Source organism: Aquila chrysaetos, chromosome 2 (genome assembly GCF_900496995.4).
Source record: "Aquila chrysaetos chrysaetos chromosome 2, bAquChr1.4, whole genome shotgun sequence".
NCBI classification, from domain to species: Eukaryota; Metazoa; Chordata; class Aves; order Accipitriformes; family Accipitridae; genus Aquila; species Aquila chrysaetos.
Genome location: NC_044005.1, coordinates 71,300,013 through 71,372,101, shown reverse-complemented (window position 1 = coordinate 71,372,101; position 72,089 = coordinate 71,300,013). Strand labels below are relative to the sequence as shown.

The window sequence follows — 72,089 nt, the reverse complement described above, 5'->3', positions numbered from 1 at the left end:
TGCTGAGCTGAGACCTCCTCTGGGACCATCCTCCTGAGCGAAGCTGTGCCCACAGTGTGAAGGCAGGTGCTGCAGGGACGGGGGAAAGCAAGGAGGTGATGGTCTGTACCTCTAGTCCAGTGAGGCAGCCAGTCCCACCAGAAAGAGCCACCCTCGGGGCTTTCACACTTCTCACTGAAGTATCGTCAAACCAAAATACGTAAATAAAACCGGGAGCAGAGGGACTGAACCTGCTTGGATCCCGGCTAACGAATGCCCCCAAAATAGCGGGTGATATTAGAGATAAGGACTGTGAATTTGGTTTAGCTATCATGCAAATCTAAGATAACTGTAAGTGGTGTTTCTATAACAAAAATCTCAACAATGTGCAGAGAATGGGTTTTTTTACTTAAAAATGCTGCTGTAACTTAAAAGGAAGTAACTGGTTACTGTTCTTTGTGCAGTGCTATTTGCGGCATCATTAAATCTCCCCTGAAATCTCGCTATTGGAAACTGGATTTAGCCAGGGCCCATTATGAGCCCAGACAACTGTACAAAATTGCCTGCTTTATTTGTACAATGATGCCTAAAATGTTTAGACTTGGGTGCCTCAAATCAGGCATCTCTCTGTTTACATTCCTAAATTAGAGTCCATTTGTTATTCATGGCTTGCTTACCTGCAACGGATAGATTGCGTTGTTCATATGACCCATCCCATCCTGTCTCAGGGGAATTTGGTATAATTAAATAGTCCTCATTTTCTAGCAGCACACTGAACTTTCTATAATGTGACCCATGCCAGAGGTTTTGGCATTTCTACTCAGCTATCTCAGCCAGCATGTAAATATGAGAAAGGCACTAGCAGGAGGTAGGTTTCAAAAAATCCTCCTAAATATTTATCCAAATTTAATCAATTGCGTTTCATGTTTCTCTAAAACCTCAATATTGGAATCAGTATGCGGTGTTAGCAGAGGGTCAAGTTATGAGTTTGCTGAGGGATTACCTCACTCTGCATGCAAAGAGGAGGGTAAAGGAAAATGTAAAGTACCGAAAGTATTTAAAATATATTTCAGAGATGAGGGGAGATGATTTCTCTTGTTAATTTTTCCCTGTTATAGTTAGTCACCACTGCAAACTTGGTACCTACAGCAAAATTTCACCTGCTTAGGCCCTTTTGTAGGTAAAGACATTTTTGTAATTCACCAAAGAGTGAGGAAAATTTGAGATACGATTACATTATTTTCTGAAGGGTGAACCTACTCTATCTCCCGTGGTTTCCAGGGCTGCCCACCCTCCTGCAGGCCCCTTGGAGCTCAGCTGAGCTATGGTGGTGGTCATCGGGATGCCTTTCCTCTATGCCAGCGCCCGCATTATGCACAACTAAACAACGCACACAGCCAGGGGGAATGCACCTTGGGAGCCTCGGAGGAAGGGAGTGAAGGAAGCTTTGCAGCAAGGTATAGCTCTACAGTGCTGCTTCTGGGATCTGCAAATGCCCTCCTTTATGCCTGGCTAGAATAAAATCCTTCCCAAGGCTCAGTGTTTTCTCCCTGAACCGTGATGTCCAGCAGTGGGACATACATATGCTGGTCATAAAGTCATCGCAAGCTGCTATTGCTAGGGGGTTCCTGGCTCTCCCCCAGGCACTTCTCTCCCTCTCTGGGTCATGTCTGCACAAGTTCTCTTTCCCAGGACTGGAGAGGACTTCCATCTCCTCCCAGATTGACAACCCTGCCTGAATTACCTCCTCCCCACCAGTCCCAGTTTTGCAACATCCATACCCAAATCTGGTATTTCTGATACAGTTATATAGATAGGCAAGCTCAGCTTTACATGCAATTACTGATGTGGTGACTGAGGTTCTGTGTGTCTCGCAAGGCTGTGCTCCCCAAAAGTCCGCAGCTCTCCCTTTCCACTTCTCTGTGAATTTTGGCCAATTCTTGCATAACTCCATCTCAACCACCTGCAAAACCCAGCCACCCCTTGGGGCACCATCTGTGACTTTTGTCAGGTACCTGCGCTGGTATCTGTCACGTCCAGTGATTTCTCCTGTCGTGCCCAGCGGTGTCCCCCGTGCTGTTCCCTCAGCCCATCCTCCGGCCAGGTCGGAGCTGGAGCCCTGTGGCTCCCTGCAGCCCCAGGAGAGGGGCAGAGCAGTTCTGCCCCGCAGGAGGAACCGGCCTTCCCGCCGGGGCAGGGCAGCAAAGCTTGGGGTGGGAAGGGGAAAAGAGATTGCGTAATTCCAGAAAAACACTGTTGCTCCAAAAAATGAGTGACACATGCCTTTCACTTTCACATACACAGCGGTATGCACATCAGGAGCAACTTTGGGCTGTGGCAAAACCGAAACACACAGGGCAGTCCTTTCTCTTCTTGGTCGAGAAGTTGCTACTCTCTGTGAGCTACCGGGTGTGCCATAGAGGCACTGCTAGAGGAAGAAGCTTATTCTTCCTTCTTTGCAGCTGCACACCACTGAAACAGAAAGTATGGGCCTATAAATACTGTGTAATTGAATCTTAGTCTGTGTACTGTATCCTGCCAGTGGCACTGCCTTTTCTCTCAGCCACATATCTTTCAGCACTTGCTGCCGTGATTCCACATTAATACCTCTGCCTGCTGCTGGAATGTGCACTCACATCAGCAGCTCCTTACAGCAACAGCACTATTAAAAATAATGAAATGTCAGGTTGTGTTACTGTGCATCTATACCCATTATGGAAATGTGCTGCAGGACCATAGCAGCCTGAGTCAGTCCTCCATTCAGCCTTTGGAGGGATAAGATGCAGATAAAGACGTTTATGGTTTTAAATAGCACCTTGGTTCCTGTCCATGGCTCACCTTTGTCTGAACAGCACTTTTCCCGAAGGATGTATGGGGCAACATCTTAGTGAAAGAGGCACTGAACAAATCTTGCTTTACTGACAGCCTTTCTGTCAGTAGACAAAACCTGTTATTTTTATCCACCAGAAACGTGTACATTAAAATGAAATGAAAGTACATTGGAGGCTCTAGAAGGAGCGGACTGGCACAGGATTTCAGAATAAAAACAGATCTAGTATAAACAGATCTAGTAATGTAGGAAACAAAAAAGTAGCGGACACTGTACAGTAAGTTTCAAATACTGTTAGCTACACTGTCAGAGAGACCAATAATATTCTGTCATTACTGATTTCCACTGGGAATAGAGGGAGGTGCTAGGGGGGGAACAGCTAAATGATGCAGAAGATGCAAGAAACGTGGAGAGTCAGGTGGAAGATACTGGTAACTGGAATTTCTCATGCAACAAATGTGCTTGAATTCTCTCAAAACAGTTTAGCCTGATTGCACAGACAAGTTCATTTCCATCTATATTATTCCTCTCACTGGGAATTCTCCACCTGCTCCTTCTAAATAATCACAGGCCAAATGAGATGAGCCTAAAGGAATACAGACTAGACAAAGAAAACACTGCTTGGTATTGATGGGGTGTGCAATACTTCTAGAATTACATGCAGAAATGCCCTACCTGACTCATTTGATTTGAGCCTGTGCTGGTGTTATGAAGAAAACAAACCTCCTTCTCCCTCTGTGATCCCATAGCATCTCTTGTCACAAGGATGCCCACGTTGTGTCGCTCACCTGTGTGTTGTATTGAATACTCACAAGTGCACACACACACACAAGTGAACAATAAGGCCTAGTAATGGCATATAAAAGCATTTAGCATATAAATGGCATGTAGGGTGGCACATAAAGTTGTTTCTGAGCAATTTGGGATTCCAGAGGGAACCCTCTTCAGATGCTTCTGTAGCTCCAGGACACAGCGCCCTTCCCAAGTGAGGCGGACCCATCGTCCATTTGCTCTTTCTGTGTGTACCAGAAAAGCGTTAGAGTTAGCATTGCCCTATACATACACTCTCTGTTTTCCCAAGCCATAGCGGTGAGTAAAGCAGAGTGATCAAATGAGGGACATGAGAAGGAAGCAAAGCTGTCAACTCGTCAGTGATTCGACTGAGCAACCACTGTCAGCAGCTGGGATGCACCTGGTAGCCCATGCAGATAATAGGGCAACCATCAGCAACAAATACTGTGCAAAGCAAATGTGCCATGCACACTTGAGAAACACATGACCCATAAAAAGCACCGTTCCTAACAGTGGCATATCTAAGCTGGGCGGTGTCGTGTCAGAAAGTTTACAGAGAGAGAGTGTCAGCTCCTCTGGATGGGGCAGTGTCATCAAGAGGAACAGCAGGCTCCCAGCGCATAAGTGGCTTCTTGCCTTATCCAGTGGTGGTGAGCTTACTTATCTGACCAACCCTAGCTGTAAGCTGTGAAGGATTTAATTGCTAAATTGTTTGTGGCCATTGTCCTAAAACATGTTCTCAAAAACTCTGGATACCTCCTTGGCCCATAAATTTTTCTGTATTGTTATATCCTAATGCATCTTCGATTGTTGGTGATAAAAACCTGCTATTTAGTGAACTTCTTACTGGGCATTGGCACCTTTACTGTGTCCTAGGTAATGTTAAATGTTACTTAAGCATTTGTTAAAGAAAGACTAGGAATAGAACAGAAGATGTCTGAGCAGAGGTGCTCTCTGCACGACTTGCTCCAAGGGTGTTATCCACCACCCATTAGACTGGGCAAGTTTTCTTACCAATTTCAGCAGGCTTTGGGTGCAAGTAAAAATTATGCTATAAGTGACTGAAAAGACTTAAAATTAATCCAGTAGAGGCAACCATACTGAATGTCAAACTGAAACAAAATTCTAGCCATTAAGTGTCATCTTCATTTCATCTTTTAAACCCATACTGAGATACATCCTTATTAACGGATCACATTATCCCCACCTCTATTTATCACCCAGTTCAACATTACTACTTAACCATTTGACATTGGCAATGGCAGTGTTTTCAAACAACATCCCAAATCAGTGATCCGTCCCCATTACAGTCAGGCTAAGAACCATACAACATCCCCAGCTAACAGCTGAAGCTACAGCAGCAATACCAGAGCATGCTGTGTCGTAAAATTTACAGTCAGCACAGGCACACCCCCAATAGGTGGGATAGAGGTAATTAAAGAACTTCTGTGGGATGTAGCCAAGATTAGTCAAAGTTTAGGGCAGTTCTTTGGGAAAAAAGTTACAGAATGCCTTTATTCTGGAGGATGTTATCCACTATAGCTTTTGCCTACAAACAACTTTAGACATGCGTTGCTTTGGGTGCTCAATGTGAAACTGATTTTGGTTTTCACCACTTCAACAACATTTTTTCTTTTCTGTGTAATTCCTGTGTGTTCACATTTTGAATCACAACAGAACACAATTATTTGCTCGATGTCTCCACAAATGTTTTTATTAAGCTGAGAAGATACAGACTTTGGAGGTTTTAAGATACTGTTTTGGCTATTCCTTATCTAGCAATATGAAAGTCATTTAAAAGCATTTCTTTGTGGTTTGTCAGAATAGCAATAAATTACAGAAAAATAAAAGCAGAAAAAAATTATCCAGTCACTGTACAATATGGACTAAATTGCATACTTCAGCACACTCCTGTTTTAGCAGAGAAATTCTGGGTGTGCTTAGATATACTGACTGCTGTACTAGAATCTCCCCATACATACAAAGCCATGGAATACATTTGGGATGAAATTTGAATGAATTTTTAACAAACCTGGAGTTTAAATATTGACTGTTTTCAGCTTAAGAGGAATAAATCTTCCAGCAATGGATAGCCATCCTAAGGCAAAAAGTGTGTAAGAGACATCCTGTTCAATTCACTTTATTGCAACAAAAATGTGGGCTAAGTTTCAGGTTGCATTTTCATCCATTGGTTATTTGTAGCAAAATTCAAAAATATAATGTTGTAATACTATAAGTAAAGCAATTCAAGAGTCAATATTAGGTGCCATCTAAATAAGAAGTATATAGTCCTCTGTCAAGAGTACTCTGTGCTGTGTGTTTGACAGGGGCTTTTACCAAGTCCAGAAAGGGGTCCACAAAAACTCCTGCAGCAATAATAAGTATGCCATTGAAAATCCAAACTACAAGTGCATTTTTGTGGAGTTTTGAAACTCCTTAACTGTAATTACACATTTTTTACATCTTTTTCCAAATATACATGCCAGGGAAACATATATAATGGTTCATCAACTTCCCATCTCTCCTAGAAAGCCCTCCAAAACCCCCAGTGGATGGCCATATCGAAGTGTGCAAAAGGAGCCTGCACTCTCCAGCACATGGGCAGTCAGCGTGAAGGGGGCTCCCTGATTCCACACAAGCCCATGTGCACACTTTATCACTGTCCCAGCATATCCCAAACTCCTTTTCCTAGAGGTTTAGTGAGTATTGCAGATCTGCTCAACTCCATAGCTCTGCTGTATCTTGAGTCCCGATTTAACTTCTTTGTGAAGACAACTTCTGCAGTCAACATGCTGCTTCTTCACCCAGCACCTTCGGGTGGTCTGAGAAAGGACAACAGGGCTCCTCAAGCACCGCACAGTGCCCGGCGAAGGAGGCACCGCAGCATCCTTGCCCCAGTGAAGCTGGGTTCAGGCGGGATGTGACGGACACCTTGTAGAAACCGCATGTCAATAGGTGCGATTCAGGGGAGTTGAAGCTTGTATGCTGGAGAGCACAATACAACCAGGTTGGCTGTAATCAAGTCAAAAGACTGTGAGAAACGTCAGCCTTGGCGCAGCATTGATCAGGATATATCATATTAAGACTTCGCTAAAGCATTAACCAAAGCAAATCCCAGGCAAGCCGTGAGCAGTAAATGAACTGCCTGCACAAGAACTAGCTGCCGGGGGTTGGGGTGGTTGCTACAAGATAAACGAGCCTGCAAAATAACCAAGAGAGAATGATAGAGTAAGGGTGACGTTTGCTGAGCACTTACCAGTGCCACTGACAAAGGTGGAAAAAAAACACCCAGAGTAGGGCACAGGCATAAGCTAATACATAATTATTTTGACCACTGTACAAATAAACAAGCCACAAACTGGCTTTGCCCCAGCGTAGCAGAGCCAGAAGACGCTGTGCCCGTACCGTGCCACATGCATTTACACTTTGTCTGCTAGATGCGTGTTAGGGCTGTGCCCTCTGGGCAATGCTCCTGGCCAGACCTTTGCTGCTGAGCTGACACCACGGTTGCTCCGGTTGCTCCGTTTGAAGCAAGACAGCGCTGACAGCACCGGGCAGCACATCACAGCTCCAAGGCATCTGAGGCTGCAGCGCTGACATGTGGACAAGGAAGGACCACAGAACAACAGCAAACTAATGACCAATTGCCTCCTTGCTGAGGAATAAGATCCTGCCAAGTTTTGAATTTCAGCAGCTTTTATTAGGACAGCATTTTTAAAAAGGGCAGCTCTGCATTTCCCTGCAGAAGTAGCATCTGTTTATACTTCAGGGTCCTAGAACTGCTTATGACCAGGGACCACCCACAGAAAACATAAGATTGAAAATATTTCTGAGAAGCTCAAACATAAAAATACACAGTATTTACAGGGGTATTTTGGGTATCATCTGTCAACTCTTAACTGCAGAAGTTAATCCAAATAGAATGAGGATGCTGTTTTGCTAATTCGCTTATGAGGAGTAATTGCAGTGCAGTAGATTACTGGGCACTGACAGCGCAATAGATCACTTCTTCATAGAAGGCAAAAAAGGATTATCTCCTTAGGAAGGTAACGGGGTGGCATCCAGAGCTCAGGAAAGAGGCAGCTTTGAGAGAAGGACTACGGTGAGTCTGGTGAGTGCCTCGTACAGCATCTCATCACAGCCAGCACAAGGTGCTTCAGGGAGAGCTGCAAGAGCCCTTAAAATGAGATTTGAATCACTCTGATGCTGAAGAAGAACCTGGTTTAGTGCAGGCAAGAGTGGATCTGGAGTCACCTGTTTCTGAGCACCCAGCCATGGTATAGAGATGGGTGGGTGGGTGGGTGCGAGCAGCCCACAGCAAAATGGCACCTCTGGAACCTGCTTGAAGAACATTTCTTTGCCCCTTTTTTTAGACTAGCACCATCCTGCTGCACTGGGATTAACCTGGCTGATCAGCACCACTTTTATTTGCCAGAAAACTGCAAAGCAGCTCAGATTTGCCCCTAGCTAGGATTTTATAGGGTATGCAGAAAAGTCTCAAGAGGTTCTCAATCTCCACAAGGTCATGACTACCAGAATTACTCAAAAGAAGTGAGATTCATTTCTCCTCACTGTACGTATCTAAACGTTAATCATATCCACCTAAGCGAGTCACCCTGGGCTCCCTTCAGACTCACTGGAGAGAAATGGGCACCTCCGAAAGGCAACTCATTTCATCTTCACATAGATGCCTAAGATGGATGAGATGAGTTGCCTTCTGGAGGTGTCTATTTCTCTCCATTAACTATATAGAGAGCCTTAAGTGACGAGCTTGCACTCAGATGATTAACTTACAATGTCAAAAGCTAAAGGCAGATGAATCCCACATGCAGTGCATTAGCATTTGAGCAGTCAGCCCTGCAGACAGAAGGGAGGGGGTTACAGAGCACACTGTTGACAGCCACTCTGGCGGCTTCTTCTAGCTCTGCAGAGACGTACCCGGTGACATATCCAATGACTTCCTAGGAAAGAAGCAGCAACCTCAAGGCAAAGAAAGGATCGGGAGAGGAGAAGGGCAATACATTAAAGAAAGAAAGAGAAGAAGAAATGTGTGCAGATAACAACCAGCCAACAATTCCCTGCTGGATTTTTCCTGCCCAAAACAGCACAGCTCATTATGACCAGTTATATCTGAATGATCTAGAAGGGAGACTGTGATAAGCCTACAACAAGATGGCCTCACACCGCCTTTCCTTTTGCATCTGCAGTTCTGCCGTGATGGAAATGTGGCAGACTGAGCAAATGCATGCACACATGCCCGAATGCATATGAAATCTTGTCTGAAAGGCATGTTCCTTTTCACAGCAAGACATGTGTGACTATCTGAGAGGAAGCAATGCAACACGCTCTGCATCATCCACCTACAAACACACCCAGGAAATCACAGACCAGGTCTGAGGAGCACTGCTGGGATTCTGTAAGAGGCAGTCCAGTTATGGCCATACGTTCCTACCATGCAAGCCGAGTACTTGTCCCCAACACCACTTTGTGGGAATGAAGAGTCCCTTTTGTCACCATTCAGAGCTGGGCAGATAAGACACAAAACTCTTAACCCACCTCTCTTGAGCACCATCCTGGTGCCATGATTACTGACTAATCCCGCCTCTGTAGCCTGTCACAAGAACAGGTTTTGGCAGTCATTTCAGCTCCTTTCACAGTCACATGAAATTAATTTAATTATTAAAAAAATATTTAAAGAATAATGGGATTTAATTGACTTAATGTGAAGCTTTCTGGGCTGTCACTCCACCCAGCTTCCGATCAACTTGCACTCATTCAGCTGTGAATGACTGATGTTTGTGCCTTTCATTAAGAGCCCATTGTCTCAGTTTAAATCCTTCCTTCCATGCTTAATATTTGCATAATATTGCTTTTGTTAAAATCTGTATTTTCATTGTCAGGTGCCCTGGATGGAGGGCTCTCCATGTGTATGTGATTGATACAGTCACCTCCTGCTCCTGAAGTTTGTTTTACCTGTAGCTGCAGTATGTCAGGGAAAGATGGGTGAGATGCAGAGTCACCGTCTGGGAGACACGCCAGAATGGAGTTAGACAGCAAGTTGTTTTATTCAGTCAGGCACATGTCTAAATAAATACTACCTCTTACAGTTTTTATTTGTCTGACCATCATGACGATGGCCCCACTGAAGATTATGGCCCTGTTATGGCTGACATTGCATGAACGCATAGCAGCCTTCCCACCTCCTCTAACCCCCAAGCAAAAGTAAGAGATGTCAGAAACATTGCAGAAAGTCTGAGACAGCAACTCTCTTCAGCACTGATGACCATAAAATTGCTTGGGAATCTCATTCCTTTGTTGTTCAAAATTTGAGGAGGGTATTACCACATGACTAATGAGATCTGGAGATTTTTGCTCTTCTTGGTCTGTGCCATCTCCCACTCTCATTTTAGACCATGGGGCCCTCCAGCAGTCTTGGACATATTTCCCCAGAAAGCACCAGGACAGAAGATCTCTTTCTTTTCTCTGTTCCTTCAGTAAAGCAGGAGAGACAGGAACAGAGACTTAGTGAAGGGGTTTTTAAACCAGCAACACTCCACGTTAAAGTAAAAGTTTCTAAAGCTGTGCAAGATAATACAATTTCTGATCAGACACAACTTCCTGAGACAAAGCAGAGGTTCTTTTACTTCCACTCTTCGCTTCTTGTTTTTCTTGCATCCCAGGCATACATCCTTCCTTAGAAAAGCAGAAACCTTTTAAGACTCTCCTGTGGCATTTTATCCAAATTGTTTGATATGTGGGGAAGCTTCCACCCTATCTACTTTGGCAGAAAATATAGCGTCAAAGTTGCATTTGACAAAGTAGGCATTGCTAGTAGAAATCATGTCATTTTCGGAGGGAAAAGCTACTTGATTTTGAGTCACTGATGGCATCTAAACTCCCTACGTGATACTTCCATAGAGTATGCATCACTCTGTACAGGGCATACAATGCAGAACTGAGTGACTCACTCCTGTGCCACCAGCCAGCGTGGATGCAACGTTACAATCACCGAACAAGCTCGCAAACCCACATGGCTCTCGGCACCGCCCCGCCCGGTCCAGCAGCTCATCTCCAGCACTGACCGGTCAGTCAAGGGGTGCTTAGGGACGGGCTGCGAGGAGAAGGCGAGCCCCAGGCAGGCTCTCCCGCTTTCCCGCGAGTCCCCGCCGCCGAGCCCAGCGGGTACCAGCCCCCGGGAAGGGCTCTGCCCGCGGACACACCTACTCACGGCGGCACACCTGAGCTCCCCCCCCCCGGCCGCAGCTTCCAGCCAGCTCCCGCCCCCCCCCCCCCTCCCCTCCAAGGAAGAACAGCCCCTCCAACACGGGTCCAGCCCCCGGTGCGGGCAGCGGCGAGGGTCGTGCCTCAGCACCGGCGGCAGCCGCGCCGCGGGGGAGAGGAGGAGGAAGCGGCGCCTTGGCCCGGGCGGCGGCGGGACGGGGCCGGGCCCGGTCTCCCCCGCGCTCCTCCCGGCCCTGCCGCTGCCCGGAGCCGGCGGGCGGCCGGCGGTGCCCCCTGGCGGGCGCGGCGCGGCGGGGCGGGGGCGGTGCCGTGTCCCCGCCGGAGCGGAGCGGAGCGGAGCCGCCGCGCCCTCCCCTCGGCCCGGCTCCTCCCGCCCAGGGGGGGCGGGAAAGGCAGCGGGCGCTGCCCGCAGCCGCGGCGCTCCCCGAAGTGGCTCCGCTCGGCGTGGCCGCTCCCCCCGCCCCGCTGCCGCCGATAAATCCCACTGCCGGGGGGGGGCTGCGCGGCATTTGGAGGCTGCCGCGCTGCGGGGAGGCGGTGGGCCCCCAACCCGGGACCCCCCCCACCGGGCAGGGACCCCCGCCCAGGGGGCAACAGGAGCCGCTGTCGCCGAAGCCCAGGTGAGCGCTTGGGGCTGGGGGCGGCGGCGGGAGGAGGGAAGGGACCGTGCGGGGGGTCCCCGGGAGCCGCGGTTGGCAGCCCCCCGCTACTGCCCCGAAGGGACGGGCTGTTAAGGGGAAAACCCGCTCCCGGAGCGGCGGGCAGCAGGTTGCCGCCGTTGTAGTTACTCCTGAGTTTTCCTCCGTGAGCTTGAGTCCGTTCCCGTCGGCGTCCCGGAGGGGTCCTTGCGGGCTGCGGGGCTCCCGTCGGGGTGGCCGGGGGTTGTGGTGCCGGTGGACGGCGAGCATCCCGCCGAGCGCGGCTTCCCCGCGGCGTCCCCAGCGCTCCCGAGGTCCCGGTCAGCAACGGGCTGTCGGGGCATCCCCACTCACTGCTCGTGATGCTGTGAGGGCGTCTCTAAAATACCTCACCCTTTCTTGCAAGGGGTAGAAAGGGCAGGTCTCTGCCCTCTGCTTTCCCATGCCTGGACGGGGACTGAGTGGCGGAATGATGCACAGGGTGTGAAAAGAGTTATTCTTGGCACTCTACAAGGTAGACTGTGCTCCTCGCTTCAGGACTGGACCTCCGGGGCCGTGAAATACAGCTGTTGGACTGTCCATCTACCCGGTAGTCCCTGTGATCCAAAATGTGCATCAGGTGGAACGGAGACCTTTCCTTTGCCACAGATTGGAGGGGTCCTTCAATATATATATGTAGAGAGAGAGATGGTGGGCAGAGAACCTGGCTAGTTCATTTTATTATTTATAACCAACCTTGCACCCAAAGCCCATGATTTGGGTCCACACTCCCTCTAAATAACGAGCTATTAAAAGCATAGGGCATTTCATCTGTGTTTATATATTTCCTGGTTGATGGCAATCTTATTGAAAAACTCCTGAAATTTTCAGTTTCGAAAGAAGAAAGGTGGAATTGCCGTGCGGTCATGCATTCAAAAAACTGGGGCTCTAAGTTAAAAAAAACCACCAAATCTGCAATTGACACAGAAACTGCACTACCTCCCCATAGAGAAACATGTAAGTACGGCTTCCACCCAGCAAAGTGCTTGTTTCATTCAAGTGAGGGCTTAGGTGCCATGAGCTTCAGTGGAATTACTCAGCAGCTGAAGGCAAACACGTGCTTCTGTGCTTTCCCAAACCAGGGTTTAGGTACTGCTCTGAGAAGTATTCAGTTGCATGAATCACGCTCATTCAAAAGTTCAAGGCAGACCAAATCAGGGAAATCATGGACTGAACAGCATCGCCGGTCCCCCCTGCACAAAATCTAGGAAATCACCAGTGCCGTGGATTTTTCCTGTGATTTTTAGGAGGTCTGTAAGTATGGAGCGAGCTGTTCTTGACTCCGTCTTGAAGTACAGATCACAACTTTGTAAGAGCTAGTAGCCCTCCATGATTGTGAACTGGTTTCAGCTCACCTTTGCATTTCAGTCATCTCAAACTTTAGGATTCAGGAGGGCAGCTCTTACATGATCTACCCAATTTAAAAAAAACAGAGAACCTCTTATTTGGTAAAACTGTGATCTGAAATTCATTTACAAGCACCAAAACCACAGATGATTGTCAGGCACCGGATACATAGATGCTTGTCAGGAACCAGAGCGCTTTCCAGCATAAAAAAAAAGAGAACATTATATAATTAAGATGTCCAAATATAGTATTTATTTCTAAATAGCTTGATTCTTCTGCAAGGTACTCTTCGATTTCTTTGGAAATTAGAGAAAATTGTATTTAACTGTTCCCTGTTTCTCCTCTGCTGAAAAAGTCCTGTGCATGCTGGAATCATTTGTATCCTAGGGTACCTTCCCTTTCTTTTCAGGAAGCAGATAAGCATGCCTGCCTTAAGAGCTCCAAGAAAAGTTAAGATGCACTTTTGCTTTACTGTTTTTTAACAACTCCAGGAGTGTTCAGGCAGAGGCAGTGTTGGTTTAGCAGCTCTGAGCTTTAGCCTGTTGCTGTTGATGATGTGCCTTGAAGCTTTGCTGGTTTTGGTTTTTTTTTCTTTTCCTGTAAAACCCACCAGGTTCACCACCTGGTGGTGTCTTTAGGTGGCCACCTAAAGACAGTGGATGTCGGCTTTAAATCTCATGTTTCCCTGATCCTGGTATTTCTGCTGAAACCCAGGTGCCTCTTGCTGGCAATCGCATGAGTATGTAGAAGGGGAACCTGGCAGTAGCAGCTCTTCTGACTGAACCTCCCTGTAAGAGTGATATGTTTAAAACATGAGGATCTCTTCCGGGACACAAAGGGAGTAGTCTTGTATATTAAAAAGGGAGAAAAAGATCTCAAAGCAAACAGTGAGAAAAGCCTTAAATCAGTTCAAAGCTATTTGAAGAGTCATTGGTCAAACACTGGGAAGACACCATGATAAAGAAAAAGGTCACCTGGCCAAACTCATCTCCATCTAATTACATTAAGTCTGTCAAACTAATCCCTGGAACAACTTGACTGAAAATATCATTCTGGTTCTCCTTAATAAAGTGACCAGTATATTAGAAAATTCTCCACACACTCAAGTATGTAAATACGGCTGCTTATGAGCAGCCCTCATAAATTCAATGGTTTTGACCTGTGTAAAGTTAACCACCTGCCCAAGGTTTTACTTCTGCAAACAGCTGGTGGATTAGCCCTTCTGAACATTTTTACATAGCTAATTTGGTGCTTTTGACAGTCCTGGCAGTAACAAATGTGGGGTCTCTGGAGGATGTGGTGGTGGCAAGTTCAGCAGGTGCAGGTGAGGTCAGAATTTGAATGTAGCTGAGGTGAAGTGGAGATGTGATCTGCAGAAGTGGGTAGGTCAGGTAGGAAGGCCAGGTAGGAAGCATCATGCTGAGCTGGGAATAATCTGCTCCACAAATATCGGATGGGAAGCAGCTTGCCTGGCAGCACTTCTGCAGAAAAAAGCAGTGCTGAGAGGAAGGCAGACATCTCGCAGGGCTGCACAAGGAGGATTGCACCCTACAAAACATGTGGAGGGATTTGGTCCTGCAGCTCAGCATCAGTGATGTCTTGGCTGGAGGACTCTGCCACTCAGGACACGGCCATTCAGTGGGTCAGCTACCTGGTGAAGGTGCAGGGAAGAGCTTAAAAGCATGGTCTGAGGGAGGTTAATCGGGTTCTTTAACCCGAAGAGTGAACTGAAGCAGGACATGCTAATAGCCTTCGGATTTATAAAAGTCTGCTGCAAGAGGGAGTTACCTGCTCCTTGTGCAGCCAGCATGGGCTCGAGCCCCGGTGCAACCATGGCACTGGAGTGCTGAGAAACTTCCACGGGGAAAGTTTCTAAAGGCTCAGTCACATTCACAGTAGCGGCTGTACTCCCATCTGGGCAAGGAGATACCACTGAAAGAGTCGTAGGGTGTTGTAGGACATCCTGGGCTTTGGTAGATGTGGCACAGGTGCTTTTGTAACAAGGAGCTCCTGCTACGAGGGATGTTTTTCCTTAGTCCCACGGGCAGCAAAGTCAGGTTGGGCAGAACCGTTTGAGGTTGTAAATTTAGAAACCTGAGAAGCACATTGATCGGCCCCAACGTTTAACTCCTCTGCTCACTCAGAACTACCCTTTTTGTTACTGTTCCTTCACATCCAGAGTGGGAACAAGGAGCCAAAACATCGAAAGTGAGGCCACTCTCTTGAAGACAAGGCTTAGTCTCACACGTGGCGGTCACCAAGGCTGTGGCTGCTGCCCGGGGTTTTCTGAACACCAGTTCCCCCTCTGTTGCCTTTGCTAGCTGGATCCTTTTGCCCAGATAGCAGCTGCTTGGGCTGCACAGAGTCTGCCCGCTCGCCCCAGACCCGCAGGGAAAGCTCCTCCTCACCCCGCTGCTGGGGCAGGGGCACGTGTCCGCTCCTGTCCCTGCTCTGGACACCATTCCCCGCTGCCAGGGTTTCCTTCTCCATCACCCATCAGCGCCCGTTGATGGGCACTTCCCTCCCCAAAGGGCCGGTGGGACATGGGGCACAGCCTTTCCCTGGCTAGCCCAGCCTCGTGGGAAGACATGAAGGGACATCTCTGCCGGGAGCAGGCAAATCAAGTATTTACGGCTGTCGCGGAAACTCGTAGCAAAATTGCCTCTGAGGGTCACCCATGTCCTTTCAGGGGTCTGTCTGGGATCCTAAAAATGAAGGAGTTTTTGGTAGCACCTGAACCGTCATTCAGTCTCTGCAGTACTCTCAAAAAGACACAGTGGTACAATATCAGCAGCTCACCAAATATGATTTAAAAGCTAGGAAATGGCAGCATATTGCAAGTACCCAGCATTGCCACTTGGTTGCTACCAGTGGAAGCCCTCCTCCTTCACACTTCTGGCCAAACATCACAGCTTCAGCCTGGCAGGTAACATGCTGCACCGAGACCTCCAGCATCGCCCTTTTTTGCCTGCAAGACTTTCCAGGTTTGGATGTCCTGGAGTGATATGATGCTGACAGCTTCTAATTACGCTGCTAGTGGATTTACCAATTTATGCTCATTTAAGAGCCGGAAGTCACGGAAGGCCAGGAAAGATCCCCCTCCTGAACCCACATCTCGGACAAAGTGGTATCTCTTCAGCAGAGCCTTTCGGAGGAGGGGAGCGGTGCTTTCCCAGTTCCCCAGCTTGGACAGCCCAGTCCCAGCAGGGGCCACCTGAGCCCTTGGCTCTTTCCTATCCCTCCAGACACCCTCTTTGTTCCTCTGGGTGTTTTTGCAGCTACCTGTGCTGTGACAGCGTCTCACCGTTTTCCACTTTCAGTCCAGGGCCAAAACACACTGACCGGCTCTAGATCCACCATTTTTAATCTGTTTGGAAAGGAGATTTTGTTTTCTATTTATAGCACAAGCAGCAAAAGAAAAAAAGATATTTATAGAGCAAACAACCTCCACATTTATTTACTTTCAGATTAATTTATTCCTCCCCACAAGCTAAATTAGATAGGTTTTCCTATTAAGGTATTATTGGTTCTGATTGACTTTTTTTTTTTTTTTTTTAAATCAAGCAGGCCAGGCTATCTGCTATGCCAGAGAGCAATTGCTACCTGCCCTGCTGTTTCTCTCTTTCTTTCTTTTTTTTTTTTTTTTTAATTTTGAAATACCCATTTCAAACTAACATAGGAGCATGCAAATGGGTGCCTACGTAGCAAAATACTCTCTTGAACTGTGCTCCATGGGTTGTGTCCTGTGCTGCTTCTGCCTCTGAGTGCCTTTCCTGTAGGAGAGGAATTTGAGGCCAAGCACATAAATTGAAAAATGCCATTCAGAAAGAGATTTATGATCCTGTTTCACCAGGGATGCTTATGTGGAATTATTCCCTGCCTGAAAGCACTGACTCAGAGCTTACATGTAAATTGCCAGGATAATTCCACTATTCTGTGTTTCACAGAATTGAATGTTTGTGCCTTGCTTCAAGTGTTTTGTTGATGAAAATCCTTCCGTTTTCTCCTAGAGAGAGTTTCATAGACAGCTGAGCTGTAACTATGCCTTCCTGACTTGCAAACATGCAATGACTGCCCGTCAAATAGGTAATATCTTAATTTTGAAATGGACAGCTTCCCATCAACACCACTGTGTTCTTGCAGTAATGCTTTTGAGTAGTAGCATTTCTCATACCTGTGAAGTTTCAGTGGAGCTTAGCAAGATTGTATCTGTGCTCTGTCTTAACTTCCCATCCCAAAAAATCCAAAGGTGCAAAACCAAAGTTGTCTCCCCAGCGAGACCCGGTCGTGGGAGCAGGTGATGGTAATGCACGGGCACAATTCACATGTTCGTACGGCCAACAACTTAGTTTTGTTCCATTTATGAAGACGCTTTATTATAGCATTGAAATATCAAAACAAAGCGCTTCTCAAATGGCTGAAATAGGTTAGGTTCAGTAGTTAGCACCCAATTTGGAAATTAAGAGTGAGGTCTGAAATGGGTCACACAAGTGGGCACACATACTTTTTCTTTACTAGATGTTTTCTAACTGATTCTGCCAAACTTCTGAGGGTCAGAGCAGCACGTGCCTGCTCCGACCGGAGTGAAGTGGTCCAGCTGGGTATGGCCGTGCACCCAGCTCTCTGACGCAGCTCGCTGTGATAGCATTTGCTATACAGCTGCTCAGATGGTTTTCCGTGCAATTCACGTTTCCCTGAGTTCTGAAAGTCAAGTATTCACCTTTCACTTTCTGCTGAGACTAATGACTTTGTAGCTGTTATATTTCATAGGCTAGCACAGACTAGCCAAGCAGTCTCACAGAGCTGTAAATATTTGATAAAGCTGCTTTGCACAGTGTGAATTCCACACTGTAAGAGACAGCTAAAAATCAAATTATGCTGGACATTATCTTTTTGAATTAAAAGCCCAGATCATCACTGGTTTTGTTCCTTGGACTGAAACAAAGATCTGAAAATCCTGAATAGTTTGACAAATTATGCATTAGGGGCTGGTATGAATAGAGCACTCACCTGGATTTCAATTGCACTTTCCTGCTGTATGTGTATGAGCCTTTCTTTGGGCTGCATTTCACACAGCATCTGCTTGCTTAGTCTTAGGAGAGCTTTCAGGGATATTAAAACACACAGTGTTCCTCTGAAAAACAGCGATCATCTTGTCCACGTATGAATTCCTCCCACAGGCCCTTGAAAAATCTAACCCGTCAGATGCAGGGAGGGGGCAGGGGGAGGTCTCGTTCACTGTTTGAGCCTTTTGGTGTTAGGAAGCCTGTGGTCTCCTTCCCTGGATGTTTTCTGGCTGTGTCAAGTAACGCATGGACACAAAAGAAAAAGTCCCCCTCTTACAGAGGAGAACAAAACAAACTGAAAAAAAAAAAAAGAAGAAATAGTAGGACATTCTTATTCTAGTACAAGAAAGAGTAGTTACCCAAAATCATTACAATTTGTGCTTGGAGCCTGGTGTCAGAAGTTCTCCTGTGGTCAGACTGCACTGCCTGGCTGAGCCTTGGTGGGGTCTGGGCTGTCCAAAATGCTGTGTCTTCTGTTTGGGGGCAGGGACTACAGTCCTAATTGCTCCCACTTGTGGAGAACTTTGGAACCAGAAATGAGGGAAATTTCTACATGCGATTTTTCTTATCATTATTAAAGAAGTGAAACAAGCCCTGCATTTAACCCGTTGGTTGTGACTGCGTCTGTTCTGAAGAGTTTGAGGCAAACACAGACTTTCTTTTCTCTCTAGTAGACACAGAAGTGTCAGCAAAAGAGGGAGAAATCTTCCATTAACAGCAATGGTGCCAAATTTGCTCTGAAACCTTCTCATATTAAATGGCAATTGAAGTTTTTAATGACTTAGTGTAGTCCAGTTCTCCCTTTGAAAAGGATACCATATTTAGTGTCAAAATACCAGTTTTCTATAACTGTTGCTTATAGACTCTGGCGTATGATTTAACTTATATACTAAGCTGCTAAAAGGAAATGCATGCTAAAAAAAAGTAAAGGTTGCTTATATTGCCAAATATTTGGTAGCAGAAGAACTATTTTAAAACTCTTTGCTAAAAAAAGCAAGAGAGGAAAATACCATATCTCATACAGGAGGAAAAACTGTATCATAAAGAAAACCAGATCAGCCATACACAAGGGGTTTAGGCACAGCTAGCTTTGAGGCAAGTTGGATATGTGGGTGGGTGATAGATAGGTATACTGGCATTTACTGGTGGAGGTATTTGCAACTTTTTTAGCTTGCTGTCAAAAAGCACCTCACAGGTGTTTGGAAACTTACAATTGTGCCATTTCTGTTAACTGTTCTTGTTAATAAGTGCTAGCAGAGAACCCTGCCCGATGCTGGTGAAGACCAGCCAGGAGAACAAGTGAGAACAGGTGAGACCATCCTGGCCAAGCCCTAGGGACAGGCAAGCTCAGGGATGGAGCTGAGCTTGAGGCTCATGTTAAGGTACTGCTTTGCATTACCAGGAAGGCTTAAATCTAGAGTACAGGCAAGTCCAGATAACAGGTCCAGGGGAGAAGTAAGGACTTGGCCCAATCGCAGCAGTATATTGGAAGAAAAAATTTACGCCAATTTTCCTGAGTCCCTGCTATCTATACAAATTCACTGCATGTGCTTTTGGGTTTTGTCTGCATCCCTTAGGCACTGTAGATGCCCACTGGAGCCAAGAGATGTCTGGGAACTGCTGAGAACATAAATTAATTATTCATATGTAATGAGATAGGGGAGAAAATATTACTTAAATGTCTTCCACACCTTATTAAAGAGTTTAGCTTTTCTTAAGCCCAATTTCTTTATTTGCTGGTTGCTGAGGGAGTTTTCTAAGGGAAAATGCTATTATCCTGGTTCCTTTATAGTTTGGGGGACTCAGCAAATGTGAATAGATCTGAGCTCAGGCTCTTTCCCAACCTATTCAGATGTGAAGGAGTTTTTGCATACCCTGTATACAAGATCCAGGCTGCGTCACACTGAAAATGATCCTGTAGCTTTCCCTCATTGACGGGGTGCGCTGGCATTCATCACCACCACCTTCCCAGCCTCAACACCACTCTGTGAGGCTTGTGACCAGGGGACAGGTATCTCATTGCTCCCCACAGCTGTATCCACCCTGGCTGTCCCTTGCCAGTGCTTCTGCCTGGGCATCAAAGGAGGATTGGAAAAACCCAGGGATTGAAAGGGTGGTTCCTGAGCAGCCAGAGCCAGACGATGGGGAGAAAACTCCAGAGTTTGCATCCTTGACTAAAGCAGCGTCCCAAAAGTGAATGACATCGAGTTGCATCCTCCTCCCATGCTTTATGAGTGCTCCAGGGAGTGACCAGCTCCTGTGCCACCGAGCAGCCCGGTACGGGTATGGGGAGCTCCTGGCTCTCCCTGCCATGCAGCTGTGCCCTGGGAGCTCCGGGACCTCCAGCTGCGAGGGAGCATGGTACACAACAGCGAGGAGCAAGCAGTAGAGCTGTTAAAGTACAGTCTTGGGAGCTTGAACTTTGAATGTGAAATGAAAAAGTAGGTTACAAATGCAGAGGCTAGCATTTATCTCGTCTCTTGGTTTAATTTTTACAGTGCAGCTTAATTTGATCTTCTCTTTTTTGTTTGATACCACATAGCACATTCTAATCAACTATTTAATAAGATGTTCCCCTAAGGTTAAGAGCCACCGTAAAATAGTCCTTATTTACTGATAGATTTATACCTGAGAAGCTTGCAGGCAGCATGCTGTGAGCTCTGTGATGATTTTAATGTGAGGGTGGCATTTTCATGGATAAAATTTCCATTATTTCATAACCAAGCTATTGTTTTCTAACCAGGCACACAACGGGCATTATTCAAGAGGGGAAAAAAAAGATACAGTTATTTAAAAAATTATACTTTGGGTGCATGTAATATCTCTCTTCTCTGTGTATTTAGTTCATGATACTGTTGATATCATAGTCTATTTTCAGAAAAATATGTTTTTTCTCTGGAACTGGTTTATAAAATTATGTTCTTTAAATATTATCTTCAGCAGGCAAAGCATGGAAGTAATTTTATTTTTACTATTTTTAAGCATAATACTTTTACATTGTTGTTTCAACAACAAATATATTAATGGACCTTTTAAAGTAACAACCTTTAAATAATTTCACAATCTAGTACAGCAGTACCAATGCTGATCTAATTTTAGGCCATATTAAATAGAATAGTTTAAGCTGTTCCATGAGGTAAGAAATCCTGCCGGTGTGGTTCAAACTGTGTGCAGTACAAGGCTGAGCAATACTGCGTGATCTTGAAAATTATTCTGAAAATCGATCAGTCTGAATTTTCACTTATTCTAGAATGGTTTTTGGCAGATAGAAGTAAAAAAACCATTGGATGTTATGGGGTCAAAAGGAGCTTGAAATGTACAATGCATGTAAAAGTAGACCTTGGACAGTGAAGCCAGATGATGGTAAGAAAATCATCAGCAAGTTATGCCCGCTGATAAATGCTGCATCCTGGCCATCTACCCACGCCTAACATGATGGAGTTAAATTGCCAAAAATTCCTTGATGGTTCCTTGCATTTCTGCACTGAAGCATCAACACACAGATCTAGATAGTCACTGTAGAGATCTAACTAGTTATTGTTTCTTGTGGAACCAATGTTGTCTTCAGAAATGTCCCTGGACAACTGACTACTAGTAGATCTCCAAAATGGTGTCTCTTTACCTAATTCCTTTGGCCCCTCAAAATTTGTATTCGATTTCTATTACATGTCTGTCAGGTGTGCTGCAAAATGGTGCCCCAAATTGCTGGTTTTGATTTTGATTTTAGCCATAAATTTCCCTTGAAGCCATTTCCAGGACACTCTCTCTCCTTCCTTATCAATTCGGGCAGATATGTTGACGCAGTTGCCTACTTCCAGTCACCCTCCAGTGGTTAACCTTCTTGTGCCAATGATTGTCCCCACGTGCATTAGCCTTTGTGCTGAATTCACAGCGGGGTGTGGATGTAGCCAGCACCTTTGGAAAGAACTGGAGCGCCTCTGATCATGTAGATCTCTCTACACCTTCACCTGTAGACTCTTTCCCCAAATCAATGTCATCCAGGCAAAGATAAATGCTTCCCATAACCTCCCAAAACTTGCATTTTCCTGACATTTCATGTGCCAAACATAACCTAGCTGAGGAGAAGGCCTTGTCTTCTGGTGCTGATGGGGATCAAATGTGAGCTCTGTTCTATCGGCACCTGTGAACTCTGTTAGTGTCCTCATAAGTAGGAAGTATTTAGCATCAGCTATTTTTTTAAAAAATGGCTTCTATTCCAGTTACGAGAAAGTATTGCTCTTATATATACTGCTTCTAGGACTACACCAAGGAAGGGGTCTGGGTTTGGTTGGGAGAGGAGTCCTGCTGGTGAACTTTAGTTGGACCACCTCTCTGGTTCTTCTACTCTCGAGGCTTCTCAGAGCAATGAGTCTTTCCAGGATGCCCAGATAGAGGGCAGAGATCTCGGTCAGTTCTGGTTTTCTTCCCACTATCCAGAATTCTGACTTCAGTGGGACTTTGAACCACCACAGTATTTCTTGAGCAGGATTTTTCTCATTTTCTTGAAAATGTCCTGAAAGCCCAGCCCTGGGTAAGAGGAGACACAGGCCGCACTCCCAGATTAGTAATGCCCTGGCTAACCCTGCTTCATGGAGGAGCCAGGTCACATCATCTCCTGCGGTCCCTTCCAGCATGGTATTTCCAATGTGATTTGGCTCCTGCATTTTTACAGCATCACGTAAGTGGCATCTTCATGCTCTTCGAGGAGGCTGCCAAAACTCCCACTTCAATGTGGAGAATAATAAAATGTTGTTTAATATCCCTCCTCCCAAGTCTCAGCAATTAAACTTATTTCCTCTTTGCCCATGTTAAATAGTCTGACAAAGTTCTTGCAGAGTAGCATGTTGTCTGAAAACTGTTCATCCAGCTTCTCTCTCGTTCTTTGCAACATAATCAGGGAAGATGCACACCACCATAAAGAAGCACTCGAGCAGAGTAAACACTGAGTAAGCGAAGATCACTGGAACACTGCAGAGCTGCTGTAGTTGTGTAGATGTTCTAGTCCCCATCATTTCTAAAGCTGATGCTTTCTCTTGAAACATGAGGTGACGCTTTCTCTTCGTGCTGTCTCTCAAACACGTGGTGGTGCTTTCTCTTGATGCTCTCTCTCAAACAACCTGAGCATGCACTTTTCTTGGAGCTTCAGAGCTAACAGGCTAAGATGCCCAAGGGAGGTAGTTACCTGCTTTCCTTCAGTCTAGGAGCCAGGACAAAATAAAACCTCTAGAGAAGCAGTATGAAAGCTGGAGGGAGAGCACATTCCCCCTGTCACAAGCTAATGACAGTGAGACAGAAGGGGAGAGAAATTTCCCACTAGCAAGCACAGCCATCCTCCCTCTGAGGTCCCATTTTTAGCCCTATGCATGTCCCCACCGCCCCATGCAGGAGTGTGGGGATAGGATCCCCAACTCCCTGTCCCAGCAGTGCATGGCCAAACCAGCATCCACCATGAGACACCCTGCTGCCTGGATGCTTACTTTCTTCTAGCTGCATGCTCCTTAAAAATGAGTGTCTGGAATGTTTTGAGATATTCTTCTGATTTAAGGACATCAAATTCAGTTACTGTAAGCTCTGGCATGGCTGGTTTTGCTATTTCCCTGAATTCCCAGCAGAAATTAAGCAGAGGAGCTGGGATTCAGACGTTTGAGATTAATGGGATTGCTCAGGTATCGAAGCAGTGACAAAATGGAAAGTTATTCCTAGCAGAAAAAGTAATTAGTCCCTTTCAGATCTTCAGTTTGACACTAGCGTTAGCATCAATTATTCTCTGTTGGGAATATTACATCTTAACAAGGTTCACTGTAATATCATCCTTTCTCGGTAGTAATCGGAAGAGAGAAGGCCTCTTCAAATCATTGTCTTGCTACCTTGAGATTTTTAACATTTAAGCCTCCCACTTATCAGCTGATACCTTGCATTGACTTCGGCACCTGAACAATTCCACTACTCTCAAGTGTCTGGAAATCAAATCTATCTTTTTTTTTTCTTCTTCTTTTTTCCCCCCTTTTTTGCCAAGAGTCTGCAGAGAAAATCAACAATGTTTCCAAGCTAAAAGGTATTGTTACAAGTGAAGCTAAAATCCTCAGGGTGGAGAAAACATGTCAAAATAATCTGGCAGAGCTGTGAGACTGGGTCTCGGGGAGAAAGGGTAGCTCCACTGTGTTGGTTTCAGCTTAATCAGGAGACCGTGTCATCTCTGGGTTTTAGCTCCTGCAGGTCACAGCAATTCTCCTGAGCGGAGCATGCCATCCATGGCTGTTTCCAAAGGTGCAAAGCTGTCAAACTCCAAACTCCGCAGGTGCAAAAGAGTATTTTTAAGAGCGGTGCTGCTGTCCTAGTGCATGCTTCTTGGGGAGTTTAATAGAGCCTGGTGCAGTCTATGCCATTTGGTTTTCTCAGGCCAAGGAGATCCTTCATCCATGCCATCATTCATAGAATCATTTAGGTTGGAAAAGACCTTTAAGATCGTCAAGTCCAACCGTCAATCATGCCCACTAAACCATATCCTGAAGTGCCTTGTCTACGCACTTTCTGAATACCTCCAGGGATGGTGACTCCACCACTTCCCTGGGAAGCCTGTTCCAATGCTTGACACCCCTTTCAGTAAAGAAATTTTTCCTAATATCCAATCTAAACCTCCCCTGCAGCAACTTGAGGCCATTTCCTCTCATCCTATCACTAGTTACTTGGGAGAAGAGACCGACCCCCACCTCGCTACAACCCCCTTTCAGGCAGTTGTAGGGAGCGATGAGGTCTCCCCTCAGCCTCCTTTTCTCCAGGCCAAACCGCCCCAGTTCCTCAGCCGCTCCTCACAGGAGCTGTGCTCCAGGCCCCTCACCAGCTTGGTTGCCCTTCTCTGGACACGCTCCAGCACCTCAGTGTCTTTCCTGCAGTGAGGGGCCCAAAACCGAACACGGGACTCGAGGTGCGGCCTCACCGGTGCCCAGTGCAGGGGACGATCCCTGCCCTGCTCCTGCTGGCCACACCATTTCTGACACAGGCCGGGATGCCGTTGGCCCCCTTGCCCGCCTGGGCACACCGCTGGCTCACATTCAGCCGGCTGTCGACCAGCACCCCCAGGTCCTTTTCCATCCACTCCTCCCCCAGCCTGCAGCGCCGCGTGGGGTTGCTGTGACCCAAGGGCAGGACCCGCACTCGGCCTTGTTGAACCTCACACACTTGGCCTCGGCCCATCGCCCCAGCCTGTCCAGACCCCTCTGCAGAGCCTTCCTACCCTCGAGCAGATCAGCCCTCCCGCCCAGCCTGGTGTCACCTGCAAACTGACTGAGGGTGCACGCGATCCCCTCGTCCAGATCATTGATAAAGGTATTAAACAGAACTGGCCCCAGTACTGAGCCCTGGGGAACGCCACTTGTGACCGGCCACCAGCTGGATTTAACTCCATTCACCACAACCCTCTGGGCTCGTCCATCCAGCCAGTTTTTTACCCAGCGAAGAGTACACTTGTCTAAACCATGAGCCGCCACGGTACAACCTCACAGCCAGTTGCCCTATGCAGAAGTCACACCTTTGCTTAGTTTCTAACCCTGGTGCTCCCTCTTCCATTTCACCATCTATAATCCAAAAGTCCCATCTCCAATTTAACATCATGTGTTTGAGACTGCTGAAACACGGTTAAGGAGATTTAGATGCACAGCTGTGTGACTAAATCTCCTAGATAGGTTTGAAAATCAGCCTTTATGCAGAGCTCCAAGTTATTTTGAATAGAGGACTGCTGAAAATAACCAGAAAAAAAAGTTAAACAAATTGTAAGTGACCTCCTTTCCTGTGCCTCTAGATTGGGACGCTCTGTGGGTAAACACATCTGAATAAAGCTGTTCTAAATTAAATAAATCACTGGCTTTGGTGGGTATAATAGGAGGCTGGCAATAAAAGCTATTTAAAATCCCATCAAGATGTTGAAGTCCTAATCCAGAATGCAATGGGACTGGTATGCGCTGCTGCCGGCACACCTGGCCATGGTAGCTGTCTCGCAGACCACCGTACCGTGATGTGGCCCATTTCTGCCTACCTGGCCTTGCCGTGCAGATGTCCGGGGCAGACTGCCAGCCCCTGGCTCAAGCAACACCTTGAGAGGCAGTGGGATAAAATTGGGACATGGAGACAAAGCGTCGTGAGGGCATGACTGCCACAGCTGGACAACATCCAGCTTCAGCCTGCGGGGCCTCCAGAAGGATTACGAAGTTGGGCATTTTTGAAGAACTCGTGAAAACTGTTGGGTTCAGCAGGGAAGCTGTGCTGCCTCTGCAAAAGCAGAGGGCTCCTGTGGAGACGTTTGCTACCGGCTGCTATAGTATACAGCCAGCCCAGTTGTCATAGGGCCTTAGCTGAAAATGAAAAGGCATATTTGAAGGCAGTTGTGCTGAATACTTTAACTTGATTATTTGAAGCATTTGTAATAATTGTATTGTAACCCTCAATTTCATTGATGTGGTTGTTTTTGCAAATTGTTAACAATTACAGGTCACCTTTGAGATGGAAGCATCTTAGCATTTGTTGTAAAAGCTTTTTAAGAGTAATCCATGTCTTATTTACTCTGTCACCAGATCATTTCATGTGCTAATGCACTGGGAATGTCAAGCTGTGCTGATAATAGCAGAGTTTTCATTCTACTCGTTTTTATTCCTGTGCAAATATAATTAAGGCAAGAAGTGTCTTAGGAGTGCCTGATCACATGCATTAAATTAGCTCCCTTTTTGCCTCCTAAGGCAAACACACCCAGAACTGCAAGGTCTCTGGGAAAGAGCCATGGCATGTATCTGTTAGGGCAGCACCTTGCACGCTTGGCCTCTGAGCCCGCACCCATGCTGGCCATATGCAAGCAATGGTCGAGGGTCATTCACCAGGAACTAAATATGTGTCTCATCTTCAGCACAGGAACAGCCCCAGCAACTGCCTCTGGAAGTATTGTCATATTACATGTTAGGCTTGTGCTTAAGACATTCTGAACTTAGGTTTATGTTGCAGCAAGACTCCAACAAACATGAAGTCACGGGAAAATTGGGATTGGGGGGATTGGGGAGTGAGTCTTCCAAAATTTGGGGGAAAAGGGAAATTTTTCCACTAGCTGCCAAGAGCTTTGTATTGGACCTGTGAAAGAAGGTATGGAGTGATATCAAGAGGACAAGTGTCTGCATGCCTGTGAACTGGAGCCAGTGTGACAACAAAGCTTCTGTGTAGCACAGGGCAGAGTACACAAGGGCACACTGAAGACATCCAGGATACAGGGGAGGACAGTCTGTGGACAGAACTATATCTTAAGAGTAAATTTTGCAATTTGCTAATCAATCTCTAAAGTGCCACAAGGAACTAGCAGTGTTTGATGGGGCTCTGGCTGGGCCTGAGGCACTCACAGCATTACTTCATCCATCTGCGAAGGCTTCAGTGTGTCAGAGACCCGGCACTGATAAAGACTGACTTGATCCCAGACTACCTAACAAGCAATCATTTGATGGAGTAGTTTAGGCAGTGACCCATGCATGGCGACGACCCCTGCAAACCAGACTGTTTTTGATTAAGTGCCCAAGAGTGGTTTCAGATGCCTGATATAAGACCTTTTCAGATAAGGAGCCTACAGTGACTTACTTGGCCAAACCACTCCATCGCTACATCATATAATTTGATACATATAATTTGAAGCATGTAATTTGACCCTGTGTAATCAATCAGAGTTCGTCTATCTCAACTAAAAATGACCTTGTACATGAATGTATGAAACTCTAATGCTGTCCCATTTTCTAGTTCCACTGTTCCCATAAATTAAATGTGTTCAGTAGAAGACTGGGAATATATAAGTGGAAGGAATCAGCTCTCTGCCCTTTTAGACTGACAAAAAAATTGTAGCAGACTACAGCTAAAAAGTGTTCATAACTTGTGAGTCACAAAAGACCCTAGAGTGAACACAATTAGAAAAAGAGAATTAATGGTATATTGTCTATGTATGTTGGAACTGCAGGCAGACACTGAAGTGTCAATAACTTGAAGCAAGAGTGGCTGCTGTTGTTGCTCAATTTTTTTTCAGACTACTCCAACATCCTGTGCAAAATAATTTCAACAGCTTCCAGCTTTGAGGAAATATGTGGGCAAAATTTACTGCTATAAACATGTATTCAAGAGGAGGACAGAGTAATTCTCTGTGCTAATCACGGTCAGCATACTGTTGAATTGTCAGTGTTACTGGATGATGTACATAGTGCCTGAAAAAACATTGGTTTTCTGTTGTTGTTTACATGGCTTTTTTACAGTAGTTTCACCATCTTAGCAGAATATTAGATACAGTTGTCTTACATTGGTTTCAGCAGAGATATGGACTGGAATAACCAGTCAGTATAACAATGCTGCACAGGGGTGCAGGGATGAAGATATGACAAGCCATAGTAAGATTGGTAGTATAGCAGCATCATTAACCTTTTTTTTTTTTTCTGCACTAAATTTTCCACAGACAAGAGCATTAGTAATTTTAACTTTGATTGAGAACTGCTATTATCCACTCACAGCATGTGGGAGCAAACAGGCACTTGGATAAATCACAAAAAAGAAAACCACTTAGCATGCTGCTTTCCTCAATAACACCTTTTTCTGAAGGTACAAGGCTGAGTGCTGTAGGGAGAGTGTGTGTGAAGAGAAAAGCAAGGCTGCAACAGCCCGCTGAAGTGTGCTCAAGGTCAGCCCCTCTTACAGAAGACCAAGAGGTCACGTTTGACTTAGAAGGTATTCTGATATGTTTAAAAAATTTAAGTAATTAAATAATTCAGTGAATGAAAGCCATCAGGATTCTAATGCAGTGTTAATGGGGTCTTTCAGGAACCACGAAGATAAGTTTCATGAGCGACATAACTGGAGCCATTAGCAAGCTCATCCAAGAGTAATCATCCATCAAAGGTGAGTGCCTGCACATCCACATGCAGAGGAGCGTGAGGAGCAGCACAAACATTCCTGCTTGCAACTGCTGCAGTGGGACACGTGTGAATAACCTCTCAATTGCCTCATTTTCCTCCTGCAGGCACTCAGCCCAGGGGTGCGTTTGCACCCCCCCCCCGTCAGCAATGGATGAAAGCGGGCAGTGGCTCTACCAGCGTCAGTATGCAGGAGGTCACTTTCTCCACAACCAGCGCTGCTCCAGCAGATCACTAGTTGAGAAGCGAATCAAACTGATGTGAAACATGGAGTACCTCTCACGTGGTCATTGAGAGGAAGACTTGCTGGACAGTCTCCACAAAACCTCAACACTGGTTTGGATTGGTATTTCCTTCTGAGTGCATCAGCAGTGCCAACATGACGAAAGACAACTAGGAGTAAGGGCTACAGCTGCTCTTCTAACATTGCTGGGACAGCCTCCAGAATAAATTTCCAGCTCCTACTAACTCCTACTGGATGTATCTTCTGCGCCAAGGCCTCTGGAAAGGACCTGAACTGGAGGAGGTTTGGCAATTTATCTGTGCTGTGTAGAATCCAGCAATAAGTTATTCCGATAGGAAGGTCTAATACAGTTAATAGAGCATATAAAACTGTCTACTGTGTTTCATCATATTTAATTTGCTGCAGCAAACTGCAGCCACCCAATGCTGTTTCAGCCTCCCTTTTACAACCCTGCGGTGATGCTCTCCCGGCTGAGGAGTTCCTGTGTCACCAGTGCTTCTGCGTTGACAGAGCAGTGCAATGCCTCCAGAGCATTCAGCTGCTTCTCCCCCTCCAGTGTGGTCCCAAGTGAAGCATCTCCCTCACCACTGTGGGGAGAGCCACGAGGGACCCCGTGGCCCAGCCATCCCCACAAAGAGTGGCCAAGCAGGAGGGCAACGCCAGCCTCCGGCCACCCGTAGCTATGATCTCTTCTGGGGCATGAGCTTTGGGAGTGCTCGGGCTGTGCAGAAGGTTGGTGCACCTCTCCAGGGATTTCTCCAGACGCATCCTCCTGTCACGTTTTGTGGTTTGTGAGGGATATGATTCACTACCCCAGCAGCCTACTGTGCAGCCTGTGCCCCGTGATAGCGCTTAACGAGAGAGCAGTGACTCACCGGGCCCCCCCAGCCCACGGGATGGTGGGACTTCACTTCTCGCAGGGGCTGGGGCATCACAGGGTCCAGTCCGTGCCTCCCAGCCTTTGGTCAGATGGGCTTACGTGCCACAGCATGTGGCACGTGGCTGTGGCAAAACAGAGATGTTGGGATGAAGGGAACAGACCTACCTTAAGCTTATTTAAGAAAAGCCGCTGTTATGTTAGCTGCCTGCCCAGATGAGGTGTGGTACTGATGCTGCTGTCATTAAATTAAAGTTGTTCATTTTTTTCTAAAAAACTTTCCTAGGTAGACAAGGATTTCCTTTTTAAACTAGGATAGGTTGAGATGACTGGGTCACTCTTGTATTTTCTTGTAATGTGTGCAACAGTGGCTGTAATCATAGAGTCATGCATCACGTAGGTTAGACCTCTAGAGGTCATCTAGTCCAACATCCTTCTCCAAGTGTAAAATACAGGTTAGTCACCTGCAAGCACCAGTCTGGAGTATGAGCAAGGAGAAGTGGGCTTACCAGCAGAAATGTCCGGGCACTGCTGCCCCAAATACTACCTCAGCTGCCCCTATCTCTCCAGCCCTTCATGTAGCCTGTGTGGCCTCAGCCCAGCACAGTCTCCCTTGCACCTGCATGGCACCAAGCAGCTCCCTGAGTGTCTACCACCATCTCTGATGTCCCACCTCAGCTCCACAAGAAGAAGGTGGTGGGTTACAATAATGCTAGACATGAGCACACTTTGGTCTAAGGGTACAGATGAGGGAAACAGGAGTACATATAGCTGGGGGTATTACCACTAATGTATGCAAGTCTAGCACTACTGGTGCCCATCAGAGAGACAAAAAATCTCGTATAAAGTATTTCCGAAGAACTTTTACAGTGTCCCAGCCCAGTGATCAGTACAGTGGTATGGAAAGCATCTTGTAGCACATTTATTTGCATGATGGCTGCTCTCACCCGGGCCAGGTTAAAAGGATCATATCCCAACAGTAGGTAAATGAGAGCTCTGCTCACCAAAACATGCCTCATAGCTACTCAGCTGGAAAGCAGGGATCCTACTCATGCCTTTCAATCAATATAAAGTATGCTGCTGGACCTCTTGTAGCTGCTTTTTCACTTCAATTAATTGATGACCATAATTAACATATGAAATACTTTAAAACACTTGTTTTGCGTAAGCCGTGACCTTCAATCATTGTCATGAGAGCATGTCCTGTAGCTAGCCTTAGATGACAGGCATAATTTGTAACTATTTGTTGTCCATTCTGCGACCTAACCACGAAAGGGGACAGAATGAATACAGAAGTGTGGAAAGAAAGGATGGCAACAGTAAATGGAGAGCAATTAGTGGAATACTCACCAACAAAGTGTAGGTGGCTCATCTCTGCATTTTGCAGCCCTTGCAAGGGCATTGCCTTTGGTTTTGGACAAAGGATTTAGCTGCCCACTGCAGTGGACAGCTGTCACTACACCCTTTCTTGCACTCATTGCATTTGCAGACACAAAGAAGGTGCACAGGCTGAAGAAATAGTTTCATTTTTCCACTTTCTGGGTGAGACTAGCAGTTCTGTGCTGTGTTGTCCAAAGTGGTGGTACCATTACGGGGCAAGAGTCAACACCTGATTAAGAAGATTATTGCTGTGGACAAGTCTGATTTCCTGTCTCTCAATTCTCACCCTCTGCAGCTATCGTATTTCACTTCTGGGCTGAAAATTCCCATGTTTCAGCCTCCCTGTGACTTTTTGCAAGTCTGAGAGATCATTCAGCTCAAAGTGCTTTGTAGTTATGGGCAATATTCTGCCTGCTCACATTGGATTTTTCTGCCTGCGTTCTTGCAGGTTCTTGTCATAGGGCAGTCCAAGAAGGGTAAGCATATGTGGATCCAGACACCTCATTTCAGGATTCTTCAAGTCATTTCTATTCAGTGTGTCTGGTGGGAGAGGAAGTCTAAACACCCTGTTCATTTCAGGAGGTACAATAGCAAGGTCCAAGAGGTTAAGAAGAAATGAGGCTGACTGTAAAGATACTGAGCTAAACACAAAGGGAGTATGAATATCTGCAAGTGCTGGCTTGCTATGGTTTCAGTGATGTGTCACTCCACTCGACCGAAGTGGGATGCTCATGCTTTGCCATAGTGTGGTATTCACCAACCATTTGTTGGGCAGACCAAACCTCCTCTGGGCACACCAAGAAGCTGGAATTCATCTCATCACACATTTGCCATCTTAAAGTTAAGAGTCTTGTTTGAAATGCACACTTATGTACCTGCAAGCAAGAGAGAGGGATACGCATCTCAAGCAGGTGGATCAGCTAATCCTGAAAAGGGGTTTAAGGCAGGAAGGATAAATTGCCCTCCGGAGATATCTCTATCTTGTCTTTGACTACAGAAGGAGCCTAGGCAGCAAGTTCAGACTAGAAGCTTAAAACAGAGCTTGCTAAAAGTTGGTAGGAGGATTCCCACCAAATAGTAATGGTAGGAACTATTCTGTGTGCCCATCAATAAAGTTTGCTCCAACTTGAGTCCAGTGGCTTTAATATTCAGCTCGAAATTATACATTGCATACTTGATGCTATAGTTCTCACTGGCCAGACTTCCTGGGTGTACACGATTGTGAAGAGCAGGTAGAACAATGGATGAAGGAAACCTGGCCTTCAACCCCAGCTCTTCCAGGATGTCTTTGTGTGACTGGAGAAGACACTTTACCTCTCTGCCCCTCAGCTTGTCCATCTATAAAAAGAAACATTGGTACTGTTTTACGCTCAGTCGGGATCCTCAGAGCAGTCATTCACCTCAGTGATGTTGTGAGTGTTGAGAAGCGCTTCTGCCCCTTCATAGGCACCAGAAGACATTTTTCTCTACTGCCTCCCAAGCCTGCACACACAGTGGTGGTTTGGACATCCTAGGAAATTACAGTAGAGCGCCAGACCCTGCAAGACTCATCTGCTACCCTAGCCTGAAGATGTTGATGCCCAGACTGACAGGCAGACTGCCGTGTTCTTCACCAGCTACCAGAAAGCATGCCTAGCCCAAGCCATCTCAGGCCTTTGTCTGAGGAGATCAAATGCAGACCACCCACTTATAAAGCTGGCAGAGGCAGGTAAACAGGTATGAGGGGAAAAATCACCTTTTAGCTACCAGGCCCTATATTTTCTGCAAAGGTTTCTCTCACCTCGCACTACCTGTCTGATTATTAATTTAGGAAATGAACTCACACATACATTCTGGGGATCCAGGTCTTCTATACCTGTAGTTAAAACTATGATCAAAGAGGATTTCTGCTTGAAGACAAATATTTCTGTTTATTTCCTAAGCCATTCCTTTGGATCTATTCTTTTTCATTGATTTCTGAATTCTAAATTCCTCATCATGACTGGTACCATGTCAGCCCAGAAATAAACTCATGTAGCAGTGACACAGAATCACAGCAGCTCCTTTTCTTACCCCAAGTTCTGCTCTGTTATGTTAGTATAGTGTCCTACAGACTCCACTATGTGAAGAAGGAATATTTACCTTGCACAAGTTTTGACAGAGAAAAATTTACTCAGTCTGGTAGGTTTTCAGGACCATCCCATTCAGAAACTAACTCTCCATCCAGTTAATGTCACTCAGGTCGGTATGTGCTTGCTTTGGAGATAGAGAAGTGTTGCCTAGTGAGCAGTGTCCATGTTTAATGGAGCAGGAGGGGTGTCAGGCCTGGCAGCCTCTCTGAAAAGGATTAGTATTGTTGCCTGGGTGGAGGTTGCCCATCATCTCTCACCGCAAGCAATGCTGGGCTGGGTATCAGCTGCAAAGTTCATGGGATCCAGAAAGGGAGATAGCGAAGTCTTCCCACGTGGGATGAGGAAGCCTCAAATGCCATGTAAGCGTTGTTCAGCCCTTGCCGGGGTGAACAGGGGTCATGCAATGTTGGCTCCTTTCCTTTGGTCATCTCGGGGGCACGTGAGTCAGCACAGTTGTGGCGTTCATGATTAGAAATTAAATCCACAAACTGTTGAGGATCTTCAGATTCACAGACTTTCAATAAGTATTTAAGGAATAGCATACTCGTTGTACAATTTCATGGTAATTGTGTATGTACAAAACATACATACACACATGCACACATTTTTAGTCCCTGTATGAGTTAGAGAACGTATGCTGTTTGAATTCTATAGAACTGATGAATTTTAAAACATTTTGCTTTGCTATATTCACCTCTGTTCCCACGGTAAGTTCTACCCAAACCTGTGTCTACCCAAGCTTCCTGAAGTAGATGTCTGGTAAAGCAAAAGAGACAGACACTCTCCATCTTCTACCCCCTCATCGTCTCCCTTATTTTCTGAGGCAGCATAAATCAAGGCTTTGCTTGTGCTGATGATTAAAGTGCTCTGTTTTTTTCCAGAAATTAATATTGTTCTTAGTGAGAAAAATATATTTGAAATGCACACAGTAGGTGTGAAATGTATCATGCCTTTAAAATCAGTCTTCTACCACTGAGACAGGCACCTGGGGGGAGCAGTGGAGGTGGGGGATTCTGGTTGATTTGGGGGTTTATTTTGGTGATCCTTTCCTTGTTATCATGATATTAATACCTCTTATTTGTTATGAGTATTAGCTGCTGCAGTAAAACCCAACCAAGGGCAGGATAAATGTTCACATAAGCATTTTTCTAGTTAATGAAAGGATATGAAGTGCTAGTCATCATAGGATGTTATTAGCGTGAACCACAGTCTTCTGTATTCAGTATAAACAATTTACTGCAAAAAGGGAAAATAGAAACATGGTATGTATAGCATATAGCTGAAAAACATACGCCTTCCAGTGGCATTCCGCTGAGAATTAGAGCCAAATACTGTCCTTTCTCTTTCTCCAACATACACACCAACTCCTGCTATCATAACATACATTACTTCCACCAGAGTTTGAGTCATCATATTTTATTACACCTGTTAAAAGACAGCTCAATCTTTATAGCGGATGAACTTTTGTAATTACTCTATATTTATGTTGTATTTTTGAGTTAATTATATTGTGCTTATGGGTTTTGACAGCTAATTACCACTAATTCATATAATGACATGTCTGAAATACTTGATATTCAATTGTTTTCATAATGATATATTTTGCTTATCTTGTATTTACATGGTAATTGCTACAGACATGTAGTTACAGTGCCAGTTATGTGAGCTTAGGCGCAACTAAAAGTCTCCAAAAGCAGATACACTGTTTGGTTATCCCAGGCAATGGACGAAATTAAACATTTTAGCTTGGTTGTGTGTATAGTAAGGGTTTCAGAGGAAAAAGTATGCCTTCATATGAAAGCTACAGCTAGAACTAGTTATCGCTAACTCCCTGAAGAATGCAGTATCACAACAGTGGCTCTATTATATGGGTAACCAAAAAATTGTCCATATGTGCTGTCAGCTCAGCGAGTGTCTGGCATTGATCTATCAGTTCCCATGGCTTCCACTACCAACAGCAAAGTTCCAGAAATAAAAGCAGTAATTCTCTTTTTCATGTGATTTTTCAGGAGCTATTGAACGAGTTTAGCTTGAGATTTTTGTTCAAGTCGTGACCCAGGGCCCAAGTCCCATGAGCATTTGCCTTAAGACTGTGATGGTACCATGAGTTCAGTTCAAATACAAACTCATGCTACCATAAATGTACTGCAGCATTCCTGGACCTTCTTCCCACGTGGCAAACTGAGGGTGCATCAGGCCACTGTGGAGGTCAGAGCTCAGCCAGTCTAATATCTGAATGTCTCTTACTCAGTGGGATTTGCGCCCGGGACTTGTGTAAGAATTGTTTTCTCATACTAAATGGGAGCCTGTCCTTGACCTTTAGGGTGTTCTACACCATGTGGGCTGTCAGTAATTCACTTCTGTGCTTGCAGCAAGCACACTGGCCAGATGGAAATCCCACGCTCGCAGTCCCCAGCAGCAATCTCATGCCACCAGCCCAGTGCTTTTCACCAACATGAGACATTTTTCAGCATGAGTAAGGACCCACAGCACCTTCTGCTACAATAAAACTATTTGTTCAGTTATACAAAATTTTCCTTTCAAAGCAAGTCTAGAGCCATTTTATGAGTCATCTGCTTTATTTTATCAGCAAGAAATTGGGCATATATTCGCTAAGGCTTAATCTGAAATCTTTTGCTCACAGCGGAACTATTTTCATTGATTTCAAAGGGTCCCAGATCAAGCTTCAAGGTCCTTAATACACTATTAAGTTTTAGTCTGTCAAATTTGTTCATTTGGGGCCTTTATGAATTGCAGAGTAGTTGTGTACAGACCCAAGTCATGCGGAGATTAAATAAACCCCATCAACATCAGTCTCCTGACACAGAATAGCAACAAGAAACAAATATTGACTGGAAAAACAATGCATGTACAGTGACATTTAGCTTGTATAAAGTGATAGTCTCTATATAAATACAAACAGCACCATTTCCCCAGAGCTGAATAAATGATATTCATCGGTAAATATTTGTGTGTCTTTGACATGTCTCTAAGCAGCAAGATGAGAAATTGAGTTGAAAATGCATTTGCAGGTGAGAATTCAGTGCAGATTTTTCTTACAGTATTTCTGACGCATTTGGGAGACCTTGAAAAGCAGATGCTTCCTTTCCTAGTTAGTGGTTTAAATGCAAAGCAACAGAACTACAACAGACCACAGCATAACAGTTTCCTGACCCTGCCACTCATGCTGTGCTACACTGCAGGGCTCCAAGCCTGAAAACACTCCTCAGAGAGAAAACCCAAAGTAACTAATTCATTTAGGAGCCTCATACCCATATTCAGAAAGGATTTATGCACCCATGAGATAATGTTTCACTATCTTTGTATGAGAGTAGGGATTTTATGGCCCAGGGTTTCTTTTTGGTGGGAGTTAAGTGACCTAAGCATCTTTAATAATGTAGCACCTGCAGTTTTTCCTCTGTATGAGGAACAACAGCACAGTTCAGCAATATGAGGAATGAGTGCCCAGCCTCAGACTCTTCGGGTGGGAAAGAGAAAATCAAGGGTCTGACTGATGACAACAGAGGTCATCAAACTATGGGTGACACAGGAAAGGTGGCTGGGCAATAACTGCTCACCACAGGGAACAAGTCTTCCCTACAAGGTGCAGTCTTAGAAACATATTTAGGTTCCCTTTAGGCCATAAAACAATGAAGATAAAGTAGGGTTTCAAGTGTATGCCTAGAGATAAGCCCAGTTCATTGGCAGGTTACAGTGGTGCTGAATTTCTAGTGCTGACTCTGCATTTGGGCATCAGGGGCAGCAGGATAAGTCAATCCCGTTGTCTTCACACCGTCTCCCACTCGCAAACTGCATTTCCCTCCCCAAGGCGTTAATAAGTGAGGATTTGGACCATGCCTCCTGCAGCGCCTGTGTGCATTATGTGAAGTGTTAGGCTTGCAAACTGTGTCGGGATCTTCAACTCAGAGAGTAAAAATAAGAATTGCCAGCTGGGGAGAAAACCCAACTGTTCCTTCAGCAACTTTTTCTAGTTATATTAGACAGTCCTCTTATTCTTCAGGGGAATTTTTAAGATGTTCCAGTGAGGTGCTTTAATAGTTGGCAAATGAAACAGATTTCTTTCTAATGAAGGATTTTTTTAGAAATACTTTTCCCACATAGGATTTTTCTCCAGCAAAATAGTCTTTATTTACAACAATTTTTCCAGTTGTGCATGATTTCTGTTCCAAAAGGACCATGGGAGGAGAGTCACAACGAGGCAGTTTTGTTTCTAGTTACAGAACAAACAAAACATTATATTAGTTCACAGGATACTAACCTTCAAAACAGCTCGTTACCTAAGTTACCATTCCTGAAGCTCTATGGATAGTTCCTCCATTCTCCACAGAACTGCAACGTCTGGGGAAGTCAAGAATTTAAAAAAGAGTAAACATTAATCAAAATGACTTTTGAAGAATGGATTTTCTTTTCATAAGCCCATTCAAAAGGGGAAACAAAGATTTCTTACTTAGAGAGATTAAACAGTAAGTGACCAAGGGGACACCGAAACATTTTGTCCCTGGATCTATTTATTAAAGCAAGAGAATTTTTTTCAGAAGATAATAGAGCAAACTTCTCTCCTCCCAAGTCTTCCAGCACCTTGTTGTGTCATTCTCTATTTCCCTCAAACACCAAGATGCTGTCTATGTTATTCCCAGCTAAGAAATGTGGATCACTTCAGCTCCCGTCTTTCAGTCTCGTGACAGCGTGGCCTCTACAGTTAAAATTACTGGCTTTTTTTTTTTTTTTTTTGAAGGCAAATGTGAGTGTAGTTTGTTTTGCTTTGGGAAAACGTTACTGGGACTTGTTATGGATGGATCTGCATCTTAACTGCTGCGCGGCTGACCGAGCAATGTGGCTGCAGGCAGACCCTGCGCTGGGGGTGGACTCGCCTGCTCAGGACCATTCACGTGCCACCGGGAGAGCAAATGTTGTGGGGCTTCACTTTACAGTTAAACCTTACTAACCAGCTTTATGAATATCTGTCCCTGGGCCACCCGTCAGTCAAGCATCATCCCAAGCGTTGTTCTTCTAAGGAGGGCTGTAAGGGCTGGAAATAGCACGCTCCTCTGCCCTCCCCCCGTACGAGTTACACAGAGCGATCGCGGAGCTTAGCTGCCAATGTCTGATACGGTATCTCATTATCCAAGCTGTCCTCCCACCTGTATTTTATCTGATTGCAGGTCTTAGTCATACAGTCAATGAATAAATAGTCTGAATGGAAGTTTGAGCAGTAGGAGGAAGGATTATGGAGGGCCCCACGGATCCGCCAATACTCAGCATCTGCGCACTTTTGTTTTGTGCCTGTGCGCGCGCCTTGCTGAACCATTCAGTAAAACAAAAGGGAAGCGCAGAGCGAAACAGCCAGGCCAAAACCAGCAGTGGGTACTGCAGCAGCACGAAACCCAGGGCAAATATCTTCCCTTGGGACAGCCGCCTCTTCCACAACAAGAGATTTGGCTCCGTCACCAGATCTTTGAAGTTTATACGTTTTCCTGAAGCAGGTTTTGTGTTTGTCATCTTTAAAAATCCATAGCAGGGATCAGTGCCATGGTCAACCTTATGAAACAACATAGGTTAAAAAAATTAAAAGCTTTAACAATTTAGTTAAAAACACAGGGAAGGGAAAGTTGGTAACAGAGCATCTTGTAAAGATGCATGTACAAAGACAGGTAAAACAAAATGCAGAGAAAGGGTCTTTGGTGATAAAAAGCATTTAGAAATATGAAGTTCAAGTAAGAGAGTCTTAACCACAAGTTTTCTAAAAAACAAAGTAATAAAATTAATCAGAGAACAACCTCTCTATGTGAGAGTAACTGTTAAGCGTGAAGGTTGCAAGGGTCAGAAACCTGTGCAGACCATATTTTTCTTCCCAGATGAGAGGTTAAGTGTATAGGTTACATGTCTCCTGGGTCTGGCTATCTACTAAATTAGGAAATCACCAGGGATCAAGAGCCCCTTCTTTGCACTGAGACAAGATCTGCTGATAAGCACAGCTCTGAAGCAGTCAAGTGCTGCTGTGGGGCGATCAAACAAGCTTGCCTGCCTCTGTTAACATAGATGTCCTACGTATCAGGGAAGAGCATGTCAGCCAGCTTTAATCAGGTTAACTCGGTAACAAGGCTGTCCAGCTGCAGGGACCTGGAACTCCATGGCTAAGAATTTACCTAATTCTTGGCTGGGTGAATTAACCCATTCAGCACTCCATGCTAATGTAGCATGATGTTTCTGGTACCATTTCAGCACTTATACAAATACAGTCTCCAAAAGAAATGGACATCTTTTTCTTTTCTGCACTGTCAGGCACAGGTTTATGGTGGGAGAAGGTTTCTATGTCCATAACTCATCTCCAGAGAAAGAGGAGGCACAGGGAGAAGGTATCCCTGCCACAACTTGGTGGGAAAGGCAGCACTTACATGAGTTGACAGTGTGAGGTTACACAACTGATTACTATAAATTCTGCCCCAAAAAAGGTTGCAAGATCCAGCTACCTTGTCTCTTGGCTCCATGGTATGGGAAAATACAGCCTCTGGTGTTCATAGGTTAAATATCTCAGGATTTAAGGTAGAGCATGAAAAGGGGAAAGTGAAGTGAAGTGAACTACAAGGAATGAGCTGAACATTACATGGGTATTTTGTGTAGTGTGAAACAAAAGGGACTTTTTAAATGTACAGTGCTAAGGGTCTAAAGTGTTAAGAGAAGTGATGCATTTTAAAGTTATTTTTTCATTTGATAGTCTCTTTAAAGCAAATTATTATAAATTTAGAGTATTATTTATTACAAATTATTACAACTAGAGTAAGCACTTAGTCTAGTTGTTGATGAGAAGTCTGGGTATTTTACCATTCCAGAGAATTTTATTTATGTGTGACTAAAGACAGGATGAAATCTGCATTGAGTCCAAGTTTGTATCAGACTGCAGCTCAGCAGCATCTTATGAGATTTCACTGCCTAAGATTTACTAATTTTTTTATTGAAACTAGCTAAAAATGAGTAATCATCTGTGAATGATAATTATACCACTGCTTGTGGGAGGAAGCATGGTTTGAAGATCGTCACTAATTATTGTTTCTCATTTGCATGTGCCAAGATCCACACCAGAAAAGCTTACCTCTAAAGTGTGATCCTGGATGGATTTCTTTAAAAATAGCTTTGCAAAACCACCGACTTGTGGTCTTTCATTGACTCCAGGTCAGATTGATTCAGGCCCAGGTTGCAGTGGTTAGGCAAAAGGGTGCATTTTCAAATGAGTTAGCTACACCACAGCAAAACTCATCCTGGAGATTCTTAAATGAGTTTAAAATGGGCATACATCAGTTTGGCTTAAGAAGGTGCCTTACAAGTTGAAAATAAATCAATAAGCCCACCCTAAAGTGTTTGACTAACAGTGTACATTTTCTTATAACTGGAATTTCAGGTTAGAGTATAATTGTTTTCAAATATAATGATCGTGAGCATTGCCAACATAACAGAAGCATTTATGAAGTGGATGGGAGGAGTCTGCAGGAAGCTGCATACCTGTAGCAAATTGCATCACTGTATAAATTTTGTTAGACTGCAGCCAGGGATTTCAGCAATGAAAAAAACATTCCTCAATTTTAAGGGCATAAAGGCTGGGAGCTGGGATGTACTGAGGGAGATGAGTCTTAGTCCTGACCTTACCCTGAGCCAGAGCCTCTCTTGCCCCTCCAGAGAGAAAGTATTGATGGGCTGGCTGCTGATAACACCATGTCTTTTTGGGAGGCAGTACCTCCCCTCACCCATCATTTTTCTCCTGGGCTCCTAACTGGGAAAGAAATCCTCTGGGCTGGCACTGTCCGCTGGCAAGGGAGGTTAAGCCATGCTGACAAGCCGGGGGAGATCCGCTTTCCGATGCTGAGAGAGTTAAAACATCATGGTCATGCTGGTGGTCATCCTAAGCTCTTCAAAAAAAGAGCTGGAGAGCAACAAAACAGCAGATCCAGTGGCAGAAATAACAGTGCTAAAGCACTGCTTCGCAGCTTGCCATTTCGGAAACCCCATAGCCAGCATTTAGTTTTCAATGGATAGTATGCAGAGTCACTAGAGAAAGTGCACACACACAAAACTGGCCTGCATGAGCACTTGTTTTTGCTCCTGCGCAGACAAGAGGACACGGTGACACCTCATCGCCCCGAGGAGGTGATGGGTAGCTACCAACGCCATCAGGTCTGGTGCAGGCATCGACACAGCAGCACCAGGCTGCTGCCTCCCTCTGTCCCCTGGGTCCCCATGCTGGCCACCATGCGGGAAGGCACCTGTCCCCCGGGGGCTGCCAACCGTGGTGGCAGGGTTGACTCATGTGCTCCGGTCTGAAAAACAGGTTGGGTTATTGCCCTGATTTCAGCTGCAGGTGAGCACTATGTACCCCCTTTTATCCATGTTATCCCTTCTCCCACTTCTCATCCCTTCTTTTCACCAGCCTTGACCGCCCCTTTCTCCATTCCCCTCTCCTACCAGATGGACAACCCTGCCCAAATTACCTCCTCCCCACCGGTCTCAGTTTTGCAACATCCATACCCAAATCTGGTATTTCTGATACAGTTATATAGGCAAGCTCAGCTTTACATGCAATTACTGATGTGGTGACTGAGGTGCTGTGTGTCTCGCAAGGCTGTGCTCCCAGAAAGTCCCCAGCTCTCCCTTTCCACTTCTCTGTGAATTTTGGCCATTTCTCACATAACTCCATCTCAACCACCTGCAAAACCCAGCCACCCCTTGGGGCACCATCTGTGACTTTTGTCAGGTACCTGCGCTGGTATCTGTCACGTCCAGTGATTTCTCCTGTCGTGCCCAGCGGTGTCCCCCGTGCTGTTCCCTCAGCCCATCCTCCGGCCACGAGTGAGCAGGGGTCTCCCTGCAGCCCTAGCAATCTTCATTACACAAACACGCTGGAGAACAGGCTGGAGGCCATTATACCCTTGATTACAACTTACTGTGCTCTGGGTATTTATGTCAGGGTGAGTACACGTAGGAGCATTAGTCAGATGCCCACAGATACAAATACACAAGCAGCTATGCCTCCACACACCTTGCTTAGTGCTGAGTTCCTCTGACCTGTCTTTCCATCATGCTGCTCCGTTCACCAGTGTGCACAGGGAAAATCTAACTTGAAGGTCAAATTCGTAGCTCAGTTCATACAAACTTCATAGTAATTTCATTCTCAGCCTCATTCAGTCTGTGTAGAAAAAGGTCACATCCCTAAATCTGAGGCCCCATAACGCAGCCAGGAATTTCTCAAAGACAGGTTCTTACAAAATTTCAGATCTCACACAAAAGTAGCCATTTCATTTATTGTCCTACCCCACTTTACGCTGTTCTAAGATAACCTCGATCCACCTTCTGATAGTTTGCCTTCATTTTGCCTACAATACAACTGGCATCAAAATCTCATGCTATGTGAGTGTGAGCTGCCTGGTGACAGCAAGATTTTATTTTGCTGACAATCCTGCCACAGATTGGTGTGATTCTGACCATCTCCACTTTCTCAGCTTCTGGGTACTGCTTTTCCCACTGTGACATGTTAAAAACAGCATCAGTGCCTATATAAATTGCAGTCAATTAAGACCGATGCCGTAATATGACCTCTGCAGCACTGAGATCCTCAGAAGTCCAAAGCCACACCAGCACGCCAGAATACAATACAAAGTACTTGGAAACCTATAATCTTCAATTAAACTAAGCTCTATCAGTTAGCTACCAAGGAGCCATGAAGTCCAAGAAGATCAGTTGACTTTAGAAGAGCAGGATGATCTAGAAAGTTGCAAGATCTTGCAAAATAAATTTGAAGCAAAAAGCTTGAATTGCAGTGCTTTGTATATGAACTTGGAAGAGACAACTTCTTTTAGATAACAAGGAAAAGTATTGGAAGTTTAGCATCTTTCCATTGTTTGAAATATTAACATTATCATAAATGTGCTATGTCAAAATAAGTCATATTTTCCATAAGCTAATGACCTGTCTCACAAAGCACGCCACAGATTCTTGCCCTTCACAGCTACGATCATGGAAATATTGAAAGTGAAAAGCACTCAGACCAATTCAGGGTTTAACAAAGTCAAATTGATTTATTGCTGTCAAGGGCACAAAGATGTATCATTTGCACAGTGCCATAATTACTTAGAGGAAATCTAAAACCGTGGATGTAAAGGAACTAACCTGCCCTGCACATACACATGTGCAATGCCCGTTCCCCTTGTTCTGTCCAAGTGGTGTTATTCCATTTCTTACAAAGTGGTGAAAAGTTCAGTGGCCAAGGAATGGGAGTCGGTCTGTCCACCAGAAATTCAGAATATTCTGCTACACAGTGGTCCTCTGCTGAGAAGGTGGAGATATTTTCTGGCAGGAGCAGACATGGACATTGCCATCTCACAGCTCAAAGCTGTCCGATTGCTTTTAAGGAACAATTTATCATCCTCTTCCCCCTTTCCTCCTCTCAGACAGCACTCAATGCCATTACCGATAATCAGCTAATATGAAAAGTGATTGATTCCATTCTGGAGGAATCCAGATGAGTTTCTCCCACCAAATCAGTAAAATTAGTCTGTGCATGTAAAAATTCACTCTGTATGAGATGACTGACAGCCTAAAGGGATACAGCTGCAAAACGTAAACACGGCAGTGCTTTTAGTGAGAGTACGTGAAATAAGATAACTATGTTACTAATGTCCCTTCCAAGAAGTCACTTATAAAACTACAATCAATTACTATAGTGATAGTAATACTGTATATAACAATAGTACGCAAGTGATAGAGATACTGAAAACCAGCTATTATTGACTGGAGATAGTAAAATTCTTGTTAACATACATGGTTTTTTCACTGGATCCTTTGTAGCTAGTCTCCTACATGTGTTTGTCATAAATGACCTAACACTCAGACTATGAATTTTCCAATACTGTGTTTTCATGAGACCAGATCTCAGAGTCCCCGTGCCCCTTCACCAGTGCCCCAGGACTGGTACGTGTCCCAGTCACGCCAGCCTTACCTTTCATGCAGCCTCAGCTGAGAAGCAAAGCATGGAGGTGCCCTGGCCAGCCCAGAAAATGAGTGTGAAGAACATGAAGCCACACCAGTTCCCCAAGCTAACCCTAAACTAAGCAATGGGAAACCCTTACACCAGGATTACCCCAGCAGGCTTTGCCTTCCTGAATCACAGCCTGGGTTCTTTTGTTATGTTTTGGAGTAGGTGGTCCCTGACTCTGCTCAGGGGCTGCCAGGTACCACCAAAGACAGACAGTAAACAATAAATTAAAATACAAGGTCTACAAAATATATGACCACAAACACACCAGCATTATTAAAGATTAATGATAAGTAGCATTTAAATCCTGCCCTGTATTAATAACCAAGGTCAATCACTGACATCTTCTAGTAAATCACTTCTCACTTTAAAACCTCATCTCTTCTCTGGGCCAAAATACTCCATATAGATGCCTTCAAATTCAAAAGCAGAGAGGCGAAAGCTGGGCAAGCGAAAACAGCGAGGGACAGGCTGGGGCACAGGCGCTGTGGGTGGCTGGGCGTGAGCCCTGGCCGAGCGGCCGGAGGTAGCGGCGGAGATGGCAGCAGCAGGTCAGGGGAGGCTGGGGCTGCTCCGGCACAGGAGGTGAGCTGGGAGGTGAACAGCAAGGGCTGAGGGACCGCCTGTGCTCTGGGGAGGCAGGAGGCAGGATTAGATTGTATAGAAACAAGGGTGGCTTGGAAAGGGACGCAGCAAGGGAAACAGCAGGAGGAAGGAAGCACAATGCCTACAGTCAATGTTACTAATTAGAATCATAGAATCATAGAATGGTTTGGGTTGGAAGGGACCTTAAAGACCACCTAGTTCCAACCCCCTGCCGTGGGCAGGGACACCTTCCACCAGAGCAGGTTGCTCAAAGCCCCATCCAGCCTGGCCTTGAACACTGCCAGGGATGGGGCAGCCACAGCTTCTCTGGGCAACCTGTGCCAGTGCCTCACCACCTTCACAGGGAAGAGCTTCTTCCTTACATCTAATCTAAATCTACCCTCTTTCAGTTTAAAACCATTACCCCTTGTCCTACCACTACAGGCCCTTGTAAAAAGTCCCTCCCCATCTTTCCTGCAGGCCCCCTTGAGGTACTGGCCGGCTGCTGTAAGGTCTCCCTGGAGCCTTCTCTTCTCCAGGCTGAACAACCCCAACTCTCAGCCTGTCCTCACAGGAGAGGTGCTCCAGCCCTCTGATCATCTTTGTGGCCCTCCTCTGGACTCGCTCCAACAGGTCCATGTCTTTCTTGTACTGAGGACCCCAGAGCTGAATGCAGTACTGCAGGTGGGTCTCATGAGAGCAGAGTAGAGGGAGAGAATCACCTCCCTCGACCTGCTGGTCACGTTTCTTTTGAAGCATGGGAATTAAAACAGTAACTCCCCAGTGATGGGTTTTGACATGAAGTGATGGGCCTGCCTGGTCTGAGGTACCTGCAGGCTGGTGTTCTGCAGGGATGGTGCTTTGTTTATATTTTTCTCTGTCTTCAATTATTGCAGTGGTTTTCCAAGGAAAAAAATGTTGGCCCTGCTGAGCAGTGAGCAGACTTAAACAACCAAACTCCCCTGCGTGATCAGGAGCATCCTTCGTCCTAATGGAAAACTGCTGCTTGGGTCTGATAAAGTGTGACAGGGTTTGTTTAAAGACAAGTTCGTTAAAGAAAGGAAGAATTTATTTTTCAGAGTATCCTTGTGGTGCAGAGAGCAGGTAATGCTCAGAAAGGATTTCCCTGGGGCTATGTCAGTGTGAAAGGCCATTTGGAGAGAGAACCACAGCAATTCAGTTCCTACTGGATTAAAGATGCATATGGGCAGTGGTCAGCGGAGAATATGGTGGGGACCACGCAGGATGGGGAGAAATGCTGGGGCCATGAAAATTCAGGACTCCCAGAGAAGTGAAGAACAAACAGAAAAAAATGCTGTTTACATCAAGAAGCAGCAAGAGCTCTTCTCTGCGTGAACCAGATCAATAGGCAGTTGTGGAGGACATGTGAGTCCCATAGTGTCTTCCAGTACCTTTGAGTGTGCTTGTGGACCAGGGGGTACTTGCTAAGTGATGATGCCGAGGAAAGTATATGGATTGCAATTTCTTCTGGTCCATGCTCCAGGAGTGCAGAGAGGTAGAGAAAGCCTCTTTGCTTTATCCTCTGGTCAAAGCATCGTACATAATAAGGGTGCAAACTAATGAAATCAAGATCTGGCTTGACAGAGAAGACTCCCATGAGTAATTTGTGAAGAAGGTTTGAGCTGAAGTTTTGGCTTTAGGCCTAAACAACCAAATCGGCATTTCCCATGCAGTAACAACATGAAGACTGACGGATGAATTTCCATCTGGCTTATCCAGTTTATTCTTAATAAGCAGGCCTGATATTTTCTCCAAGGCTATTCATACTTTAAAGCAGTCTCTGAAGAGCAGAATCTACTTTGGGGGTGGGGGGGGAGGTGCTTCTGCTATCCCTTGGGTAGAATTCAAAACTCACATTTTGCTAACACAGTCTACAGTGACACAGATCTGCTGTCCTGGGGCCTATCCACAAAGAATGTTTTTTTTCTAAAGTTTCTAATTTTGGTTGTTCCTCATTCAGCTCATTCAGAAGACGGCACTCCAATTTCTGAATAAGAGCATGTGTACACAGGGCTAAGCAGCTGACTAGCTTTAAATTCATAATTCCTCATTCAAATTCTTAATTCCTCATTAGCTTGCATGTGCAAACTCTCTCTCAGAGCCTAATCCAAGTCCCACTGGTGTCAGTGAGGATGGGTTTTACCTCTCAAATTTAGCCATCTAAAAATCAGGCATGTATTCTAAATGCAACTGTGAAGGAACCACTTGTAGTCAAAATAGAGAAAGATCAGCATTTCCAGGATGGGATTCACACCGTCTGCCTTAAAGACTTGTCTTGAGAGGGGACAAGTGTATTTCTGGCAGCCGCTATCTCATTCCCCTGCCTGTTGAGGGAACCTGTACAACTATCCTAGAGGACTCCTTACTCTTCTTTAAGTGAAGCCGGGGGAAGGAATCTTTCTGTTTATTTTAATGGAAAAGGATTCAGGCTTTCAGTTTTCTACGTCCTTTATGCCAAGATAAATTACAAATGAGTAAGCAAGTCCCCAGAGGGTATCCCAACTTGCATCTCACAGACTGCTAACTCTGGCTTCAGTCAACATTTGGGATATATGGAAAAGACATATGAACTCCTGAAACAAAATTAAACCTTTTTTTTAAATTATTGTTTGTACCTTGCATCATACTGGACTGCCTGACAGGGAGCGCAATTTAATAGAAATCTCAAAGCAAAAGCAAAAGCTTTTTGTCTGTCTCCTCTGAAGACACATGCAGTGGGATATGTGAAATATCAGGAATAATTAGTCAAAACTATATAAGCTCCTAGCAACACTGATGTGCTGTGTAAAACTAAGTGTTTGCCATAAAGCTTTAAACATTGTTTGAAAGCTGCACGTTAAAGGTAACTCGAGTAATTTTTAAGTACTGTTTCCAAGATATTAATACAGACATGGATATGAAAAAGCAGAATAGAAAACTATGAAACGCTGGCATGCCTTCTCTGAGATAGGCTGCTCTGTTTCTTTTTTCCAAAGGTGATATATAGAAGTAATTGATCCCTCTCATACAGCAATTAAAATTAAAAGGCAGATTTCTTCAGCTCTTCATCTGCTGGAGCCTATTTAACAAGCAGGAAAAGGACTAGCTCCTAGTATCAATAATTCACAGAGATCATAGAAATGTTTGTTGGAAGGGACCTCTGGAGGTCCCTTAGTCCAGCCTCCCACTTTAAGCAAGATCTCCAAAGCCAAATGAGAAACAACCAGTTCACATCAGCAGGAAATCTGGCCCAAAGGCCCCTTTGGAGAAGAAAAAGAAACAAACTATGAATGCAGAGAAAAAAGGGGAGAAAAGGCAGGAAAGGAGAAGAGAAGGAAAAACGGACCAAAATTTTTATTTGAGGTGGCAGTATTAGAAGCATAGGACTTTTTGCCAAAAGGTGGGATTTTTCTAGGTTCACTAACAGATGTGTTTTTATCTTCTAGGAAAACAATGAACAGGAGGAAACCTGGAAGCTTTTTGCTGCTCTGTTGAATATGGGATTATAAAAAAAAAAAAAAAAAGTTGCACCTGGAGCATCTCTGTCCCTCTTTCAAATGGGTGACTTCTGAACCTGGAACTCTTCATTACATGAAGCAGCAACTTCTTCTTTCACTGTGCATCCTGGAGGGGAAAATGAATTTCACAAATTGCACCACTGAAGCCAATGTGGCTACGAAGCCAAAAACAGTAACTGAAAAGATGCTCATTACCCTGACCTTGGCCACAATCACAACCTTGACTATGCTGCTGAATTCTGCTGTAATTGCGGCAATCTCTACAACCAAGAAGCTCCACCAGCCGGCAAATTATTTAATATGTTCACTAGCTGTGACAGATCTCCTTGTTGCTGTTCTCGTCATGCCCTTGAGCATCACTTACATAATGATAGATAAATGGACTTTGGGATACTTCATCTGTGAGATCTGGCTTAGCGTCGACATGACCTGTTGCACGTGTTCAATCCTTCATCTGTGTGTCATTGCTCTGGACAGGTACTGGGCAATCACAGACGCTATCGAATACGCCAGGAAAAGAACAGCAAAAAGGGCTGGGCTGATGATAGTCACTGTGTGGACTATCTCCATTTTCATATCAATGCCCCCTTTGTTTTGGAGAAATCACCACAGCGTCAATATTCCCAGTGAGTGTCGCATTCAGCACGATCATGTCATCTACACTATTTATTCCACATTTGGGGCATTTTACATCCCCTTGACTTTGATCCTGATCCTGTACTACAGAATTTACCACGCTGCAAAGAGCCTTTACCAAAAGCGGGGTTCCAGCCGCCACCTCAGCAACAGGAGCACTGACAGCCAAAACTCCTTCGCCAGTTGCAAACTCACACAGACATTCTGCGTCTCGGACTTCTCCACATCCGACCCAACCACAGAGTTTGATAAAATCAACGCGTCCGTGAGGATCCCTCCTTTTGAGAATGACCTGGACCTGGCCGGCGACCGGCAGCAGATCTCCACGACGCGGGAACGAAAGGCTGCTCGCATTCTGGGGCTGATTTTAGGTGCTTTCATTTTGTCCTGGTTGCCCTTTTTCATCAAGGAGTTGCTTGTGGGCCTCCACGTTTGCACTGTCTCTCCAGAAGTAGCAGACTTCTTGACCTGGCTTGGATATGTCAACTCCCTTATCAACCCTTTGCTGTACACTAGCTTTAACGAAGATTTCAAGCTGGCCTTTAGAAAGCTCATCAGGTGTCGAGAACATACTTAGAAGTACCGGGAGATGATGACGACGTGACTCCTGGCCTTAAGAACGAGCAAAATAATTTGACTCTGTCACCATTTCCCTTGATAAAGGGGATTTTTGTGTTTGCCTACTTGCTTGACTTATCTTTAGCCTGTAATTCATTCTGCTGTTTTTTACCTCTAGTGTTATTCATGGTAAAGAGTTTGAAATAAATTTATTCTACAAAGGAACAGATTTTTAGCAATGAAACAACAAAAAGAAGAAACTATTAGATACTCATGTTTAAGACATTTTGTGTAATCAATGATTCAAGAAGCATACAACAATATTCACTTTTATACTTTTTTCATTTAAGAATCAAATGTCTAAATTATCATGCATTGTAGTAATAGAAAGGCTTATAAACTGAACCCCATAAATACATATGCAAAAATTAATAAACACTTCATGGTCATGACAGCTAAACAGCAAATCTTTACTGCGGCATTCTGAGAAAACTGTAACAGCCATTTAGAAGGAAGATAACCACCATTTCCAGCTAGGGCTAAGGCAGAATAAACCATTCCTTTCTTCAGGAATACACTCCCAAAACAGAAAGTAAAGTTCAGTTCATTCCATCTAAAAATGGATCCCATTTTGTACTCCAAAATAATTATGTAAGTAGCTCTTTTTGTCTAAGATTTCGGATGTATGTTCAAAGTATTGGGCAGACACCTGTGCAGTTTGTTTGGCAATTGGGAGGACGCAGCTAGCAAGTGTCATACTTGCAAGACCAGCTGCATGTCTGACTGGTGACATTTTTAATACCACTAACCATATTTCTTCAGGGCTCAGACCTTGTGCCTTGGTCAGTTCTGGGGTAGCGTTATTCACTTGTGCCACACTTCACCTGGACCTTGCAGCGCACAACCCCATGGATCAATTGATCTTACCCTGCAGACTTAAACAACTGGATACCTTCTCAGCTGGTCAGCAATATACGGAAATTCAGAAACATCATCTAAAACTGAATTATCTTCTGTTTGAACAGCAGCAAAAAAAAAAAAAAAAAAAAAAATAGGGAAAATTATTTTTTTAAATAGCAGTCTGCACGTCTGCCTTATTGTCATCTTACAATTCACAATGACATTCTTGACAACTTAACCTATGATGGGGTCCTCTAACAGGATTTCTTGTTCTAGGAGTCCTTCACAGAGTTACTTCCCTTGTCTTGAGAGACAGGCAGAAAGTCCTTCGTATCCTGTCTTCTGTGCCTATGAAAGTTAAAATGTCCTGGTTCAGATATTGTGGAAATCAGACTGGGAAGGGGCAAAATCAAAGCTGAGAATCTGGTATTGTCCATTAGCAACTCCTAAGCACCGTTTAAATATTGATTACTTACCTTCCACCATAATTTTCTTCCCTGTCCATTTTTCTGGACAAATTCTTTTTGAATTATACTGACATACCGTATAGAAAATACCACACACATCAACCTGACATGCAATAGCAGTGAACTATAGCATGGCAGCTCCAAATCCATCAAAACAAATATTAGAGGTAGCAAAAGTGTTGTAACAGCACTGGAAGCCATCTCTGAAAAATGTTTTCAAAATTTACAAGATGACAATCATTTTTCTTATCAAGAGTCAAGGAAGTGTAAGTAACATATGAGTAATAAACTCCAGATGGAGCCGAGAAATGACATCCTTATTTCAGAGAGAAAGCGTTCAGCTGGAAAGATACAGTGCCACAAGTGGAGTGTAAATCAAGTTTGAAGGTGACAAAAGTGTGACCTACTGCTTACCCACATGCAGTGGGATTCTGCTTTAAGGGCTCCAAGTTTTCCATGCCTGAGTTAAGGAGGTTTACCTCCAGCTGCCCTTCTGAAGCTAACATTAATATCTAAAAAGAGGGAAAAAATAATCTCAGCCACTGAAAATGCCTTCTAGTGAGGAAGCCCAGGGATCCATTGTGGTTTTTCCTTTTTGCAGCTTGTTGGATGCGGAAACCGTTGGTTAAAGCTGGGGAAGAGTGGCCTGACTCTGCCTATCTATAAAACTTCCAAAGCGGTTCCCCAGAGTACATATGCTATCAGGAAAAAAAAGAGCTGGTAATTAAAATAAAAAGTAGAATTTGTAAGAACAGCTGCAGAACAATTTTATTTTTTCTTTCAGCAAGCTCAATAGACTTTATTAATAAAGAACAAGGATTGCGCATAATTTCCCCAAACAAGGCGACTGCTGCAGGGAAGACAGGACACACAGGCAGTTGCTGCTAGAAGAGAGTAGGATTTGGTGTCCCACGAGCAGTTTGCTGCTCTGCTACGAAAGCGCCCAGCTACAGTAATGATCAGAAAGGGAAAGGTAAATGTGCGAGACTGCCCCAGCAGACAGTTTGAGTCCCCCCGAGGCACTTGGCTAAGATGAGGCAGAAGCTGTGCCCCAGCCAGCTTCGCTGGGGCTGTCTCTGGGGCTCGGGTTCAGCCGCGGGGTGGGCTGCCCAGGGGTCTTCGCTAGGAGGAGGGAAGAGGTGGGAGCGACGATGCTGGTGAAAGGTGTTTCAGAGGGGAAAAACCAACAAAATGAGATAGGGCGCCAGCTCTGACTGCTGCTCCTGAGGGCACAACAGCACACAGAATAATTAGGTTGGAAGGGATCTCTGGAGGCCAACTAGTCCAACCCCCACTAACAACCACCTTCAAAGCGGGACAACCCCACAGCCACACACTGCTGCTGGCACGCAGTGTGCAGTCACGTTTCTCATGCAAAAGTAACGGCTCAGTTAACTCTGTTGCCTATACTGATGCTCATTTAAAGCCAGAAGTATGGCTGAAGGACCAGAAATGATGAACATGACCTCCACAGCAGCTGTTGTAGGTAGGTAGAAATGTTTCAGAGACAGGTATGATAGCTGTAAAATACAGGAGCTGCATCACCTTCATTTCTGCTGATGTCTTTCTTTTAGTATCTGATCTCCACTATTACCACTCAAACTACCAATCAAGTTGAAGACTGTATTCAATTTTAATATTTAGAGGTAATTAACAGGAAAAAACAGATGGAGAGCTAATTTTTGTGCTTCCCTGTTAAATAAAGACTCACCATTCACTGCCAGCTGACTACTGCTTTTCTAATTAAGTCATTAGCTAAACACAGAGCTATGTTTTCCAACAAATGTTACTAGACTGATGAAGACATCCTGTATATTTTCCCCATGCTCAGACTCAAAGTCTGGAACAATTTAAAAGGACTGTTTACTTAAAACAATTTGACTTGATCAGAAATTACCTGTCATCTCATGGAAATAGAAACTTTTGCTAGTCTGGCACCATTGTTTGGCAACTTCTTTTTTTTTTTTCCCCGTGTTAAGTATTTTTTACAAAGCGTTTGGAGACATTTCCTAAACTTTGACCTCTTGTCCATGGCAACTCCCCATTCATACCTATCCTGGATCAGGCCCAGCCACACCACACTCTGCAATGCAATGTCTTCCCAGCAAGCTCTTAAAGATGTATCCAAGACCTTCAGCCTACATCCATCTTCCTTAGCCTCTCTAAAACATCGTTCCTCCTCAAAGTCTTATTTTCCCTAATGCTCCCTTTGCATAGTTGTCTTCCTATATTTCTTGAAAGGTTTTTCTTCCCCTCTCCTCCCCTCTCTACAGCAGAGTTCATACAGACCTGCCTATTCAGCCCCTCTCATCACTTCTATGTATTTTCTCAGAGTGCTATTTCCTCCTATCTCTACACCCCCAATTGACCATCCTGCCTTTGGGTTTCTGACTCTAATTCCTAAATTTATCATGGACCTACTGGAGCAAGCTCCCACTCTCTCCCCCTGTCCCAGTGCTGTTATCAGGATTCCCATGACTGCAGGTGTTCAAGTCTGTCCGGTTTTACTCTGTCTTACATGTGTCCAGGCCACATCCAGAAGTTTTTCATTCTGTGTAAGCAGCCAGTGCTTTGGAGTGAGTTCATACATCCCTAGCCCTGAAGACTGCACCCATCAACCTGTTGGCCTCCCCAAAAGACGTCTCTTCAAATGCTATTTTACCTGCTATTTTTATGTTGTCACCCTCTTTCTGTACCCTATCTTTGTTGTTCCCGTTCCACCACATTAAAATTGACCCTCATATTATCATTTTAAGGACCTGTGTCTTCACTTTCAGGGACCTGTACATGCACGGGTAACTCAGGTTGCACTCAGCTCCTGCTCTTCTGCCCATGCCAACCTCAGCTCTCTTCTCTACAAGCTTTGTCTTCGCCACCTCCATGCAGTGCAACATCTCTCCTGTTCCTTGCAGCTGATGTTTTTTTCATTCTCAAATCCACTTCTGACACGACTCCTGAAAGAAAAACAGTCAATGTGGGCAGTGGAGGAATTATTGTGCATGTATCGTCTGTCCTTTTTCTCTGTCTTTCCCACATAGATCACATCATCTCCCAAGGTGAGCTATCTCTCTCTAGTGCATAGCACATCCTAGAGACAGCAAAAACACGTTAAGAGCTGCGTATGTCCTGAGCCAGTTAGGCTTGGCTCATCCACATCCCATTAAAGCTGGGGGTTCCCTACACAGTAATGTACCAAGCTGTTTGCAGCATGTGAGATTAATTTTGTTGATCTTCCTGAATGGAGATAGATGATGGGATTGAACTTTCCAAAAGGGTTTAAAACAAAGTCCCTGTTTCACCAAGTTTGCATAAAAGGCTGCCACTGTTCAGACTTCACTGCCATATACCTGAGCTGTCCTGTTTTCCATAGTCATCACTTCTTATTTCTCTGTACTGCCAGCAGACTCTGTCCTTTGCATGTACCAGGACGGAACAAGCAGAAACAAACAACAACAACAAAAGTGGCTTTATTTGGGGCAAGATATTAAAAGAATAAGGGAATCTTTTCTAAGGACTCTATTTCCACTCCCCTGTTTTGAACCCCAGTTATCAAAAAGTAAAGAGTATTGCAGTGTTGAGGAGAAACACAGGTTTCCAGCACAAGTGCAGAGATTGTCCTTGTGCCCACGTATTGTTTAACCGTTGCAAATATCAATAACAGACAGGCTGGTTTACGTTCATCTTTTACACGCCCAAATGATTTGTATGAAGAATTATCTTAAATGGATTTATTGTTTAAGTGGACACAGTAAATATTGTGATATCTTTTATTGGTCTAGCCAATATATTACAAGTTGTATTTCATAAAAGTCCCATACAGCACATATTCCCTTTGTAATTGCTATCTGTTTTTCTCTTGAGGCCAAAAAGAATAAAATTTTTAAAAATTATTTGAGTTTGGATAAATGCCAGGTTCATCAGCTGTAAAATTATTCTTTAACATTCTCTGTTTTATGCTATGTACATAATATTGCCAACATTGCTCCCTTCCCCCTGCCACTGCCAAGAGATTTTTACTTTGTCATGAATCCCATGCAAGTGATCACACATAGATGATATTATATGATGAAATTACTTCTTCCCACTCAGTCTAAACTAACCATTTGCTACATTCAAATGAATGTAAACTGGAAATGATCTCCTGCCATGTCTATCAGCCCTGGAGAACAATTTACAAAATTTCTCACGGTTTAACGTGTCCCCACCCAAGTATACAATAACTCCACTGCCAATCACTGCTCAGTAAGTGTGACTGGGAAGAATTCTGCTAATTTCTGTGAGCACTGAATCAGCCCTTAAAGGTAAACTTTTAGTGTTTTAGTGGTTTACTGTAAGCAGAAGATGTAACCATGAGCAAGCTGTGGGAAAAAACATATACTAGCAAATGGTATGAACCTCTGCTCAAAGACCTAAGGAAGAATTATTCGTTTCAAATTTTTTCCTTCTTCATCACTTTTCTTTCCTCCTCATCTCATTATTTCCTGGTCTGTGGCTCCTGTTCACTAATTTTTCCCTCCGTTTCTTATCTCTCCTTCCTTTTCTTTGCAGCCTTCCTCTGCACTACAGTGGCATCTAGTAACTTGTAGCAAGAAGCAAGGCTACCTTGTGCTACGTTGATACGCACCACCTAAGCATCACTCTGCTCTTGATTTTAGGAAATCAGGTTGCAGGGTCTGTTCCACGACACTGCTCTACACAGCCTCTGCTACTGTTTTATTGCAGTTTTACAACAAATCAGATTTCTAATATCCGTCAAGATTCTTCCAAATGAAAGATGCTGCGTAATACACCACCCATGTGTCACGATTTTTTAAGATCTCTTTTTAATAATTCCCTCTCTTCTCCTCTCCCGTGCAGCTTCTATGAGTAGAAACTAAAGCCACAGCTAGTATGGTTCCCAGATGCAATAAGCGGTGTTGGAAATGACCCCCCCGCACCACTCCACTCCACTCCTCCCACTCCACCCCCATATTTCACCCTCTTCCAGTTGCTTGCACTGCATTCTTAAAATACATTAGCATATAGATCAGCTCTCTGAAGTTTTCGTGGATTAATTTCCTGCATGAAAAATTCTCACCCTCATTTCTATCTGGTGCAAGATCCCATGTCATTGGGGTACTCAAATCTTCTAAACCACTGTGTCTCCAATACTCGTTTCATACGCCACATGACTGCAAATGGACACATTTCTATGAGGTGAGGCAGAAAGCACTATCTCCTTTCAACTACACTTTTATAAAAGATGCACGTTTGTCGATTAAGAAACAAAATGTAACTTCTGGGAAGAGGGAGGACAGAATTCCTATTCCTTTGTAAAGTGTTGTTTTGCACATAATTTGAAATGACTCAGCTTCTGGCTATTAATTTTAAAGAAGCACTAAGAAGAAAAACACAAAATCACACGTGCATGCCTGAACTACTTGCAATGAGCAGAGTGACCTTCTGGTGGATTTTACAATAAAAAATTGTTTCTCTCCAAAGCTTTCTACAACAACCTTTTCAGGGGAATAGAAAGTTCCACACAAATGGCTTCCACTTCTGTGATGCCACTAGAAATAATATCTCAGTCCTTTATAGGAGGAACAGCCTGACAAGCTGCTGAAGCGCTGGGACAAGCCTCAACAAGCTTATTTCTCCAATAAATAAAAAAAAAAAAATCGGGCTAACACCTCCATCTTGAGAGTTTTTAAATTGGAGAATTTGACCACTAAAATCAAGCCTATCAGCTAGAGCTTTGTTTTTATCCATATATATTTCAGTGCAATTCCTCATTCTTACATTGCTAAGTCTGAATATGAGAAATGAAGAGAACCACTTTTTAAATTTAGAGTAACGAGAAAATACCCTACCTCTTATTTTTGCAATTTCAGGAGAACATTTTTGTATTATGACCGGACAGTCATTCTGAAGCAGGCAGAAAGACAAAATTAATCCAATTAGGTCACAGAAGTTAATCTAGGATTGCAAAATTAAGCGTGGTTGTCTTGGTCCGACGCTTGCCTATACACACAGGTCACAGATCATAATCCTTTAATTTTTCACTACAGCAGTTTCACTCCTTGCTAAAGAGCAGGTTACCCATGGTTTTAATTAAGATCGGTAGGAGGCCGTACCCCTTCCTACCCGCCTGCAGAGCCCACGGCCGGGAGGGGGTTGAGACCCAGGTCTTCGCGGCTGGCAGAGGCTGCGTCTTGCTTTCCCCTGCGCGCTGGGGACACGGTGTCACCGCTGTCGCCTGCCTTCCTCGGACCCCAGCCAAAATGCCGCTTCCACCTTCCCCCAGGGGACCCCTGACCACAATAAAAGCGGAGGGGCGCGAAGGACAGGACCACGGTCTCCCCTGGGCTGTGCGCGAAGCAAGGGGCTGGAGCGGCGTCCCCCATCCCCGTTGCACCAGCGGGCGGGTGACAGAGCAGGACGGGCATCCCGACAGGCGACAGACAGCAAACGACCCTCCGGCATCGCCGACAGACAGCAAACGACCCTCCGGCATCGCGGTCGCACCCCGGGCACCTCTCGGCCAGGCACAGCCCCAAGGCGGCCGCTGTCCCTGTCCCCGCGGCACGGCACGGCCCGGCACACCAAACCTGCTCCGCGCCAGCGGCTCCGCTCAGACCTGCGGCAGAAACCCCCGGGAGAGCGGACCTGCCCGGACTGAGCACGTGCTACTAAATCCCTGCTACTTTCATACAGCCTCTACGGCACGTTACTCAAGGCAGACGACACCACGCTCTGAGCGTTGTCCCTCGGTGCGGTTGTACTCCCGCGTCGGCCCACAGCACCTTGACCAGCAGAACCCCGGTTAACGTAGAAAGGACGCACCGGCCCGCGTCACAGGGATGCCTTCGTTCTGCTCGGCTGACCTGCCTTCTGCCGCCAAGCGCTTCTTCGCGCTGCAGGGAGGCACATACCCCCAGGGCAATAACAGACCAGCTTGGGGGGTAAAACAGCCGCACCGGGGACAGTTTCTAAACCTCCCCATTCCCTAAAGCAGGCTAATAAGTCCCGATTTTCTACTGAGCAAAGCGCTACCGAGCAGGAGATTCAAACCCACTGTAAAAGAGGGCATTGCTGTTCTCCACAGCCACCGGTCCTGGGTGGAAACAAGCCATTTCTGTCGTACAGACACGGCAGGGACTGTTCAGGCTAACAGAGGTACTGACAGCGCACACACCGCTGAGACCACCCCTAGCCCACACACAGAGAGCCAAGGCACAGGCCAGCCATTACTCATCACCAAGACAATTAGAAGGTTTCCTTGCCAAAACCGAAGGAGGGGCTGGTAACACCCGCCGTGCAGTGACACCATTAACCCCCGAGCACCGTAGCCGGGCTTCCCGGCACCTCGCACAGCGGCTGCCAGTGTTCACAAAAGCAACCGTTGCCAAGGTCCTACCAGTCTGTAAAGGGTCTGTTGCGGTGACAGCAACTTCTCAGCTCAGCACCCAGCTTGAACAGCTGAGGAAATGCAATGGAAGAGACCAAGCGTCCTTTCTGCCCCCAGGCTGAGGAACAGCAAGCTGGTGCCAAAGCAGCCACAGACCAGTGGCCTTGCTGCTCTCCACCCTCCGAGTGGGCAGAAGTATGGGATAAAGTAATTTCAGTCACAGCTGATGGCTTAGCTCACCCTTAAATGTGCCATGTGGCAACCATCAAGAGCAGCTGTGGCACTCAGCAGCAGTCAGGCACCTAAAAGTGTATGAAATAGCTAATGGGCTCTCCTGGCTAATTGATACCCTCTCACCTCTTTCCATATCCCTGTTTGCTCCTTTTCTTCTCCTTCTTTGGAAAAATCAATCATTACTGATTTTCACAGCACAGCCACCCCGAGTCAACGGTGGTGACTAACAGCACACAAAGGCTGGCAGTCCTCTGGGCCAATTGCACTCCCTTTGGAGATGACAATTATTTCTATATTGAAGAAACAGCTTGTTGGGTATTTTCTAAAGAAGAATTGTTTCAAGAGGACAAAGTTTTGAGAAGTTCTGGAGCCTGGTGATCTGCTCGTCATGTTAATTTTTTGTGTATTGTATGCCCACAAAATTTTGGGAACTGGATCCAAAGTCACACAAGTCAGTGGTAGACTCAGTACTGTCTTCATCTGCCTTTGAATCAGTCTCTTGATGCATAAAATTTGTAGCTACTTCTGTAGCTTGTTTGAAAACTTGACTTAAAATCTGCCTTTCAGAGTTACAATAACCAATGATGTCTAAATGCTGATTATTTTAGATGAGAGATCTTGTCTTGATTCCATCTCTCTATTTCCTCCTTCTTCCACACTTTTCCCCCTTATCCTGTTGGACTAATATTTTACTGTGAACTATTACCTTAGATCCTGAACAGTGGGTCAGTTTGACTTCAGCAGCAGCACATAGGTTACCATGTGCGTTCCCCAAACAGTTAACCAAAAGCCACAGCAAACATGAGCAGCAGGACGTGGAACACCAGCAGAGGTAGAACATGCCCAGGATGAGGGTCGATTTGCCCTCCTGATTTGCTCCCTGCATGTCCTCCCTGTATTTCTCAGCAATTCTGTATCTCTGCAAGAGCACTCTGCACTATGTGGTACTCTGAGATCAACACTTCTGTCATTAGAGTGACAGGGAAAAAGCTAAGCAAGATGAAGAAGTGACAGGTGAAATGTATTATGCTTTTACATAAATACGTGCACCATTAGGGACAGAACTACTGTCAGCAGCATGAAAACCACGGGCTGCTGTCATCTGAGCTAAAAGGCATACTTTTCTAATAAGGAACCTTGCCTCCTTGGCAGGCCAGCGGCTGGAGGCAGACGTAATTTCACGCCCCCACACATCCCCGTAGTGCAGGAGGCAGGGGTGGGCTGCCTGGCCCGAGCCCCAGCCCCAATATTAGGCTGTCACAGAGCAGACACGCGCCGCGCTGTCACCCCCATGGCACTTGTCAGGGACGCTCCGCTCACCTTGAACACCGACACAGCTCAAGTCTGGGTTTAATTCACAGTTGTCAAGTATTGTCTTCCTCTGCACAGGAGTGCGATTGCAGAGTGGAGATGATACGTTGCGGGGAAAACAGAGGTATGGAAGTAAACCTCCTGCCAAAGCCTGTTCCTCATTCATCCAGCTACAACGGACTTTGCCATGGGGCTGGGCACCCCAAGGAAGCTGGATGCAGGGCTGTGCATCCTGCTCTCTCAAGTGCTATAAGCTAGAGAAACAGCACTTTTACCCACACTGAGTTTGACGTTGTTTCCCCCCTTGCGGCTGACATCACATATTTTTTATAACATCGCTGAAGAGTTTGATTCGAAGAGGCAGCCAGCGACCAACCCCACCAGCACAGCCACCAGCCCCAGGAGCATGTCGGTGTCACGGATGTCACGGCCCTGCGCCAGGGCAGGCAGCGGGAAGGCAGCGGCTGCACACCCGGCACCCACAGCTGAAAACTTCCATTTCTCAGGATGACCATGAGACAGTCACCTTCGGGAACACTCCTAAACACCCAGCTTGCTTTGCAGTGCGAACAAGTGCCTGTGTCAGAGCTACAGGACCCGAGGGGAGTTTGGGCTGAAAAAGGAAAGCTACTGTTTATTAAGTTAACTATAAAGTTCTGTTTATTAGGAAGGTTTATTTCACAAACAGGCTTCAAACATCATTTGTTAGACATATAGTTTGCCAAAGCATTATCAGACATTAACATACACAAGCCTAAAACTCAGGCAAATCCCATTTAAAATGCTCATTGAAAGCAGCAGAAAAATGGTATTTTTTTAAAGGGCATTTTGAGCTAAGTAGAAGCAAACAGCCGGGGGTGCTCCAGAGATGAATCTGTTCCTGTAGGCCTTCACTTACATTGATGAACTGCCTCTGTGCTCTAACCTTCCCCGTTACTTTACACTGAATACTTTCCGATGGTAGTTTTCTGGCTTTTAACCAACTTAGTACACATGTTGTTTTCACTGCTCATCAGGTGTGTTAGGCACACAGCTCTTCACAGTAGGCTTTTCATTTTTCCTGGTAACCCACAGTTTCATGATCTTTTTAACTATCTACCATTTTATGTAACGTGATTGACAAGTGCAGGAAAAATCAAAAGCTTCCATAGCTGTAAGACCTCTCATTGGCTCTAAAGCAGCTTTGGCACTTATTTTTCTAATTCCTGCCAACTTAATTGCTACATTATACCTTACATGAAGTTCATTTTCTTGCTAGAACAGGAAATGTAGTACTTGGCTTCCTGGGGTATAGAAATTTCAATGATCCAAAGCTTTTTGGTGCCCAATTCATGAACGCTTTGTTTTCTAAAGGCAAAAATGAAAGTTCTGATTATTTCACGTAACCCTCTGCTTAAAAAGGAGAGAGCATAGAGCTCAGTTGCTCTTTGCCAGCAGATGCAAAATGAATTGAAAACCCAAATGGTCAAGGCTGCGTCATACCCCCAGCCTAACGAGGCTGAGATTGGGAGCACAAGAGGGGTATCAGAGAGTGTCTGGAATGGAGACAGACAGGACGGGATCTGGCTGCATATGAAGACGCCCAAATTCAGATGTATTCTGAGAAGTACCTACATGTGTGCTGGGTTTGTCTCTTCCCATTAGAGCCAAGAGAGATCTGTCCAAGGCAGCTTTGCAGTCAGGGGTTGTGATTCGTCTCATCCTGGAAGAGACCCCTGCACCCAGGCATGGCACAGGCCTCACAGATCTGTGCCTTTGCAAAGCAACAGCAGGACACTTCAGGGCACCTCAGGTATCACTGGATGCCTACCTGTGGGCAACTGGAGTAAGCCCTAGATTCTCACTGGCTCCAATGGGAGCTTGGACTCCTGCCTTGTCTGTAGGCAACTGCATGTTCACACTCGAATGCTGAAACACGGTCATCCAAGAATGAGTTTTCTAGTTTGACCTTTTTAAAATAAAGTCTTTAAAAAACACACTCTGTGTGAGCAGCGCATCTTCTAGGGAGAGATAGTTTTCTTCTTTTTCCTGCTAAGCACTTGCTTTGGTCTTTCTTTGTCACATAAAAGTATTTTCTACTTTACTTCTACAAGACAGTCGTGTAGATCAACAGGGTGCTGGAAACAGCAAGGCTACCCAAGGAAATAAAGGTGAGAATATAAGTTCAGATGAAGGAAAAGCCGCCTTTTTGCAGTGAATACATAAGCACGCAGGGGGAAAGGGATGCAAACAAAGCCAGTCTTATGGGTCACCTAATTCCAAGCAAAAGACATGAAAACCTGGAGATAAGAATAAGTTTCTGCACAAAAAAAAAAAAAAAAAGGCTTAAAAATAATTGTTGCAGCCAAGACAGTAGAGTTTCTCTGCTCCCAAGCTCATGTGCTACATGTGACTGTGTTAACACAATTTTCCTTGTGGGTATTTTTTTTTTTTTAACTGATAGTGTATGTGTGTTGTTAAAATATTTGCTAATGGACTGTATAAAAACATCCTTTGGTCTATAGGCAGAGAAAGGAAACGCAAACATGGTGGAAACTCCTTGCCTTGGCAATAGCCATAAATCCATGTGTGAGCTGCAGCGTCACGCAGCTGCTCTCCAGGACAGCCTGGATTGCACAGCTGCACAAAAGAGAAGCACCAGCGCTTTGAGGAGCAGCATGGTTGGGGGATTAATTTCCAGGACCATGGCTTCACTGCTCTGTCAGGTTGTCATGACCACATGGACACTGCTGGACAGACAGGATAATATCAGTCACAGCAGCTACCCCACAGGCAGTTTTAACACTCCTGCTAGGTTCCCATCCTCGTCTCATCTCCAGTCGGAGGCTCCTGCCTTCCCACAGGCTCCTGATCTTGCCGTGTCAGCCTCCCCGACCCGCTCAGGAAGGGAGAGAAAAGCAGCAGGAGATTCTTGCACACTCCAGGCATGTGGGGTCATGCCACATTGCTCTCTGTCATCTGTACTGCAGATATCCCAGGGGTATCTTAGGAGCTGCAGCCCCAGCACCGACACCAGCAACAGCCAGTCTTTCACACACCAAAAGTACGGCCCGTTGCCAGGAGCTGTTGCCATGACTTGTGGACCTACTATGTCTTGACCATTATGGACACATCACAAGCACCCTGTTGGGAATACCCTATACTTCTGATCTGGGAGAGTGCTAGGCCACTAATTTGAGGATGCAGATCTTCATGGTCCTGGGTCCAGAGCAGCCACTAGCTTTGTAGTGGCAGCTCACCAATGTCCCGCCCTCAATCCCCATACAGATACAGGTAATTGCTCTCCTCTGAAAGCTGGTCACACCAGTTTCCTATCCCCCCTGCCTTATATTAGGAGCTAACCATCAGCAAGTTCATGGTGGCCATCCTTATCACGGAAGCCTACAAGTCATACTGTCACCTGCTGCCTCTCCAGCTCGTTCTCCCCCCCGTCCAAGCCCAGGCTTCACCACCCCTTCCCATGCGAGCAGTATGCCCAACTACTTTGGAGCCATTGACTGAACACCTATATCCCTCCCAGTATCCCTCAAAGCAAAGAAGTGGTTATTGCAGTCACGGGAGGAGCAACTTCTTCATACACTGAGGTCCCACCGGTCACTGCCACAATTCACACACAACAACATCATTTGCAAATACAATGCTGGCATACTCTGGAGCCCTGGTTTTTCTCTAAGACATGTACATATACTGACACCTAGGGTGTAATGATGATGACGCTTGCTGATTTTACCACCATTTTTACCACCATTCTGCCGTCCCAGCAATCACAGTGGTCACTGGGACACCGACCCTGTTGTCGTTTCCCACCTGATGCTGTCAAGCACAGCTTTTGGTGGCCAAAGGCTACAAAACCAGCCAGAGCCAAGGAGGCTGCCTACATCACTGTGACCAAACCGTGCATTTCACACACCATGGGAAATGGTGGGAAGCAGATGCTGAGTGGATGGAAGCAGACCAGACACTGTGAAGGGCCTTTGCCCAGCCAGCTGACCACCTTGGACACAGCTTTAGTCCACGTGGCTCCTGTAAGGGACATATATCATGTCACCTGAGGCTCTGTTTAAAAGCCCAGCGAGACAGGGAGAGCCAGGAAGGGAAGCACAGGGAGCACACGGGGAAGGGGCACCGTGCACAGGGCGGTGTCAGGAAGATGCTGTAATTCACACAGGTCTGTCTTACACCACTCGGGTCCTACCTGAACCAAGAATAACTCACATTTCAAAAATAACCAACAACCCCCCCAAGTTCTTTAGAAACTGTAGTGCTGTACGGCCCAGTCTGCAATATTAGAAGCAGCAAGTGTTACACTCAGACCTTTTAAAATAGGCTTCCTAAAAAGATTCCCCAATCCCTCACTTCATTTTAGGAAATTAACCCCAACTAAACATGAAGCATTAAACTCATGGCTGTTTGTTAGGCTTGCTGTTTGTACTCACAGTGGTCTAACAGTCTGACAAACACATTGCTGTGGTGTTGATGCCAACAGACTTGTCCATAGTAGATAATCCATCTCAGACAGACAGCAGATCATAAGGCTGGAAGGGCCTCATCCATTCCCTAGCCTCAAGGCAGGGTCACCTACAGCCATGTCACTTCTGACAAATGTTTGTTCAATCTGTTCTTAAAGTCCTCCAGTGATAGAGATTCCTCATCTTCCTCAGACAGCCTATTTCCCTGCTTCATTTCTTTCAGCAACAGAAAGCTTTATTCACTATCTAACCTGAATCTCCCTTGCTGCAATTGGAGCATGTTGCTTTTTATCCCCTCTACTACAGACAAAGAGGAAAAAAAAATGCACTATTCTTTGCAGCAGCCTCTGAACACTTATCACCTGACAAATCTTCCTTCCTATTCTGCTTATGTCTTGCCCATAAACAGACTGCAGCTATTCGGACATTATGGTCGGAAAAGTTTCCTTCAAAATGTCATGTGTTTTTAAGGCTTCCAATCTGAAGAATGCTGCTTCGCTGCAATTGCTTCACAGACCCTCTGAGACCTCTTCTGCTCAGTTCAGCCATGGAAGAAGGCACTAATACTTATACTCCAGCTTCTGATAAGAGTATTTGCTGAAAGCAAATTTCAAATTTGCTTAATATTAATATTTGCTGAGTAAACTTTGGCTGCACAAAAATATATGGGAAGCAAGCCAAAAAGTTTGGCTGTAGACAGACATTCGGTGTTCAGTGCAGGAAACCATGCACTACAAAAGAAGGTATTTAACACCAGTCTTCACCATCACCTCCTACCTGCACCCTCGCCCAGGGTCTGCCTCCTGGGCTCCTCAGTGGTCTGTGTGTCCTGACCCATCAGCCTCCTCCTTGAGGCACCACTAACCACCTTTTCTTCCTCAGTGTCCTCCTCTCCGCCTCAGGCACCAGCACTGCCACTGCAGAGCCCAAACGAGCAAGCTGAGCACGGCTCAACAGGGTGAATGCTGCTCTGCCATCATGATGTATAATAGTGGCAGTATTTTGAGGTTCATCTCACCAGTTAGTGACTGGTGCTGTAGGAAACACTCGGGTGGGATTTGTTTCACCTAGTTTCAGCCATCCAGAAATGAGACACCTGAGCTACGCATGTAGTCTTCTTCACTACACAACAAGGACACAAATGACCCCTGTACAGGGATGTGTCTCTCTCCACTGGTTATGGGGTAGCCCTAGTTCCTAGGCATTTTAACAAATTCTACTCCTAGTGAAGAGAAATAGTTTCCATCATCAATGCCAAAGCCATTGGATTTCCCATGGTTTCCAACAAAGCTCAAACAAGGAGCAGAGTTTGAAGAAAATATGACTCTCACACCTAATAATGAAGAGGTCAAGGTCAGTATCAAAGCCTCGCTGCACAGACAATTACCTTTTCTTAAGATTCTTGTTTTTCTGCAGATCTCGGTGCACGAGGAGCCTGAGACCCATGAATTGTAAGTGAAAAAGATGGCCATCAGCTTCCCCTCAAGTCACCACAAGTAGAAGACAAGAACCCAGCCTATATTCAGTAAGTAGTTCAGAATGACACACTTTCTTTTTATTCCTCTTTAGTTAAGTGCCTATTACAAGAAGTACTTACAAGTATGAAATGCCCCATACAGCGTACATTTAACTATCAGAATAGTCTTCAGCAACTCTTATCTGAGGAGAGAACTATTCCAGGAAGCACACCACTTAAACAAGCATGTGTTTACCAGAAAAAGAAATGACCTTTAGCAGCAAGAGAGATCTGTTATGCATATCTCTGAGCTCTAGGCTTTACAGCCAATTGCTTTTCATATGCCTCACATATATGCATGAAAAAGTTGCTTTTCAGTGAAGTATATAAGCCCTGTACATAAAATAGCCATTTATCCCTAGGTGGCATTCTCAAATATCCCTGGCAGGCACTGACTAGGGAAAGAGAGCACAAGTGATTCCCTGCTCAGCTAGCAGATGGGATGGCAATCCAGGCACCTAGCAGGTCTAGGACCAACGTGTACAGTAGTGCCAGCCCTTCTCACTTGAGCCTGTCTCCCTCCTCACTCCACATACACTGGGTAGCAGACCCAGTCTGAGGTAAGAGAGAGCATATCCACACACCTAGGGCTGGATGGGATGTCCGTGTCTCTGCCCTGATGTTGTCCCCCAAAGGCTGCGTCATACCATCTCTTTTACAAACAGACCACATGCCACCTTAGTCTAGTTACCCTATTTCTTTGCCCACCTCAGAATAGGAGCTTCTTCCAAAATCCCACTGATTTGACAGTGTGAGCTGGTGGGAGCTTGAAGCTCAGTGCTCTTCAGCCCATGCACTGGGATGGGGCTGCTCCTCAGCAGCTGACTGGTGGTATTATGGATCTGGGCTTACCTGTACATTATGAATTTCCGATCTATCAAAATGTTGCTGCATGGACAAATGTGACAGTTTACTATTCAATTTCTAGGTCTTCCATGGGCTCCGAGTACAGCAATGCTTGCTTTATCACAGCTGCAGAGGGCATATGTCTACATAATGCTGCTGCAAAAGCTAGGGGACTGAGCTATCTGTGATACATCCTTCTTCTTCCAAGAAATTTGGGACAGTTCCCCTAAATCAGCTCCCAGAAGTTGGTAGTCAAGCACATGAAGACACCCATTCTTCCAAACCATAATACCCTTACCATTACACTGGGCAGCCACTTATTCCTTCCAGCCCAGGTAAAAACCAAGGCAACTGCAAGGACTACTGCATGATGCCAGCGCACCATGACTTCCATTGAATTGTGCTGACATACCCCAAGTTGTCCTAAACATGCTGTTTAATGAAAACATCCTGTGCATACCTCAGTGTCTATTTTAGTTGAACTCTATGATAATAACTGCAGTATTTCAGCTGAAATACATAAATAGGGGCATGCCCATCCTTCTCACTTGAACTTACAATTGGGACATAGAATTTCAACTTCTCTCCATCTTTTAACTCTGTTATAAGATACCAGTGTGATAATGAAAATCTCAGCCTGCAGAAACCAGCCCCCTCATCTTCTAAACCTCTTACCAGTGTTCACTGACTGATTTTGGGTGGTGAGTTCAGCTGGCACAGCTGTAGCTCCTACGTGTGTTCCCCACCTCTCTTCCCCAGGTTACCATTCCTGATGCAGGGATAGCTTAAGAGGTCAAATATCTCCTCTTGAGCAGTTTAAAGTTCAGTGATTTAATAATTTATGTAACATAGCATTAATCCAACTATATACATTCTCCTTTTCCTCCTACATGGCTGCACAGTGCAGTGGCAGCTGCAACCAGTGGGACTTTAAAAGGACATCAAAGACAGACTAGAATGACCATGTTTCCTGAAGTCCATTTCCAAATATTTAATTCCTCCCTTGGAGAAAAGTTAGACAAAGGAATCTGTTTCAGGAGATCTTCAATACAAACCAGCAGTATGGCTGTCAGCTTTGGGCATCTTGAAACAGCAGTCTTCCCAATTAGCCTCAGTGTTAAATCGCTAATGTTTAATGTCAGAGCTTAACAATTCCTGGAAAAGAGTTTCCATGAAGCAAGTGGTAGAAACACTCTGAAAATGTGTTTTCAAAACTGGCAGAGTCCAGAAAATCAAAGTCAAGGCTTCATTTGTGGCTGTAGAAGCAACAGGAAAGCAAATGACTTCATGAAGTATCACCTAAAGTTTCCATTCATTTGCATTGCAGTAGAGCATTGACGGCGGCATTTGTTGGAGAAGCTCTGCAGATGATTTCTAAACAAGGGTATTGATGCACTTTCCAGTAAGGCAACAGGAAAAGTTTCCTAGTTAAAAATTTAATAGGCAGCTGCAAAACAGTAACTTCTCATGGAATTTCTCCCATCCATCCTTGATGGACCTAACTCTGTCAAACTCATCTTCTATAGGGAAGGTGTAATCTGATTTGGCTTATTGTCCTGTGGGGTTCAGACCCCCTCAGTCCTGGGGGTCTCTGTTGCTGACTCTCTTTAGCCTACTGACGTTTAAAGTTCCTGGTTCCCAAGAGCATTCCCAAACCACCAGGGTGGAGCCTCAGCTCTGCACTGACTGGAGTCAGACTTCTCTCTCCTGCTGGATTGGGATTACTTTGCAGTCCCAGTTTTTTATCTGCTATCCATCCACCCCAGCTATGTATTCAGATAATTCACCACCATGAGTCTTCAGGAGAACAGCTGAGTTGCATTGCCATAATAATGGAAAAGGTCAGTCCACAGAAGAGCAGCTGATGAGACACGGTCTGCCCACAAATGCCTTCTCCCCCAGAGCTGAACAGAGCCAAGTAAATACCTTTTTCTCTTACAGACTCCTGTCCAGCTAATTCAGTACAAGGTGTCATTTGACTTTTTTTTTTTTTGAGCCAGCAATGCCAGTTTTACTCTGTGCAGCTTGTGACAAGAGGCTTCTATTCTGTTGCTGCAATGCTTTTATATAGATAATTATTTTTAAATATGTGCTTTGCATTAGACTTCCTAAGTGTTGCACTTTCACTTGCCTTGTTTTTATTTAATTTCCTTGATTTTGGAACATTTGCCTAATTTATCAAAATCAGTGCGAATTTTTCTCCTCCGAGGTACCTAAAGCCACTGACGACTTAATGTCATCTGCAAATTCTGCAAATATCCTGTCTAGTTTATCATCTAAGTCATCAATAAAAATAATGATTAGAGCTGCCCTCAGATCTTGTCCCACAGGACTGCATTTGCAAAGTCCTCCTTCTTTGACAGTGAATCCTTGAAAATTATTTATAAGCACAGTTTTTCAGCTAGTTGTGCATTCATCTAGGAATTAGAATTTTCTCTAGACCCAGACATGATTTGAAAATAATATATCCAACAGCTGTACCAGAAGTTTGACTTAAATGCAAGGTAAATTACATTTCTCACTTCCCCTCATAGAGTAGGCCATTATCCTGTCAAAAAAATGAAACTAGTTTTCTTTGACACAATTTATTTTCAACAAATCTATGCTGACTATTTCTTTTTACTTGAGGAGGTGTATACAGATTGATTGCTTAAAAGTGTGTCCTACATCTTCTCAGGTGTCAGTCTGGCTGGGCCTGTAGAAGGTTTTTCTTTTTAGGAATTACATTATTCAAGCCCTGTTTGCACTTTTCTAAATGCAGGCACGTTAAGCCTCCCCACGCTCCTTTAATTCTCTGTGCTAGTTGTTAATTACACAGAGGTGGCTTTGACTAGTTCTTTCCATACTAGTTTAATCGGATGCGGTCAGCCCGAAGACATCAAACTTACATGTTCTTTAACCTGTTCTTTGAATTATTTTTAGTCTATTCTTTAATCACTCCGTCCCCTTTCTGGCCTTGTTGTGGAGAAGAGAGGGAGAGAGCGGAAAAGCAGCAGGTCTGCCCTCCCCTTGTGAACCTTTAGCTTCTCGCGTTTGATTAGTTTTGATGGCATCTGCTGGCAGACACGGGATATGCTGCTGCGAAGCAGAGAGGAGCCAGCAGACAGACACGGTCTGTCAACAGGAATATTTGCAGCCCCATGACAGAAAACAAAGTGAGACAGAACTGTAAGGATAGGTCCTAGTGAAACTGGGGATGTTTTGTGAGGAAATTATCTTTACCCAGCATCCAAACTTGTTCCAGTGCTGCTGGAAAGAAGACTTTAACTACACTATGAGCAAATAGAGAGGAACACATCAAACAGTGCAACACTACCCAGGCTCAGAAATACTAGGAGAGGCTCCAGGCAGAAGCCCTGTTGCAAGGCTGAAAACGTGCTTGTGTGGCACGAGGACAGCACAGGTCTCAACGCAGCTGCACAACGTACCCGTCAGTTTCTTCAGACGTGAGGGCCACAGCCTCTGATTGTGCAGGACTGACAGAAAAGCAGGTGTGCGGCATGAACTGGGGCCAGCTTTGCTGGGACCACAGACCTGTGCTGCCTGCTGATATCGCCGCCGTCCTGAGCACCAGCAGGACATGTGGCAATGACTGCAGGGTACCGTGCAGGCAGGCACAAACACCCATGCAAACAGTACCTGTGTCAGGATTAACTTAGTGTAGAAGTCACATTCCCCCTCTGCTCCCTGAACCAGCTCCCTCTATCTCTCTACCAGGAATTGGTGGCTAACCCCCAAAATGGAGGGAGACACTAAACCCCCTGGGCAGCCTGAAGAGGACAGTCAGAAGTGGGGAGCAGAGGCAGATGCTGGAAGGACCAGGCACCCGGGACCGCAGGCATCCCTGCCTGCCTCTACCTGTCTCTCTCCACTTGGGTGCCTTCCTCCAAGATGTGGGGGTACAAGGAAGGCAGGGAAGCCTGAAAATAGGGTACTGCTAAAGGCTGTAAAACTAGCAGGCAAATAAATTTACAATCTATCGCTGCTAATAATTTCATTACTTTTACACTAGGGTCTTAACTTTTGAGGCTTGATCTGTGCTAATTTTTCAGCACTTGGCAAACTGCTATGAATCCTGATTTCTAAGAGCACTTTGTTCCTTGAGAGATGCAGCAGATAAAAGAGAGGTGTCACTTTGCCTCATCAAGAGAAGTGTATGCAGAATCTTCATGAAAAAGGCATTGGGAATATGCCTGTCAAAGCAAAGGGTGAAGAAAAGTAACACCAACAGAACTGAGTGATACCTCTTTCCTGGGATTAGTGTCCGGAGACAAGCAGACTCAGAGTGTTAATCCCAAAATGCATGCCATGGTTATAGCAATAGTTTCCCTGAAAACTATCCCTAGGTATGGCAGTGGTATAGCTGATCCCATAGTCCCCATCCCACAGCAGTCCTCCCGAACATGCAAATTGTTTAAACACTCAGGCTGAAATGAAAACAGGAGTAGGCACCATTCTGTGCCTCACCGCAACAGCTAAGGACTGAGTAGCCGTTAATGCCAATGCGAAACATAGCTATAAACTGTCTGGGATTCAGGAGGTAGTTGAGTACTATACTCTAGAAGCCCAGGACTTGTACACAAAAGGTACAGACACTCAGCCAAGTAACAGTACAAGTCCTTGCTCAGGATCTCTCTGTCCTTCTCCAAACTTGTCCTCCAAAACTGGAGTCATACTGGAAGAGTCCCCAACACGCTCTCTTGAACCAGGTCTGGGATTTGTGCTAGATGACATAAACTGACACAGTGTCATGGGCTGTGCTATCAGGTCACCAGTATGAATGACCAAGTAGCTGGGGATGTCCCCTGGCCCTGTCCGATAGTAGCCGGGGAGAGGGGAACTGTTAGGTGCAAACAGCGTGAACATCCATTCATCTCTGCACTCCAAATCCTTGCAAGGCAATTGGTGAGGAAGGGTCCACGTAGGAGCCTGAGGCTTCAGGAGAAGGGCTGACCCTCATTGTCAAATCGGTGGTCTAGCACCAGGCAGCATAAGTGGTCCCAGCTCAGGGTACAAGTGGGGAATCTTGCTGGAGGGCAAGAAATCATAATTTGACATGAACCTCACTGAAAAGCAGAAGTGACTGGGCAGAAAATATTTTAAATAGGAAAATTTGCCCCAAATGATGTGAGTTTTAAAAGACCGAAAATCAAATTTTTG

The 72,089-nt window shown here is 45.2% G+C and overlaps 1 protein-coding gene and 1 long non-coding RNA gene across 2 annotated transcripts; both read left to right on the top strand.

Moving 5' to 3' along the window:
- Positions 1–28,460: 28,460 nt before the first annotated feature.
- Positions 28,461–36,404, top strand: LOC115337266. The gene is made up of 3 exons (XR_003922069.1): positions 28,461–28,664; positions 28,758–28,835; positions 28,957–36,404. It is a non-coding gene; the product is annotated as an uncharacterized LOC115337266 (long non-coding RNA).
- A 12,304-nt stretch (positions 36,405–48,708) lies between these two features.
- Positions 48,709–50,667, top strand: HTR1E (5-hydroxytryptamine receptor 1E). The gene has a single exon (XM_030005410.1). It carries the CDS (start codon positions 48,724–48,726, stop codon positions 49,816–49,818), a length of 1,095 nt encoding a protein of 364 aa, XP_029861270.1. The 5' UTR covers positions 48,709–48,723; the 3' UTR covers positions 49,819–50,667.
- The last annotated feature ends 21,422 nt before the right edge of the window (positions 50,668–72,089 follow it).

Bases quoted from the DNA above. Each gene is read 5' to 3' on its own strand.
- HTR1E (XM_030005410.1), top strand. From the start codon at position 48,724: ATGAATTTCACAAATTGCACCACTGAAGCCAATGTGGCTACGAAGCCA.